Source organism: Apium graveolens, chromosome 5 (genome assembly GCF_009905375.1).
Source record: "Apium graveolens cultivar Ventura chromosome 5, ASM990537v1, whole genome shotgun sequence".
Lineage (NCBI taxonomy): Eukaryota > Viridiplantae > Streptophyta > Magnoliopsida > Apiales > Apiaceae > Apium > Apium graveolens.
This window is the reverse complement of record NC_133651.1, coordinates 206,333,672-206,405,760: the sequence shown is the minus strand read 5'-3', so window position 1 is coordinate 206,405,760 and position 72,089 is coordinate 206,333,672. Positions and strand designations below refer to the sequence as shown.

The following is a 72,089-nucleotide window of genomic DNA, read 5'->3' as shown; positions in this document are numbered from 1 at the left end:
ATGTTATTGGCTAACCATGTTGCTGAAGGTTTGGTCATAACTAATGAGAATAGTAAACTCAAGTGCTGGGCACAAGAAAAGAGGGCCCTGGCAGATCTATTGAGGATGGATCTTAACAGCAGTGTGCCATTGGTATATTTACCAATCATGAATGCACCTCAGGTAAGTGAGGTAAATGCTTCTTCAACTCCTACTACTTCCAATCCCACTATTTCTTTGCCTTCAAGTGTGGCCATGGAATCGGTGTCAATGCCCCAACAGATTCCTAACAAGGTCACTAAACCTAAAGTTTCAAAATCAAGGACAAAGAAAACCACCTCTGTTGTTTCTCAAAAGACAACAGTTGTAACAACTACCATAAACCCTGAGGGGAGTGAACAGGGTGTGAGTGGTGAGGGGAGGGGTGAACATCAAGAAAACCCCCAGGATAAGGTAGGAGAGGTGAGTGGTACCCAAGCTAGCCAAGCCACGGTTTCTCAAAAAGCTATGGTGGTTGAAAAGGATTCAAGCTCATCCCTAGTTGCATCCTCCCAAAAGGATGTAACTATTGAAAATAGTTCCCAACCAAGAACACAGAACAAAAGAGGGAGGGACACTGAAGCCACACACTCACCTGCAAAAGCTTTTACTAGAAGAAAGAGGGCCAAAACCCAAATTTCTACACAGGGTGCACACACTGCACAGATACACCCAAATGTATCTATGCCTTCTCAAACTCAGCTTGATGTGGCTCTAACAAATGTGGAGTCACAGCCCCATTCTCTCACAATTGACACACATCAATCACCAAATACTTCATCACCATCTCTGGATGTGGACATGTTATTCCCATCAATTCCTGATTCTCCCTCTTTACAACTCAGGGAGGAGCCCCACTGAAATACAGGTGACCATCATCTTTTAGATGATTTGTTGGATCATCCGCAAATTCTTTCAGACATGGTTGAAGAATCTGTGACAACAAATTTAAAATCAATTCACACAGATTCAACAATTATGTCACTTTCAATTTCTACTTCTTTTCCTTCTTCAACGGATATCACTCATTCGTTGACAAGTGGTTGTTCTTCAACGGATAAGCTTAACAGCAGTTATCCGTTGATATCATCAGTTTCCACTTCAACGGATATTCCTCATCCGTTGATAGTCTCTACATAAACAACTGATTTAATTCCAAGTGTAGAAGACATGGTTACTGTACAAACACTTCTAGGGCTGAGGGAAGGGAGTGAAAGTTTGAGTGAGAGGCTAGGTTGCTCCCAGGCAAAAGGAGAGATTGAGAGCTCAAATATGCATGCTATTTCTTCCAGCATGGCAAAAGAAAGTGAGAAGAGTACCACTTTAGTAGGTGAAGGTGAGGGTGTGAGGAGTGTGAGCCAGGGGGAACCCCTGATGCAAGAAAAGAGAGAAATTGAGAGAAAGGCAGGTACAGAAGATATAAGGGTGAATCCAGCCATTGCTAGTGAGTCAATGATTGTGGATGATGCAGAAAAGGAAAGACAATTTCAGCAACATTACAAAGCTGTGATTGATAACATTTCCTTGGATTCTGACACTTTTACTCATCCTGTGTCAGCCTATCAGTTGTTGGCTGGTCAGGGCAATGAGGAGGCAGAAAAGACACTAAATCTAGTACATACTACAAAATCTCTTCAAAGGGATAAAGCTGCTGTCAATAGAATGCCTTCTACAGCTGGTGAGCCATCTGAGGAATTTGGAGTAAATTCTAATGATGATGACTCTGTTTCATTGGATGGAAGCATGAACTTAGGGGGAGATGAAGACCTCAGTTCTTTTCCTGAATTACCTGAATGGGCTTTGACAAAGAAGTCTACACCAGGACCGTTCAATGTCTCCCTAGTCAAACAAATCATGTCTATTCAAAAGGCCATTCAGAACACTTCACATGCTGGTACCAAAGCTATTCTACAAGCCAACTTGGATTCTCTACATCTCATGAAGCTCCAACAACTAAGACAAAATCTAAGTGTGGATGAACTCAAGCAAGACATAGCAAACCTGAAGTCCTACAACACTGAGAAGCTGGACTCAATAATGCCCTTTGGTACCATGCAGGAATTGGTGCTGAGACTGAGAAAAGAATCAGATGCTGATAAGAGGATGACCAAATTGGAGAAAAGAGTTCAAGTTATTGAAACCTCCTTGATTACCATTCTTCAAAATCAACAGTCTCAGACTAATCTTTTAGTATAACTGGCTAAAGCACAGGGCTTAACCCCTTCCCTTGATGATAACAAAAAGGGGGAGAATAAAAGGGAAAGTGCGGGGGAGCCATCTACACAAGTTCAAATATCCAAAGTGCTAGTTCCTTCCATCACTACCTCTCCAGCACTACAACTCAAAGGAAAGCTTGATGGAATTGACCTAATCCAGATAGCAGCAGCTGAGATTCAGGTGAAAAAGCAATGGAAGAAGCTTGATGGAAGGATAAAACAAGTGTTTGGCTCTACAACTTCAAACTCTTTACCTGTGAAACACAGCATAAAAGTTGAGCCAATCACTATGGAGCAAAAGCCAGTTAGGAGGAATAAGGTTGGAGAAACTTCTTCAAGGAATCTAAAACCCATGATACTCAAGCCAACCACCAATTTCAATAAGGACTCTACAAAGAACCCTCTAAACTTTGCTCAACTAAAAGAAGTGGATTTTCCTCTTCCAAAGCCTGATGAAGACAAAGTTTTGGGTGGTAATATCATAAAGCACAAGGAGACCAAGGATGCAGTGGAAAGAATGAATATGGCTATTATCTATAGAGAGGGAAAGAGAATCTGTGTGATTCAAGGACATCCCAAATTCTCAATAGCCAAGAAGGAAGAGATCAGGTTAAGAAAAGAAGCTAAAAAGTTGGAGGCTGACAAAAGAGCACAAGCAAAAGCTGAGAAATAGCTAAAGTCAAGCCAACTTGAAGAAGAAAAGAAAGGGATTGAAGACAGGAGTGAAAACAAGACTGCAAACATAGATGAGGTCTTTGGGAGTCAACTTGGTGAAAGTGTGGAGGAAAGAAGTAAAGAAAGAAAGGATTGGAAGAAAGGGAAAAGAAAGAAGGCCAAGGCACAAAGGAAGAGTGAAGATAACACCACTGAGGTAACCCAATCAAAATCTAAACCACTACCTTCCATTCCCGAACCTTTTATTACTGACCCCAAGATAAATATCCATGGTGAACAATCATCCCTAAAGAGGAACCTATTGATTGGGTCACCATCAAATTACCTACTTTCTTAACTACTCCTCCACCACCAAAGAAACAGAAAAGGAAATCCAAATCAACACCTCCCCTAACCTCTATGAAATTCACTCAGAAACACAAACCTAAACCCAAACCACCAACCTCTAAGGATGATTATGTTCACATCTGTGACATAAAAGAATGCACAGATATTGAACTCTACCTGGATGAACTGGAGGAAGTGAGGGGAATAGATGCTTATAGACACCTACCAGAAAGGCTAGTGTTCAAATATAAAGGCACAAGAAATGAAAGGACTTGGCCACTTCATAGGATTCTAAATGAGGGCTATTCTACTTTTATTAGAGTTCACTCAGCTATAAAAAGGGACACTGGTTTTACCAGAATTGCCAAGACTGAGGTTCTCAACAAGATTGCCAGCATAATGAAAACTTGGAGGGAGCCAAATGCACTGCCTAGAACATTATTCATCCCAGAGCATGGAATTACAATTCATAAATCACCTCATTGGTTAATGGAGTTCAGAGATGATAAAGGAGTCAGAAGATTTTTCAGACTTGAAGACCAGCTTAAGATTGCCAGCAATAAAACTCTCAAGGACATGCAATCCAAGTTGGATATTAGTGATGAAGATGAAGCTGAATTCTACAGACAACTCCAACTCCAAGTTGAGGAAAATGACAGGGGGAAAGGAAAGAAAACAAGGGAACAAAGGAAAAGAAAATGATTTGCTCAGGCTAGAGGAGCACCCTTGGAAACACTGTAAATCTTCAATTCCATCTCAGTACACACATTTTTGCAGCACTTTTGAATTTCTACTAAGTTTCAAGTCATATAATTGTTAAGTGTTTTGTTATCATCAAGTTAACCCTGAATTTATGCCTACAATTCTTATAGACATAAATAGGGGGAGATTGTTAGGACTATATGTACATTAGTTTGATGATATGTTTAAACAAAACACTTAAGTAGAAATCTAGTGTTTGTAGCCTCAACGGATAAGACCACTTTGGCTATCTGTTGGTGGTGCAGCTTTACTTAGAAATAAGTCTAGTTTTGTAGCACATTTCAGTCTCTGTATTTGAGATATAATTCTTAGAAGTTGTGGGAAATTATAAGTCATGTTGACTACTAGAGGATATGCAAATAGGAGGGCCAATTGTAAATATTTCATGCCTTGTAGTTTTGTATAAGTGAAGTGGTATCAACTGATAATTTAAAGGCCTTCAACGGATGAGAAACAAAGCTTCAACAGATGTCTCTAAAGCTTCAACGGATAACGTTCATCAACGGATAAAGCTTCAACTGCTAAAGCTTCAACGAATAAAGCATCAACGGATAAGAGTGTCAATAAAGCCATCAACGGATGAAAGCTTCAACGGATACTCAGTTGCATAGCAGTTGATAGTAACAGTTTCTAAGACTGACAGAGGCACATGGGTTGACAGAGACAACTGGAATGCGGTAGCCCCTTTGAGGGACAGAAGAAAAAGTAGCCGTTCTACTCTGGTACAAAAGGGAAATAGTCAACGAATATTCCAATATTGTACTGGATAGAAATGGAGTAGAAACAAGTGGAGAACTTATTTTATTATTGTACTTTATCTTTGACTTCACTTGTAAAACTTGGTGGTATATAAACCAAGTTGCAGCTAGTAATTAGATGTGTATTTTCCAAAGCTGTTTAGAAAAACCTTGAGAGAAAATCATCTAGTTTGTACTAGGACGCAGCTGTGATCAATTCTTTGAATCACATATTTTTCGAAATACCATCTCTGGTGGAACAACAAATCCACCAAAAAAGTTTTTAAGGTCTTTGTGTTATTTACATTTGTGTTATTAAATTTACATATGTCTGCACTAGCTTAAAGCAATTCGCACACATTTGTATTGTATTCACTTAGTCTTAAAACTGCTCAAAACTTGATTCACACACATTTGTATTGTATTCACTTAGTCTTAAAACTGCTCAAAACTTGAAAAAGTTTTGAGATTTACATTCAACCCCCCTTCTGTAAATCTCATTGTTAGTTCTTTATAAATAACATCAGATTAGGTTAGGAAGGAGTTTTCGGAAGAGTTTCGGGTTGTAAAAACACAAAACGGTTGAAGTGGGACGATTTCTAATTCTAAAAAGAAATTTTATAATTATGTAAGAATAATCATTATTAATTCTATAAATTCTTATAAATTCACATAACAATCCAAAAATTCCCAGAAAAACACCAAAATTATCTATATTTTATTCTGGATAATTAAAGATTAAAATATCTAAATTTTATCAGAAATAAACATCCAAATATTAATATCAATCATCAAATAATTCACCAAAAATCACATAAAAATCACATAAAAATTATTTATTGATAAAAATAATTACATAATATTTCTCGGACGTTACAAAGACCTTGTACATCAATCTTTGCAGCTTTTTTATCATTTTAATTCCATTTAATTTGATATGTTCTTTTAACCCATGTTGATTCTAAAGGGACATTGTTAGGTCACACACACTGTAGAAGGGGGTTGAATACAGTGTATAATACAATCAATAAGAAATTCTCTGGTTGTGATAAAAGGACCTTCAGATAGAAAGAAGAAAGGGATTCAAAGTTCAACAAGGTGGACAAGTCTAAAGTAAGGTGCTACAATAACAACGAAATGGGTCATTTTGCTACTGAGTGTATAAATGGAAATGGAACGACACTCATTAGCTCTAGCAATGACCGGATGGGCTCATCAGGATCGGACAATGATGCAGAATGCCATGCCCAGATGGCTGGCATTGAGGAGACCGCTTCTCCTCCTGATAAGGTACCATTGACTATGTTTCCTTTTGATACTGATAATATGTCTGAATTAAAATCTTTTTTGAAAACACTACATGTCATATTTAAGAACAAATCTCTTAAGAATGATATATTAGTTTCTGAAAATAATGAACTGAAAAGGAGAAATGATCATGAGGCTGAGTTAATATTTATGCATGAAATTGAAGCTGCATGCAATTAGGCTAAGCATAATAAGACTCAGATGCATCTTAAATATGTCATACTAGAGGAAGTACTGTGAAAAAGAAAGACATATATTTAAAAAAAGGATTGGTTCAGGTAAAAAGGTTCATAGCATGATAAACGATGAAAACTGGAGAGAATGTCTAGGTTATGATGAAGATAGTGATAAAAAAATCATCATGGATATCATTAATTTACCAATTTTAAGTTTTTTAATATTGCAAACCTCTATATATCCTGACAAGAAGAAAATTGAGATTAAGGAATCAGGAAAGAAAGGTAAAAATATAGGATCGTTGTCTAAAGGACAACTTAAAAAGAAAATTAGTGAGGTTACTGGTAAATCTCAAGCTCAGGGTCCTAAAAGAGGTAGAAATGTAATAGGGAACTAATAAATCAAACAATCATAAGTATATTCCTGATGCTCCAAGAAAATTTGTTTTAGCTGTGATAATTCTAATCATCTGCTTATTGATTGCAGGAAGATTAAAAAGAAGGCTACTGTTATACTTAAGTCTGAAATTGGGGTTAGATAAGTATTTTATAAATCACATAACCCTAGTTTCCATTGTGGTAGTGTTTGGTATTCAATCTATACTTGTAGTGCATACCATAATTTAAATCATAATTATTATGATCCTTTGCCAAAATTCAATAAAAGTTTAAATTCTGTTTACGCTACTGTTTTGAATGAACATGCATCTCTTAGAGTAAAAACTGACAGGACAAATCCAGATGGACCAAACCCTGCCAGGAAGTCTTCTGCCATAAAATTACATAAGATGTCAAATAGGACCCAACAAGTGTGGGTCCTAAAAAATACTAATTAATTAAAATTACTGATTACAGGGCAGCAAGAAAAGTTTTCTAGTGCTAGAAAGTGGATGTTCTGAGCACATGAGTAAAAATAAATCCCTGCTTTCTGAAAATGAGAAGAAGGTTGGCCCAACTATTTCCTACGGAGATGGAAACATAGAAAATATATTTGGGATATCGCAATATCATCATTGGAAATACAATCATTCAAAATGTAGCTCTGGTGGAAGGACTAAAGCAAAATCTACTGAGCATCAGTCGAATTACTGAAAGTGGATACCATGTAATATTTTATGATTCTCATTGTGAAATGATTCATAATAAGTCAAAGAAAGTTGCACTAATAGGATACAGACATGAGAACATCTATGAAATCAAATTTTATGCAAATACTGATGGTCGTCCAACATGCTTAATAAGCAAGGCAACAGTAGATGAAAGTTAGAACTAGCACAATAAGTTTTCTCATATCAATTTCAACAACATAAATGATTTAGTTAAAAAGATATGGTAAGAGGACTACCAAAAATGTTCTAATATCCTGATGGTCTATGTGATGCTTGTTAGAAAGCAAACAGAAAATGACATCTTTCAAGAGCAAAAATGAATCTTAAGTCAAAAGGCCATATCAGCTATTGCACTTGGATGTCTTTGGACCTACCAACATAATGTCAATTCACAAAAAGAGGTATACCCTAGTTATTCTTAATGATTTAAAATTATTTCCTTAGGTGATTTTATTTCACAGAATAGATGAGGCTCCAAAAATACTATTTAATCATATAAGACTGATTGAAAATGGTTCTAACCATAAAGTACAAATACTGAGTAGTGATAATGGTACTAAGCTCAAAAATTCCAAGATGGATGAACTTTGTAGATTCAAGGGAATTTCTTAATAATTTTTTAGCTTTAGGATATCGCCAGCAAAATAGAGTGGTTGTAAGAAAGACTAGAACTTTGATTGAAGCTATCGGAACCATACTTGTAGAAGCTAATCTTTCAGCCTATTTCTGGGCTAAGCCTGTCAACACTGCTTATTATATTCATAATTTAATCACATTAACATGCATAGAATGACACTTATCAAATGATCAAAGAAAATAAGCCAAGTTTGAAGCATCTTCACATCTTGGGTTGCAAGTGTTTTGTACTGAGAACACAACCTGAACAACTTAGAAAATTTGAGACAAAAGTTGATAAAGGAATTTATTGGTTACCCTCCATCTTAAGTTTATAAAGTTTTCAATATGAGAACAAGGACAATTATAGAATCTATACATGTGTCATTTGATGTTAGGAGAATTGCTGGTTTTGAAGACAGTTCACATCAAAAACTAATTTTGTCAATGAAAAGGCAAAATCAGGAAATAAGGAAAATCCTTCTAAGGACTCAGATACTGGTAATTCGTCAAATCCTAATGACAGTTCATATATCGATGATTTACATGAACATGTAAATATTGAAGGGGAGCAACAACAAAATTTAAATGGAAGAACTTAGCAAAGTCAAGCTGAGTAAAATCCTGACAGTTCATCAGGAGGAGACAGTTCATGAGGAGGACATCCCTAAATAAGCTCATCTGTAAATGAAATAAGTCAAGGAGAGTCAACTCCTAACAGATCATCAGGACATCCCTCGTCAGGAAATGACAACCAATTAGGATATGATAGCTCTAATACATTAGGAGCTACATAAAGAAATACAACTCAACTTGGAGGTGATAGTACTGATTCAATAGAGCTTTACATGAATATACTTTTGGAGATACATTCACCTCAGGGTGAGTATCAAGCTTAAGGAATCAGCCACCAAGTACCAGAAAATGGACAAAAGATCATTCCTGATCTTATCATTGGAGATCCTGATACTGATGTTCAAACTAGAAGTGCAACTGAACATTAATTTTATATCATAACTTTTTTCAAAGGAAGAACCTAAGAAAATGGATGATGTACCTAAAGATGTTGATTGGTTTACTTTTATCTAAAAAGAACTCAATGAATTTGAGAGAAACAAAGTGTGAAAACTGGTTCCTAGGCCAAGAACATGTCAATTGTAGGCATATAGCGGGTGTTCAGAATCAAGACTGATTCTGATGGCACTATAATCAGGAACAAAGCTAGACTTATTGCCAAAGGTTATTCACAACAAGAATGTATTGATTATTGGAAGAAGCGGTGTATATTGAAAAATCTCTTGGTTTACTTAATCTGATGTATCCTGTGGAATCAAGCAAGCTTCAAGAATCTGGTATGAAACATTTGTTGTGCAAGACATGCATGTACAATAATAAGACTAAGTCACATTGACAACCCTAAGATTAAGTTGTTTGATAATCAATTTTGTATTATGTAATTGTATTTCTTGAGTCTATAAAATGGTTAGAAGAGTAGACTGGGGGATTTTTTGTGAACAGATTCAAGCTAAGGAATAAACTCTGGAAGAAGATTAAGCGATGATCATGCCTTAGAGAAAAGATGTAGAAGCTTGGAGTTGAGTAAAGCTGTTCTATGAAAAATGTTCTAAGTCAATATATCGACAAGTCATAGATCAAGTTATATCGAGAAGTCATTCGAGAAGTCCAAAAATGACTTATAGAGAAGTCCAAAATGGCTTATAGAGAAGTCTCAGAGATATCGACAAGTCAAATGAAGATGTAGAGAACTGGAGATATCAACAAGTCATTTCTATATGTGGAGATCTCGGAGATATCTAAAAGTTAAATGAAGATGTGAAAAATTGGAGATATCGATGAGTCAATTTCTCATATAGAGGTCTCAGAGATATCGATAAGTCAATTTGTGTATATAGAGATCTCATAGATATCGACAAGTCACTTCTACATGTAGAGGTCTCAGACATATCGACAAGTCATTTCACATGCAAGGATCTAGAGACCTCGACAAGTCAAGTATACCTATAGAGAACTCAGAGATATCAATAAGTCATTATACTTATCAAGATGTCATTTCTCTATAAGAACAGTTGGAGATCTCGACACACTTCTCAAATACAGAATGCAGACAAGTTCAAGATTCAAGATTATCAGTCAACAAACAATCTATTCACTGGATTGGAAAGTCTACAAAGTAGCTTGTAGAATACAAGATCAAGGGCCAAGATTAACTGGACAAAGGGTGGTCACAGACCTGCAAGATTCTGAACAGATCTGCTAAGCCAGAAATGGAAATAGAAATAGGTTTATTTGGAAAATGGTTTAGTACATTTTAGTGCAAGTTTTGTAAACCCGTGCTGCTAGTCTATAAACCTTGCACGGGTCCTTAGTTCACTAGTAACAAACAAATCTGGATTTTTCTCTTATTCTCTCAGATAGAAGTTGAGTTCTTATTTTATTAAGAACACATAATTTGTAGCAGAATTTGAAAACATTATGTTTGTTGATTAATTCTATAAATATAATATCTCTATATTATTTGCTTTGTTCACCTACAATCCAAACAATTTTAAAAAGGCAAAAAGTCCAAGAAACACATTCAACCCCCCCCCCCCCCCGTGTTGCATTCAATATCTAACAACATTTGGTCAATTTATGATTGAAAGTGGTATCAAAAAGTACAATTGATAAAACCTTGTTTTATATCAATAAAGTTAAACACTTGATTTTGGTTCAAATTTATTTTGATGACATCATTTTTGGTTTCATTAAAAATAAGCTTTGTAAGAAAATTTTCTGAGCTTATGCAATCCCAGTATCAGATGAGCATGATAGGAGAAATGAGATACTTTCTAGGAATGCAAGTTAAACAGACTAATGAGTGAATTTTCATTAATCAACCAAAATATAAAAAGAATTTGCTGAAAAAGTTCAATATGCAGGAAAGTGCAACCACTCCCATGGCCATAGTAACAAAACCTGATCCGAATCAAGGAAGGGAGGTAAATGTTACAACTTATAGAGGTATAGTTGGTTGTTTATTATAACTAAATGCAAGTAGGCCATATATTATATATGCAACTTATATGTGTGCAAGATTTCAGGTTAAACCTAGAGAACCTCATGTCATTGTTGTGATAAGGATTCTGAGATACTCGAAAGAAACACCATCTCTTGGTTTGTGGTATGTAAGATAGTCATATTTTAATTTGATTGACTATTTAGTTGCTAATTTTTCAGGATGCAAAAGTGACGGGAAAAGTACATCTGGTGGATGTCAGTGTTTGGATGGAAGACTTGTTTCCCGGAAAAGCAAGAAACATAAATAAATTTCCACTTCCATTGCAGAAGCTGAGTACATTGTTGCAAGAAGTTGTTGTGCTCAGATACTTTGGATGAGATATCAACTAATGGACTATATTTGTCATATTCAAAAATTTCTATCTGTTGTGATAATCAAAGTGATATTTCTATTACAGGAAATCCAGTGCAGCATTCCCATACTAAACATATCAGTATCAGATATCACTTTGTAAGGGAACATGTCATGGAAGGAACAATTGAGCTTCATTTTGTTTCCACTGTCCAACAAGTGGCTGGCATCTTCTCAAAACCATTGCCTGAAGCCACATTCACAAAGCTTATCAATGAACTTGGAATGATAAGTTATAAGAAGTAGTGTGAATACTGATACACAACTGAGACATGCTAGGTCAAATACTGACAAGATCAAATCCAAAAGGAGGAAAATTCTGATAGAAATGTGTATTTCTGATCACAGGTCAACAATATCAATTATCCACTTAAATTCAGTTTTTTTTCAAATAAATGATGATAACTTTATTGATATTGTACGAATTATGTGGATTATTTTATTTGACTTTTATTTGATTTATTTCAAATAGAGAATTTGTAATTTATTAGAGAGAACTAGGGATACATGCAAATTTATAGGTGCAGTAACACACAACTGTTTCTTAAATATCGTGCACTATCAACTACATGAACACAACACTTGTTCCACAAATGTCTCTCACTAATCATATTAGTTATTACAAAACTAATCATATTCTCACATCAGTTTTTACACACAGACACTCTTTCTCTTTTGTCTCTAAAAACTTGAATAAAAACCCTGATTTTTCTATAAGGGTAAATACTGATACGATTGCAAGCACATTTCATTTTCACAACAAACCTTGTATTCTTTATGGTCAGGAGTTTGGTCAGGAGTTTGGTCTCAATAATTTCAAGCCCCCTCTTAATCATAATGAAATTCATTTTGATTTTCATATGATTCAAGATTCTTGCCGTGATTTTGGCTTTGCTCTAACTCGACTAGGGATGTAATTCGAACTAATCTGACTCGAACTCAACTCGATAAAATGGTCTCGACTCGACTCGAACTTGAGGTCGATTTTTTTTCTTCTATTTTTAGTATATATGTATTTGCTAGTTTATTTGTTTTCCAATGATCTAGTAAAATTAATTTAATAAACTAATGTGCAAAACTTTCATATATTTATGAGCATTATTATATTTTGATTCTATTTAGTAAAAAAATAAACTAAAATATTATGTAAAAAAATATTTAATTATTCCAACTCTTAATATTAACTTCTGTAATTGAACTTTAGTTTTTTCACGTATAATACAACTTTTAAACTCTCAAGTGATTATTTTATACTTATATCAAATTACATTAACTCTTTTAGACTAATTATGTATAAGATATAATTTTTACATAATTATATTTATACATATTGATCAATAATTTGAATGCGAGACTTTTGCATACTTAAATTCAAATATTCAACTAATATTATAAATTATAATGAATAGATATTTTTTAATAAATAAGACTGTTAGAATGATATATATTAAATGTTGTTAGCATTATTGAAATGTATATGATATCTTAATTATTACTCTGGTTAATAATTTTACTAGGCGATGTAACAATCACTAGTCATGTTCGATTGTTGATTATAAATATAATTTATAAGACGTAACTAAGTTGCACTTACCGAAAAATCACCTGAGTAAATTAAATTTATAGAAATACTAATGATCTTAGTTCATGATGCCAATTTTGAAGGAGCAAAAATTAAATTTCCTCATAATAGAATTATAATGTATTATTATTATTATTATTATTGTCATCGTATATCATTTCAGATATTTAGTTCGTAATAAAAATAAAATGCATTTATAAACTATGTATGAACATATGTATTAAAATATTGTTTAATTAATTGGAAAAGTAGAGTACCGGAATATTAAGTTTCAAATTCCGAAATCAAAATAGAATTTATTTAGGTTGAACTTAAAACTATGATAATATAAGCAAGTAAGTTTCATGAAATTGAAGTAAAAACTAGAAAAATAAAAAACTCGATATAACCCAAATAGGCTCGATAACTCGGTAAGATCGAAAACTCCATTAAAATTTTTTAAAAAAAACTCAAAAACTCGATAAAAAACTAGATAAGCTCATAAGCTCGCGAACAAGTCAAACTCTACTCGTTTATTTTATGGGCCAGGTTCGAACATAATTTCTAGGCTCAACTATTTTTTGGCTTGACTTGACTCGATAAAAAAAAGCTTGAACTCGAATTTGATATGCACAAACTCAACTTGACTAGAATTACACCCCTAAACCCATTCCTCCGTAATTTGGTATAATGATGTAATGCAGGTCTGGGATACAGCTAAATTGAACAAGGAAAGAAGGATCGTATTTTTTTAGAATGGGGATCGTCAGTTTGAAATTGCAACTAAAGTGGTTGAAACAACTCTTCATCTCCCTGAAATTGGTGATAGATCTCTTGATAATCCATTACTGACACATTTTATCAGTACATCAGGAGATAAGGCTAGAATTGTGACTTCTCCAAGATGAGAGAATTGTTCAAGACTTAGCTTAAGGAGTAGAATTTTAACTTTGGCTGCATCAGTAAGTGTTTTCTGAACAAGGTAACCAGTTTTGATGCATTTCCTCTAATTTTCTTGCAAATTGTGTGTACTTTAATGTATGATGGAGTAGTAAATTATGGTAGCATAATTTTAGAATTCCTGATATGTAGGGTATTTGATAAATCAGGAGTGTTGTGATACACTAGATTCTTATAGTTGATTTTTAATCACTTTTATCCACATTCATCACATATGATGAATTGTTATTTATTTTTCAAATTACTAATAAAGCAATAAAAGATCATGAGAGAAGGGATGAAAATAATAAGTTTACAGGGCATGTTGTGATTCCTTAAGGTCATTTGTTTTCTTGAAATAAAAATTGCCTAATCGGTACAGAGCAGCAAATCTTGATGTTGGTTTCGTTGCTAATATTGATGCTATAGGACATAGCACATCCAATCTTATTCCTGACCCAAGTATTTGTTCAAAAAACCAAACAATCCACCATCTCTGATTTCTCTCAAAAGGGATCAGTTGTAAAATTTTCACAGCTAGCTAAAACTGATGTGTCTGGGAGAAAATCAGGTTGAAGGGCTGTCCCATCTTCATCACACACTCAGGAGACACACAGTGGGGCAAAAAAGGTTAGTGGCCCAAATAAGAGTCTAGGAACAAAAAAGAAAATGAGCTTGCTAAAAGACAGAAGTACCACTTTCTCAAAGTGAAAGTAGACAAAACATCTGATAAGGCAATTCCTGGAAATGCTCAAGAAGTTCCTTATAGTGTAGAATTTAATACCGAACAACACATCAAGGAAAAAGAAGATAATCAGGAGCACATTGATAAGCTGGATGTAATTCTAAATGATCCATTATTTGAGTAAGCCCACAAGAACCTTCAAGTCAAAGGATTGAAGAACCTTAAAAGCATCTAGCCCCACAAGAACCATTTGTTCAAAGTGCTGATGAAGGCTTAACTATAACACCCTCCAAATCTGGGGTATAGATTTGGGGCATTATTAACACTAACTACTTACTAAACCTGTACAAGCATAATATAAATAAATAATTACCCTGAACTACTACTACTTAGGATCTTTTCAAGGTTAAGGATTGAAAACAAGAACGACAAACCAACTTTATTACAAACTAATGTAAACAACCTGTCTCAAGAACTCTCTTTATTACAAAACATTATTCTATTCAAATTTTAAACTAAGCATCTTTTATTCAATTTACAGTATCACTTATCCTATTACACCTACTCTGGCAACTCAAAGCTCTCTTCTGGGATAGGGACAAACACTCTTGAAATTAGAGGGTCCCATAGCTTGACCCGCTTCATGACTATACGGGTTCTGATGGGTTTCATTCTCAACCTTAACTGAAAAACAAGGTGAACAACAATAAAAGGGGTGAGCCAAAATTGTTCAACAAGCCTGCAACAATATATATAGTATAAAGAGAGAAGAATAAATGAACCGGTAATCTTCTGGTTTGAACAAACATCTGTTTCTGTAAAGCATAATAAATGTCATTGCTGGCGAGTACCAAATGAACGAGACTAGAAACAAGAACCAACATATGCACTATAACCTACTGATCAGTCAGGATACAGTGATGATCTATACCCAACTGCATAGACCCTACCAACATATGGGGTACCCAGGCAACTATGGCCTACTAATCAAGGGTCCGTTAATACCCGACCCGCATCATAACCATCCAGTCTATAGCTTAGCATCCGGAATAATCGGTATGCTTTCGATGTATCCCAACATTAGGATATATCAAAGTATAAGTAATAAGGATATATCAGTTTAAACACTGCTACCCTGCTACGGATCCACGACTTTAATCCCTGTTAAAACCTCTTAGAATCAGTATCAACCTTCTCAGGAACAAACTTAGCCAATTCAGTGAACTTGGCTTCATAGTCCGTGACCGACAAATTTTCCTGCTTCAACTCCAAAAACTTGATTTCCTTTTGATTCTTCATGTAACGAGGAAAGTACTTCTCCAGAAAAAGATCGGTAAATCTATCCCAATTCACTGCACCTTCACCTTCCAGTGCTTTCTTAGATTTCCACCAGTAATTGGCCTCTCCCTTCAAAAAGTAACTAGAAAAATCCGTCTTTTGATCTGCTTCAACTTTAACCAATGCAAAGGCCTTCTCCATTTCTTTTAACCAGGCTCTTGCCTCAGTAGGATCCGCTGACCCTTCGAATTCCGGAGGCTTCACCGACTGGAACTGTTTAAAAGTAACTACCGGTACTGCTGGTGGTGCTTGTTGTTTTGGTCGAACTGCCTGTTGTAATATTTGTTGCTAAAATTGTTGTTGTTGTTGCTACATCTGCTACTGTATCATGACCATTTGCTGTTACATAAGGTGGAACATTTGGTTCATTTGGTTATTATTGTTCTGACCCTCAGTATTGCCATTAGACGACTCGGTTCTTTTTTTTTTCTTTTTGGTGCCATAGTTCTGGTGATAAAACAATTAGTTCTTTTTAATAACAGTTTATTAAACAGGTGATATGCATAAAGAAACAATTGTATATGATATTAAAACAAAATTTAAACAGTTGATATTGGAAAGAAAATAGTTTAATGTTTAAGTAAATTGCTTAGAAATAATTGAAAATTTTGAAAAAAATAAATTGTACAACATGGTTGTAAATAAAACAACATTTTAAAATATGCAATGGTAAAACAGTAAAATGAATTTAAATGCTTAAAAGACTGAAAAATAAAAGAAAACGTGAAAAGGTTTATTTTATATATATAGATATGACACCAGCTACATGTGACAGTGCTTGATACAAAAAGAGTCTACATCAGATCAGTCATACTGCTACTACTACTAGTCAAAACTAGCGGCTATACACATACAAACCAGTCATACTATACTACACTGCATCTATCTACATATAATACACATGGTACAGCATCCTACTATCAGCTAGAATCAAAATCCGGGTGGCACTCGGGTTAACTCCTGCTGTAGTGCCTCTAGCACGGCCTCAGTCAGTCTCATCGCTCTGCGGTAAATGGCATCAGTGCGAATCTCCTCTCATCTCAAATCGGCCATCTCCTGGGAACCTGCCCTACGTATCTGGCGGAGTCTCTCCCTCAATATATAATCTGGCTGAAGTGCTCTAAGTGGCCCATACTCCAGAGTCTCAAATAACCCAAGTATCTCGCGACACTAATCCTGCCATCTCTACCTCCCCTCTCTCACTCTGATACTGCTAATAAGATACCATATGGGGCTCACGAAGATCCGTCCGAGAACCTTGAGTAGGCATTGGCACTGGCTGGTCAACAATCTCGTCCATAAACTCCTGCAGAGGGAACTGATATATCCCAGGCACAGGGGCATAGATAGCCAATGGTGCTGGAAATAGTACAGGCTGCTCTGGTGGTGCGAACATCTGGGGCTCTAGATGTGGCTGCGGCTGTGGAATCTGAGGTTGTTCTACTGGAACCTGTGGATCTAAATCCTCCCACTTAAGCAAATCATCTATATCAGGAACATCGAATACTGGAAACTCTAATTTAGGGAGCTCAGGTATCTCTGACTCAAAGTAGAGAAAATAATCAATGAAATCCGGTACCTTTGGTGCTGGTAACTGATCTGGAACTGGTCCCTATGGCAAGGGTGGAGGTTGTGGTAATGGGGGAAACACCTGAACTGACCCTAGGGGTATCGCTGGTCCTGAGGCTATCCGCTTGGAAGACGATGCTGAGGATGCCATCTGACACAATAGCCATAACACAAGAAAAATCAAATCACATTCCTAGAACTCAAAAACTCCTAATCTAAGAAACTAACAATCCTAATACCATTACTCCTATCCTATGTTATCTTCCTATCTTATCTTAACTCTAATGTTCTTGTTTTCAAGGTCCAAAACCTAAGCTCTGATGCCAACTATGACACCCTTTAAATCCGAGGTATAGATTTGAGGCATTATTAACACTAACTAGTTACTAAACCTGTACAAGCATAAAATAAATAAATAATTACCCCGACCTACTACTACTTAGGATCTTTTCAAGCTTAAGGATTGAAAACAAGAACGCCAAACAAACTTTATTACAAACCAATCTAAACAACCTGTCTCAAGAACTCTCTTTATTACAAAACATTATTCTATTCAAATTTTAAACTAAGCATCTTTTATTCAATTTACACTATCACTTACCATGCTACACCTGCTCTGGCAACTCAAAGCTCTCTTCTGGGATAGGGACAAATACTCGTGGAATTAGAGGGTCACGTAGCTTGACCCGCTTCTTGACTATACGGGTTCTGATGGGTTTTATTCTCAACCTTTACTGAAAAACAAGGTGAACAACAATAAAAGGGGTGAGCTAAATTTGCTCAACAAGCCTGCAACAATATATATAGTATAAAGAGAGAAGAATAAATGAACCAGTAATCTTCTGGTTTGAACAACCATCTATTTCTGTAAAGCATAATAAATGCCATTACTGGCGAGTACCAAATAAACGAGACTAGAAATAAGAACCAACATATGCACTATAACCTACTGATCAGTCAGGATACAGTGATGATCTATACCCAATTGCATAGACCCAACCAACATATTGGGTACCCAGGCAACTATGGCCTACTAATCAAGGGTCCGGTTAATACCCGGCCCGCATCGTAACCATCCAGTCCATAGCTTAGCATCCGGAATAATCAGTATGCTTTTGATGTATCCCAATATTAGGATATATCAGATTATAAGTAATAAGGGTAAAAAGTATTTGAATATGAATAGAGGATTCAATGAATTAGGAGAAATCAAGAATCGAAATGAAATAGAAACAAGGATCAATATTTGTGTATCAGTGTATGTGAATAAGAGTTATCAAGGTGTAATTGATATGGAAAGTTGGATATATTTAACTATTCTGAACTTAGAATAGGGGAAAAAATTGTCTGGTGCGCACTTTACCTCGTATGATTCATAGCCTTCTGTCTCCTGCTTGATTCGCCTTATTGGTACTGAATCTATCAAGGAAAGATATTCGTTTAGATGGCTTACTTCATATGCATATCTTAGATTGATACCACGAAGCCCTAATCGTCTACCCATACGATTCTATCTGACTCGCATACTATTATTTATCACATAAGGTTCACATAAGCACGTAAATCACATAGCACATAAAGCACATAATTAATTTAGACTTATAATTATTTTTAATGGAATCGGGTCATTTTTCTGAGTCTAAGGGTCTTCGTTTCACTCAAATCGAATTAACGGTCTAATTACTACGCAATAAATAAGATTTAATTAATTATAAATCAATTATAATTAATTAATCATAATTAATTAAACCTTAATTATATTTTTAAATATTTAATTAAGAATTATTACATTTTAAAATAATTGATATACGAAATCGAAGCTCCTAAGTTCCAGAATCAATCTCAACAATTAACAGCAATAAAAAACATCTATAAATTATCAAAAACGAAGTTAAAAATAACCAAAAAAAACTAAGAACTCGAACAACACCTTCCAGGGGTTATATAATCCAATTAAATACACCAAATCATTCCTAAAACTATGGATAATCTATATAAATAATCAAAACAATCAAACGATTCCTAAATTAAAAACCCCTAAATTCGAGTATAAACCCTAAAACACAAATTGAAAATCGAATCAACCAAATCAAAAACTGATGATATGAATAGAAAGTAGAGATCAAGAGGATCATTTTGGTTACTCACATGAAAGATTTGAGCAACAGAATCACCTTCAAATCTGCAGTTTAATTCTCTGCTTGTTCTTCACCAACACTTCTATTTCTTGATTTTCTGATTTTTTAATAATTAATTAATAATAATTAGTAAATAAATCAGCTATTTATACTAGTGAAAATAATACCCCTAAATAAAATTAACAGTCTAATTACACATCTAATAAAAATATTTGGCCGCAATAAATACAAAATATATGCAAAAAATTCTCAAAAATTGTGAATAATACAAAAATGCAAAGAAAAATGATGTTTGATAATTTCATGATCACATAAAAATAAAAATGTGATTTTTGTGGGGTTTTTGACACCCGAAGGGGCCCGGAAAAGTCATTTTTCGCGAAAGAGGTAAATATGTAAAACGTCTAGATGTTCAGAATATCAATGTAGTATAGGCTATACTTGGCAGAATATGGCCAATGATTTTGTTTGAAATACGGGCTTTTAAAACACTATTTGAGCTGTACGGATTTTGATATAAAACATATAACTTATAATAAAACGCTCAATACATACCCGAAACACATTCCGATCAAAACAGACAACACATAACACATAGCAATTAGGGTTTTATGACTCAACACACTGAATCACCTAATAATAAATATAAATTATCTTTATTAAGAATATAATACAAGCGTAATTTTCTCGGTCATTACATTAACTACAGTTCCTGATGCATCTTCAACTCCTGACAAAGGTGCAAATCCTGATGACATTGGAGATCTTGATACTTCAATTCCTGATTAATGTTGAGATTGTTGTTTCAAAGAAGGATACTGGAGCTATTCTTGCTACTTTAATAACTTCTCTACCAATGGAATCACCCATTAAATGTACATCCCTTACTCTAAATCCTACTTTATCTGTCAGTTTGACTATAAATAGACCTTTGCATGAGGACGCCCCTATTTAATATGATTGCATACGACTCATCTCATCCCCTCTAATTTCTTCTTTTATGTGCGACTTGAGGTTTTCTAGTGAGATTGTGAGTAAATAATTAGTAAAAAATCAAAAAAATGAGAGGCAGTCACACATACTAGCAAAAGGAGAGGTAAATTTAAGGGAGAAGTTTATAACTTTTAGTGAGCAAGATATTACTCTTAATAGTTATATATGTGTGAGAAATGATGAGATCACTTTAAAAAACAGAGAGATTTAGGTGTTAATTATATTTCTTTTTCAGGTACTCATCAAGATATTACATGTGCTAAGCCAAAAGTTGCTCTAAAGCTTAAGGGTGTGGTTAAAGAGCCCTAACCTGATGATGTTCATTTGGATATGCCATATCCTACTGATGTTGAAGATAGTAGTGATGGTGATGATTGAAGATGTTGATCCCGATGACAAAGCTCTTAAAATTGCTATGGAAACTTCAAAGCATTCCAATTATGGCTCTTCATCAGGACATCGGCCAGTTGTGGTTGATGACAATGTACAGTACTTTAGAGGACATGAATGGACTAATCCTTGGAGATATCCATCTGAGAATATATCTTATGATTCTGCATATGTTCTTGTTGACAATGTTGTTAACTCTGTGTCCAATCATCCACTTCAAACACTTTCAACCAACTATCAACATCAAACACTACACACCAACCTGTGCACCTCATTTCTCAATGGATGCAAGATGTTCAAGCCCAACTAACTACAATCAATTATCTTTTGGTTGATAAGCTTGCATGCCTAGTCAACTTAACCCAACAACTTCTTACCACTGACATGTCTAACCAAAACTATCAGGCCATTCTGCTCACATATAAAGAGGATGTTGAAGAGCAACAAGAGAAGATTACAGATAAAGCATATGATAATGTAGATGCATGGTTGTCAAAAGACTTCACAATAAATATGGCGGAGACCTGGGCTAAATTTAGAGATGAATATGTAACCATTCTGGGAAGCAATGCCAAGGTCCTCACTCCTCAATAGGTTTATGATGCTATAACTGAAGTGTACAAAGCTCAACTGAAGGCCTTTCATCATATTGGAAGAGCTATGGAAAACACATTAAACAAGCATCAAGCCGAAGTCAAGAAAATTATAAATGATAGAATTGATGAATTGATGAATTGATGCCTACTTTCACAGACATGAAGTCAAAGTTCAACAAATTTTCAGACAAGATTCAAGCTCTCTCTCTTGCACCAGTTGAAGAAAGTGTTACAAAACTGAGGGAATATTCCATAGCCTTGCATGAGGTGATCCAGCAGCAAATAACTCAGAATAATGACTCCAATGTCAAGCTGGATCAGTTGTACAAGGATAGGTATGAACCATCAGCTTTGATAATGGAGGAGATCAAGAATGTTGTTCAAAATTCTTTTGACACTTTATCTGTATCAAGTTCACAACCTATACCTTCCACATCCACCAACCTTCAAATATAAAATCTCCAAGCTCAAGTTACAGATCTTCAAGCCTCCAACACCTCTCATTTAAAATAAAGTCACACAGCTCACTTCACTAGTCACCAGTTAGTAACAAGATATCAAGACCCTAATAGACTCCCAAAAATATCTACAAATGCAAACCTTAGTGTTTTTGGGAGCTATTATGGGAGCTTTAAAGATACCCCCATAGGAAACACCTCAAGCTGTCAGGACCCAAATCTCTCTACCTACACCTACTGTGCCTGCTATCAAGACTAAGGGGGAGATGGATTTTCAGCTAAATTCCAACCAATCTATTATTCAAAATAAAGATGATGTTGGTATGGATAGACTCATAAAGGCAACTGAGGGACCTTGTCTTGACAAGGAATTTGATGAACTCATAAAATCCCTCAGAATCTCTCTAAATAACAATCATTTTACACAAAGGAAGGCTTTGGATTGAAACATAAATTTTCAGAGGGTAGTGATGGTGATTAAGGAAAACTTTAAGGAGAAGAGGATAGTTGCTAATGTGAATGACTCAGGTGTGGACAGATGCATGAAGGTGTATCTCTCTTATCTACAATCAAGAAGAGCATCTGAGATGAACATCTTTATCAACAATGTGAACAGGGTGATTCCAGAGGACACTCTCTTGCTTACAGAACTAAAAAGGGTCAAAAAGCTGCATTTTTAGAAGCTTACCTTCAACCAAGCAAGGGAGTGGCTACATCTGTCCAACTACCAAAAGGTGCAAACATTTACAGATTCTAAAGCACTGTGTCATGGGAAACTTGAGACTGATAATGAATCTAGAAACTGATTTGAAGACTAAGAAAATCAAGACTATGGAAGATGAAGAAATGATTAGGATTCTGAGCAAGTATTTGAAGAATGCTAAAACTATGTTTCCAAGAGCTCAAATTAATACAAAAGATGACTTGGATGATGATGAGCAGAAGAAATATAAGCATAAATCTTCTGGCTCAAATCCAAGTCACTATAGCAAAACAAGTGATAGCAAAGTGGATGATAAGAAGAAAGGTAAAGAGGATAAGAAAGGAAGGGGTGATGGAAAGAAAAGGAGAAAGAACGGAGAAGGAGGAGAAAAAAAACAGAATGTCCAAGAAGTTCAAGTATCAAAAACTCTACCAACTCAATAGCCTAAACCTAGCCAAACAAACACTCAACCTATCCAAACCTTAAAGCGCAAGTACCTATACAAGCCAACTGCTAATTCCATACTCAAAATACCTATCACAGCTAACCAATCCTCACTCAAGAAAATATCTAAACCACCTTCATTTAAACCTCCAACTAGAACTCATTTCAAGACAACAGTAAGATAAATAAAAGAAATTCAAGCTAATGTTGGTGTTATCTAGAACTGCTTTAATCAGGATGACTTTCTCCCAGTTTCTAAGAGCATAACATATGATGATTATCACCCACAATTAGCTGAGAAGATAGTCAAAGTTTCTTTTGTTTCCCTGGGAGAAGTCAGAATCTACTACAAGGATGACACCTTCATTTTGATGAATAGAGAAGTAATAGATATATTTTCAACTGCAGAATTGAAGAGAGTTATTAGTATGATGAATGCAAGGGATTCAAGTACAAGGATGACGAAGGCATTACTGGCTGAAAGGTTGAGAGAAAGGAATATTAGGAATGCAATAAAAAAGGATGAAAGAGAGGAAAGAAAAAGGAAATATGCTGAAGAGATTGAGATGTTTGAAAGAAGATCTAATGAACTTAAGAGAAGGGGATTGAGCAAGGTTTCTAAAGATGGACATTTTCTGAATATTAAGGCAGGCATAATTTCAAGATTCAGGATTCATCTTCTCAACTGTTACTCATTAGATGAATGGCTCAAACTAGTGGAAGCTCTAAGATGGACTGAAATTATTAAACAACTTGAAGTACTAGTCAAAATCAAGGACCCTATTAGAAAAGAACCTGTTTATGAGAAATTTACCTAATTTTTGTAACTATGAGCTGATGTAACTGATAATTTTTGTAACTATGAACTGATAACTGATAAATTTCAAAAGATGGACATTTTCTAAACATTGCAGTTGGTAGATGTTCAAGATTCAGGGTTAATTATCTCAACAATTACTCACTGGAAGAATGGCTCAAACTGGTGGAAGCCTTAAGAGTGATAAATATTATTGAAGAACTTCAAGTGCTAGTAAATCATAAGGACCTCATTTGGAAAGAACCTGGTATAATTGTTGTATGTAATTTTGAACTGATATAATTGATCAATGTATAAACAACGTATTTCTTATTTAAATCTGTCAATTTATTGTATTTGATTATAAAGATTGTTGTGTAAAACATGCATGTATATAACAAGAATAAGTCATATTGATAGCCCTATGATTACTTTGTATGGTAATCTATATTTGTATTCTATAATTGTATTCCTTGAGTCTGTAAAATTGTCAAGTAGATTAGACAAGGTTATTTTTTTGTGAACAGCTTTCAAGCTAAGGAATAAACTTTTGAAGAAGATCAAATCCTGATCATGCCTCAGAGAAAAGTGTAGAAGCTTGGATTTGAATAAACATTGTTGTATGAAAACTGTTCTAAGTCAGATATCGACAAGTCACAGATCAAGGGATATCGAGAAGTATGTCGAGAAGTCCAAAATGACTTGTAGAGAAGTCCCAAGAGATATCGAGAAGTCATTTCTTCATGTTGAGATCTCAGAGATATCGACAAGTCATTTATTCATATAGAGATCTCAGAGGTATTGATAAGTCAAATTCTTCATGTAGAGATCTCAGAGATACCGACAAGTCATTTATTCATAAAGAGATCTCAAAGATATCGACAAGTCAAATTCTTCATGTAGAGATAACAGAGATATTGACAAGTCAAAAATCTTCATATAGAGGACTCAAGATGTCGACAAGTCAAATGTCCATGTAGAGAACTGAAGATATCGAGGAGTCAATCTACACGTAGAGAACTAGAGACCTCGAAAAGTCAAATACACATGTAGAGAACTCAAGATATCGATAAGTCATTTTACTTATCGATATGTCACTTCTCTATAGAACAAAGAGAGATCTTGATAAACTTTCTCTAATTTAGAATACAAACAAGTTCAAGATTCAAGATTATCGGTGAACAAAAAATTTATTCACAGAATTGAAAAGACTAAAAAAACGCGGACTAAAAAATTCAAGATTGTCATGGACCATGACCCATCTAGAATAGATTTTAATCCGGTTCAAAAGCGCTTAAAGATTGATTATGTTTTGTAGTTTGTACCTCCTAGTAATGAAAGTTCTTCAAAATCATATGCTGATGTGATCCTCATGCTCTCAGGAAAGGATTTGTCAAAATATTTGGTGTCACGTCTGTGGAGATGGACAATCCTGCTAGTCTTACAAACGGATCGGTCTCTGCTGATAATAATTTAATTGGAACGTTGAATGATGGTTCTTCTATGTTAATAACTACTAATACAGGATGACAATGCTAGATATGTTAGTGTCACGGTGTGTGCTGAGTCCATGGGTGCAGAGAAGAATAAGAAGCCAAAAGAAGATGGAGTATCGTTGATTGAACTATTTACGCCATACCAAGTTCGAAAGCATATTTCAAGTCTCAAGCAGGCGGTGCAGAGTAAACCAGGGCAGAGTAAACCAAAGACAGGAAAACCTCAATCCATGGAGAAATCAATGTCTGAGTCTTCTTGCCAGTTATGTGAAATGGGGAAGACTAATTTTGAGCCCATACCTACTTATTGCATGCCTTGTGGTGCTCGTATCAAACAAAATGCAAAGTACTACACTGCAGAAGCTGCTAATTCAAAATAACATATTTGTAATTCGTGCTATAATTAAACTCTTGGGGACAATATGGTTGTTGATGGTACTTCTTGTCCCAACGCAAGATTTGAGAAACAAAAGAATGATGAATTTATAGAGGAATGATGGGTTACGTGTGATAGTTGTCATGTTTGGCAACATCAAATATGTGCATTGTTTAATAGTCGAAGGAATAAAGGCGGTCAAACTTATTTTACCTGTCCAAATTGCTATATTGCTCAAGTTGAAAGAGGAGAGTTTACGCCTTTGGAAAAAATTGCAGTACTTGGAGCAAAAGATCTGCCAAGAACAAGTCTCAACGATCACTTAGAGGAACGATTGTTTAAAAAATTAAAGTATGAGAGGGTAAATAGAGCTAGGGTTATGGGGAAAACCTATGATGAGGTTCTTGGAGCAGAATGTCTTGTTGTTAGAGTTGTGTCATCAAGAACAAAAAGCTAGAAGTGAAGAAATGTTTTTTTGAGACTTTTAAGGAAGTCAATTATCCGAATGAGTTTGTGTACAAGTCAAAGGTCGTGTTATTATTTTAGAAGATTGAAGGAGTGGAGGTGTGCCTATTTGTCATGATGGTTCAGGAATTTGGAGCAAATTGTCAACAACCAAATTATCGATGTGTATATTTGTCCTATATGGATTTTGTTAAGTACTTTCGACTAGAAATCAAAGCAGTTACTAAGGAGGATCTTCTCACATTTGTTTACCATGAGAAACTGATCAGATACCTTGAACATTGCAAAACACGTGGTTTCACGAGTTGTTACATATGGGCTTGTCCTTCAATCATGGGTGATGATTATATATTCCACTATCATCCAGAAACGCAAAAGTCTCCAAAATCTGATAAGCTTCGTTAGTGGTATCTAACAATGTTGGGGAAAGCTGGAAAGAAAAATATTGTGGTTGAGGTAACTAATCTATATGATCATTTCTTTATTTTCGGTGGCAGCTCTGGTGTATGCAAAGTGAACGCGACTGCTGTTGGACTTCCATATTTTGATGGAGACTATTTTTCTAGTGCTGTTGAAGATTTTAATATATGAGCTACAACAAGAGGAGGAGGGTGGGATGGTCCTTAATGAAAATACAACAAATAAATTAATTGTAAAGAATGCTATAAAAGAATATGGCCAGGCTGATCTTTCTAGAAATGCATCTAAGGATGTTTTGCTTATAAATAAACTTCACGAAGCTATCAGCCCAAAGAAGGAAGATTTCATCATGGTCCATTTGGAACACTCATGCGGTCATTGTTGTACCCTGATGACTTCCGGAAACGTTTGGAGTTGCTGCAAGTGCAAAAATTTCAGCATATGTGACAAGTCTTACCAGGAATAACATAAACTCGAGAAGAAAGATAGACATCCAGTTAATAACCAAAGGGAGGTACATATATTATATCCTGTTGAAGTTAGTGGTGTCCCTGAAGATACACAAGATAATGATGAGATTCTTGAAAGTAAGTTTTTTGACACTCGTCTGACCTTTTTGGGACTTTGTGAAAGCAACCACTATCAATTTGATACCTTACACGGTGCTAAATATTATTCAATGATGCTCATCTACCATCTTCACAATCCGAATGTTCCAGTTTTATGCCTGTCTGCCGTGTATGTCATCTTAATATGGAAATGGTCAAGGTTGGCATTGCGAAACCTGTCTTGATTTTAATTCGTGCGCTGCTTGTTATCAAAAGGATGGAAAAAATAATCATATTCATACATTGACTCAAGATCCATCGATGGTGGATGTGGATGCTCAGCACGAAGAAGCTACACAACAAAAAGTTGCTCGTCTGAGGAAGCTGCTTGATCTGCTAGCGCATGCTTTTCAGTGTCAAAATTGTCCGGACCCCAATTGTTGTAAGATTAAGACCCTTATCCAGTATGGTGCACAATGCAAAATACGTGAGACTGGTTGTTGTGATCAGTGTAAAAGGATATGGTATCTATTTAAACATCATGGTGAATCTTACAAATTTTCTCAATGTCATATACCTCACTGCAGAATTTTCAAGGAGTAGATTAGGAGGAATAGAGAGCAGGCTGCTGAGGTTTCTGACTAATGTTGATAGGAAGTGTGGGAGATTATTTAGCGACATAATATTTTTAGTAGAAGTTAATTAATTGAGTTGACAAATTGTAGTTTTGTTGTTACTAGTCTTATTTTGACAAAGATTATGTTTAGATTTATAAAAGGGAAAAGCAGTTAGTCTTGTTCCAACTGATTTCAAGTCTAGGGAAATGCAAGAACCATGAAGGCAACAAGAATTTTGAAGGGGCTCTCTATGATCCTTTTAGATGCTAGAAAGCTCTATGTTTTTCTCGGAGACCATTTGTTCCTCCTTTGTATCTTCTGTACTTTGATAAATTAATACAACTTCCTATTATTTGCTTTGATCTGCATTAGTTTCTGTGTTTATTCATCTTCAAAAAATAATAAACAGGTTATCTGCATTAGTAAATTTATATCTTTATCAGGAAAGACTGATCCGTATGTTACTGTAACAGAGATCAAGCAATCCATTACAAAAAGAACAGTCAAACAACTATTACTGGTCCTCCTGGTGAGCAAATCTGGAATCAGGTGAAATATCTCTTCATGTAGTCATAAGCATTTTTAAGTACCAGGACTCAGTTCATCTTGCATTTAAGAACCCCGTACGTTTTGGCACGACTTCTCAATGCTGGTTACAAAACCTAGAAAACAATAATTGTATATGCAAGTGATAGACTCCCTTCGTTTTACAGATTTGATCATCGGTACATGAGAGGTAAGTTTCAGCGCTCCAAAATATAAAGCAAATGGCACTCTAAAGCAACTGATTTATGATTTAATAGCTTGCTTGAAAGATAAATTTTGACCCCAGAAATTTGTTTGAACTGCCTGTCAGTTGTAATCATTAAAAGTTTAAAACCAATAAGGTGAGAATTTAGGTAGCTAAAATAAATAAAAAGTTCTGTATGTCACTCATGGACTAGGCATGGAGTTGTTACAGTCAAATCTTGAACTGGTTTAGTGTGGAGTTTTTCTTTCTGAAGGATGATTTTAATTGCCACCAGACCTAACAGTGATAGAATTCTTGACCATAGCTGCTTGGAGATTTAACTAATAAATGAGACTGATGTGTTTTTAACTTCCATCCCATGCATATCAGCATAAACATTACTTTAAAGTTTGAGCTATAACTAAAAAGAAAACAGAATTCAAACCAAAATTCAGCATTAATCTTACATCAATTCAGTCATTATTGAACCAACTCAAATCTATCTTAATATCATTCTTAAACAAACCATATCGATCACTAAACTGTTCTATAAAGAGCTATGCCAAGAATCAGATGGAACATAGTGCATTTATCAAAATTGGGTTTCAAATTTCATAGATATGTCCATGCTGAAAAGCTCTTGCGACAACAGCTTTGATCCATAAGACACATCAACCTTAACAATGTCGTCAGAAGACTCACAATAAAGGCAATATGGTCCCCTGATGTTCTTACCACTCATCGTTGTGCGCTGTACTACATTTGATGTGTGCTTGCATTTTTGACATATATATATCTGCGAAGGGTCACTACATAAAAAGACTCGCTCCTGTAGATTGGTTGATGCTCCATGGGGAATAAGACAATCGTGCTCCATCTCACCAAATTTGAATCCACCAAACCGTTTACGATCAGCAACTGGCTGCCTGGTGAGAGAGTGAACTGGCCCAGTGTTCCGAAATTTAACTTTGTCTTTGGCCATATGAGTTAATCTCTGGTAGCATGTTGGACCCATGAACACGAGGGACTGTATCATTTCACCAGTACGGCCATCATAAACTCTCTCGCTTCCTGACCCCGGAAATCCAGCCCTGCCAGACATGTACAGGAGTGATCATACTCGAGGTTATTAAAGCAAACGTATATATATAGAAAGCACAATCTAACTCCTGCTATCAAGTGAAATCGAGTAATAACAATATTTCACAATCCAGTGACAAGGAAACACGCAAGACCAGAACATATATCTGTGACAGTTTGCTTCTGACTTTATTGTATCAACATATATATCCAAAATAAGGACGATCATAAAAATAAATGAAGCAACCAGGCAATCATGTAATAGTATATGCATTACTCAGTTCTAGTAAAAATAGAAAGAGTATAAATATTTTACCTGTGGAGTTGGTCTGCTATGACCTCCATGGAGGGAGTCGAAAACGGGGTGGCATATCTTTCTATCCCCTTAAGGGCAATTCCTTTACCCAGAGCAGCCTCTAAAATTTGAGCTGGAGTCTGAGGTGAAGGAAATGCATGTGGGTTGATCACAATATCTGGAACTATCCCTTGTGCTGTGAAAGGGAAATTCTCCTGACACTCTAAAAGACCGATGACGCCCTTTTGCCCATGCATGCTGGAAAATTTGTCCCCCAAACATGGTGATCGAACCTACACAGTTCAATTAAAAATGTAATCACCATTACAATAGCCAATTTAAGGTCCACATATAAAAGTTACGGCTGTATGATAAAACTGATTATTAAGCTTGGATATAGCGTATACACGAGCCCATGTAATATGCATCCAACTCTTTCTTTGTTTCATTTTACATGTGCGTCTTTCTTTGTTTCATTTTACATGTGCGCGTTAGGAAGCTTTACCAAACGCGCGTATACCAACCTATGGTGAATCTACAAATGTAAATAAGCCTTAATGCTCTATTACTGAAGAATGCCTCGGCCCTTCGTGAACTTAAGCATGTACAACAGCCTTACAGTTGAATTTAAGTGAAGAAATGGGCTAGCTATGTGTCAATCAAATTTGCTAGAAATAGCATGCAAGTTTAGCACATAAAGATCTACATATCACTTTCTTTATACCAAAACATCCTTGAACAAGCAGGGAATCTGTTCAGTGTTCTGCTCAAAATCGTAGTTGTAAAACTCCAGGGTCCAATGTGCACATATAGAAAACTAATGATCACCGTATATTTGAATTTGTTAAGGTTTAAACTGTCATTTAGTCGATACAAAAGAGAGGCCGACTCCACTTATATCCCTTGAGCTATACTCTATAAACTACCATAAACAAAGATCTAGTTAGAAATTTGCCATTTCTCACCCTTTCATCAGCTACTAACTGATCATTTTATATTTAGGAACATGATCATACAATCTAAAAGATTTATCACTCGTAAAAGGTAGTATGTGTTTAAAGTTCCTATATGTATTAATTATGACTTCTACACACAAAAGAAAGTAGAAACAAGGAAGTAATTAACAAACTTTACAGTGAAATGTTATGTCAAGATAGCTTCAGCTCTAGAAGGTATCAAGTACTGCATGAAGTGCATTAAATTATGCAAAAGTTACCTGTCTCAAAGATACTACACCGAAGTTTTTTCCTTCATCATTAGCAGAAAGTACTACTCTGTGAACCTTGCCCTTTTCAGTGTGCTTCAGTTTTAGACTCCGGTCAGCCCCTGATATTGCTTTCTTTCCAATAATAATATCATCAACCCGCAAACTTGCACCAATATGTGGGAAACCCTCTTCTTCCAGGCTGTCAGCACATCCAGTTATGCTTTGGATCTTTCCAAATTTATTTGTATTCTCTACTTCTTGTGGCTTGTAGAATACTTCCCCGCGGTAGGTATCACCTTTGTAACTTCTAATGTGCTCTGATCGAAACATACCACGTTCTGCTGAAGCACGATTCATTACTAAAGAATCTTCCTGGTTATAACCAAAGTGAACATTAACTGCCACTATAGCACATTGCCCATTATAAAACTCTGGCCTTGACGGATTTATATTGCAATCAGGGCCTCCTGGAAAACCATCAGGGCCTACTAGACAATCAGAAAGCATTGTTCGGAAAAGAGGTTTTTGGGGATAATATAACTGATGTGTATTAGTATCAACTCTGATGCACGGATTTGTAGTAGAATAACCTATCGCCTGATGGGAGTGTTTCTGAGACTGGTAGAGAACCCTTTTTGCATGATTATGATTCGCAAAGGGGATAAGCCCACAGCTTAAGCCTAAATAAAATGACATGTCAAGTTCGCAGTGTGTATAATTCATGGGAAGATCTCCTCCATTTTCCGTCCTCAGATACTCAATACGCCATGCAGTTCGACAGTCTTCCTCTTCCTCAGCTCCGATAAGCTCAATAATGCCATTGTCCAAAAGGGATTGAAAACCACAGTCTCCCTTTCTGATTGATAGAATTCTCATTATATTTCTGACAACCAACAGAGGCCGTAGAACCCTTCCAGCATCACAAAATATGCGTACTTCTCCCTGCTTCTCATCTCTTTTGATTTCCACCTGAAACAGAATCGCACTTTAACTTTAGTTCACATACTACGTACAACAGTCTTGATGCACATTAATGATTTCAAGACATATAGAGAAAAACTTTATTTCTGCATGATACTACTAGTTCGAGCAAATCTCAGTAGAGAAAGGTAACTTAATCAAGTATATTAGCAGGTGCCGCCTAGCAATGAACCAGTATGACAGCAAATATCTGTTATAAAACTTATAATGGTAACCAGAATAACCTACCAAAATAAAAATGGCCTAGTAAAAAAGGTTTAGGGTACCTGGCTTGGTACTTCTTTTCTGCGTCTCATACTTGTCAATTCTGCAACAATTGAGGCTGAATCTTTACAAACTCCAACTAGTTCTCCATCAAGAAGAATCAAACTCTTCCCATGAAGTGAAGTCGAAGTATCATTGACCAACTCCTCCATCCCACATTCTACCAATTTGTCCATAAATGGTTCCAAAACCTCAGTACTGACAAGTCCAATGCTGGCGTAGTTTTTTATCAAGCCACAATTTTCTCCATCAGGAGTAGTGAAAAAACATATATTTCCCAAATGGGAAGGGTGGCTGCATCCAAATATTATGCACAGAATTATTACAAGAACATGCAGGAATGGAAATGAAAATGATGTTCCCATCACTATGTTTGGTTCAAATAATAATTGAAAAGAATTGTGCAACTGTATAGAGATGCAAGTTCATATTTCTAATTCTTCAGCACATTAAAAAATGTTGACCCTTTTTCTCACCAGTTAACGCATTTCAAAAGTGTGCAACGAAAAAGTGTTTAAACTAATTAAGCATGTACATGTAAGAGACTAGCAATGGTATGTTACTTACGGATATCTAGCACCATCGATTTTCCCTGTGTACTCAACATGCTGACGGGTTCTTCTCATCTCAGAGACTGATTGGAGTGGATTAGTTCGGTTCAAATTAGCCACTACACCAGACCTCTTTTGTGCTCTCTTGTATGGATGGGACCATGCCCCAGTGGAGAATGCTCTAGAAAGCCCATTTGTAATAATTGAGCAGTCCAGGTAGTGTTCAATTCGAGTCATAGGATGACCTCCATCAAGATCTCTTTGCATAACCTTCACCATTCTCCTCTTAACATGATCAACATGAACTCTCAGCTCACAATCTAGGAGCTCACTTGCCAGCTCTAACCTTTTGTTTCTAAAATCATCTCTGCAATCAGATTTTCTGCGGCCAGTACAAGCCTTCAAGAGACACTTCACCATATAGGCTAGAAAACGGGCCTTTCGCTTGATACCAATAAGCTTGGGGAACAGAAGCTTGTCAATACACTCTTGAACAGACTCTTCAGGTGGAAATTTGCAAGTTATATATTGTTGATCTACATAACTGAGAGCCATTCCTTTTCTACGAAATTTTTGACATTGCGTGTCTGCTTCACGGATTGAATTCCTTAGTATGTCGATCGACTATGGTACTATCCTCCGCATCAGCATCAATAAGGCTCACAACCTCTTTATCAGAGGAAACACCAAGAGCAAAAAACAGGATCCAAAATGGCATCTCGGTCAGAAAATGTACTCGAAGAACTTTTCGTCCCCCAATCTGTGCAATGGTAGAAGTGTCCACCAGGTTCACGTGCACCCTTTTCCTTCTGAATGCATGACGGTAGGAAACAATCCAACAGGGATCACTTGACAAGCACAGTCTTTTTAAGCAGCTTTGTTCCTGAGCAACAAAGATCTGGAGCAACATTGAGGATTAGTTACCATTATGCACACAACACGAAAGAAATACACAATTACTACCACATCCTTTATGAGACAGGAATCGTAAGGGTAATACATGTGAAAAGTCATTGGCAACTAACCAGTACACAATGCCTGTTTGGAAACTTGTGGCCTTGCTCATTTGAGCACCTTGAACTAGTTTAATCAACACACTACCATAATTTAATTTCTATTATTAAGAAATCCACACGTGTGTATACATAAAAATGATACGACTGTCCATACTCGCAGATTTTGTATGTAGAACAACGTATTGGGGTCCGTAAAAACAATGTTAACTCTAATTTATGCATGTACAATTGCTTGTTCAAAACTCATGTATTACAATAAATGTTTAAATTAATGTCTTTTAAAAATAAAACATAAATAAATAAATATCTATAAAATATACTACTATTTTGTTTATAATTCTTATTAATATAAACCTCTCTTAAAGAATAATTTTCATGTAACAGAATTTTTGTGGAGTCCTCACAATACCTGTCAGAGAGACTATAACATTCTAGTCCATGCACATCAATTAAAAATTAACCGCAAATTATAAATGGAAATCATGAGAGATCTAAACAACTTCAAAAGCTATAAGTAGAATCAATTAGAGACCTTGCATGCATGAGTAGGTAAAAATAAAAAGATTCATATTAATTTGTTCGTTCCGAAATCATTGACTGGGTTTAACAGTGTACAGAATGGTGTGTGCTGATAAATTATTAATAGAGAGAAACACATCACCTTCTCAGTTCCTTTGATTATGAAATAACCTCCATGGTCGAAATCACAGTCACCTCTTGTAACTCCTTTCATATAGCACAAATCAGATTTCACCATAACCGGAAGCATTCCCACAATCATTTCCCTGCTACTTTCGCTGGTAACAACCTGCTCTATATATTCCTTTTCCAGATAATTTACAAAGACTCTCTTCTCCCTGTATACCTAATATTGTTTACAGCACATCAGTAACAACGAAATGCATCTAAAACTATGTCATTATAAATTTGTGACAGTCAGTAGTACCTTAAAGTTGATCCAAACTCGTATCCTGGCTGCATATGTCATATTCTGAAGCCGAGCATGTTTAGGCAACATATCCACAAAACGAACACCACCACCAAAGAATTTTGGTTGTCCCAGGGTAACCTTTCCAAATTTTACTGATGCAGATCTCCATTCACCGTTATCATATTAAGCTGAATCAGACGAAGGCTTTACTACAATCCCGCCAACTGAATTAAAAACTTCTTGTATCCCATGTCTTATGAACTCGTTGTACGAGTTCAGTTGATGACTTATCAAGCCATAGTGTTAGAAGAAGGATTGAGATGCTGTTTTCAAAAACCTCTTCAGCTCAGCTTCTTCTAGACCTCTTACAAGATAGTCATTAATACTACTCTCGTCGGACGAAATATAATTCTGGTCCATACCTTCTATATCCATTAGCTGCAAAATAACTAAATAATAGCCATTAAAGACATAATTAACTCACAAGGCCAACAAATCAAACCATCCTAAAAATTATAACAGACCTCATCGAAACATAAAAGCACAAAAGCTATACTATAGTACCTCGTCGAAAATAAACGAATGTAGGTAACTAAAGATCGATACACGAAAACACAGAGCAATTAAGTAAGAACAAACTCATTCTTTAGCAGTAACATTGCCCTAGTGTTTAATTAGACAAGCCTCATCCCAAAGACAATTTGAATTTGAAGCTTACACCACAGACGTATAGTTTCAAATACCCACAACCACAGGCAGAAGACGAGGAATATTATTAAATTATGATCCGTGTGTTTATATATTTAGACTATTAGGAAGTGTCTAATGAGCATTTCATGGTTCAATTTCTTTTTAATTTATGTTCTTGATTTAGTTCAGGTTAATCTTAACACGTGAAAGAATCTTAAACTGAATACAAGTATAATATATATTACAATATTTTCACATAAATCATATCTCATGGTTGAAAACTTCGATAATTGGACTTATGAGTTGAGTTACTCTGATTAATCAGTTAATCAAAAATTAATCGAATTCATTAATCGGATGTTTTTTGTTATTATATATATATATATAGGAGCCTGATCAAATAGAATTTAACTTATAATAAATTTAAAACTAGCCTAATCAATTAAAACCCAACCCAACTTAATGTCAAACCCACCTGCACGTGAAATCATCAACATCGCCTTCTCAATCTTCCATTACAATCAACCAATCATCCTCCACCATCTCTAATTAACCTAACATCTCTTATCTACCTACTCCATCTTCGATTCTCTTCACACCGTCAATATGATTATATTAAAAAAATATCAAATTTAACGTTTGATCACTGTTTATATTACATAAATCACTAACTTGTATAACATGAAATGATGAAGATGATCGGAGTTAAATAAGCAGAGCAAGAGTGTAGGTGGAAGGAGTTTTAAACCATATATTATAATGATATAGGGGGAGTTATATGTGAAAGAAATATGAAATCATTAACAATTACCGGTAATCACCAATAAAAATCGCCAAATCTGGAATTTAAACATGAGATATGAATACAAATGCCAATTGATATGAAAAAAATCATGGTTCTACACTTCAATAACTAAATTGTATGACGACAATCACTGATTTATTTCGCACAAATCACCAAATTGTATTACAAAAATTACTAAGTAGTGTATACGAGACATATACATACAAACATATATTTTCTACGAAGATTAATAAAAATTCTTAAACTTATTGGTCGGAGAAGCTACTCAAGATTTACTGCAACTAGGGGTATAATTAATTTATTAAGAAGGAGAAGTGATGGAGAAAGTGCTCTGATTAGAGATCGCCAGAAAAATTGGTCGGAAAGAGGTGAGTAATAGTGGGGGAAAGTGGTGGGATGTCGAGAGAAGATCTGCTGTAGTGAACTACGGGAGGGGTGGTTGTACAAAGGAATGTAAATATGTGATTTATGAATGATTTCTAGTTTTTATTTTAAGGTTAATTTTTATTTGATTATGAGTATATATATATATATATTTATATATATGTGGATGTGAGAGAATAATAATCAATAATGTATCTTCCCTACTCCTATATGTATCTTCCCCTATTCCCATATCCAGCCAACCGGCTACATAGAAACATAACCATGGTCCTTGTAGTTAAAAAAATCCATTCCCACTTTGACCTGAACCTGATTATTTCGGAGATAATTTTGACTTTTTTCACCCTAGTTTCCAAAATAGCGACCACTCTTGCCGCGAGCAAGTTTTTCAACTCGTCCCTATTTGAGAATCAAGGTTGTAAAAATTAGAAAATCAGAAAAACGAGTACTCGAAAAGTGTTCAGAATGAGTACTCGAATTACTAGTCGGGTATCATTATTTTATTGAATTTATCCCTTATATATCACACTAAGTTTAGTTTAATTATATATATATATTTATTAAAATTTTAATATAGTTTTTGTTAGATCATTTATAGTTATACAGAGTTGAGAGTACTAATAAAAAATATAATTATGCTAATTATGCTAATAATTTAGAATCACACAGAAAATAATAGAGTTGAGTTAAGTTTACCGAAAATAATAGAATTGAGTAAAGTTTGCTTGTTTGATATTGTTTGACAAAATAATTAAACTTAAGTTTTAATATGATACAACTTATCATTCTGATAAATGTCAATAATTTACATTAAAAAAGATGGATATATATTTTCATGTTTGGTCTTTTTTGGGATTATTTTTTAAAGAAGTTTGAGAAAGTAAAACTCGGCTTTGACTACTCGGAATCAAAATCGAGTTTTGACCGATTTTTATAAAATAGGTTTTGAACCCGATTATTCAAAAATCGGATCGGGGTTAAAACGAGTACTTGGACCGGGTAATCGGCCGATTCAATGATTTTTTAAACACATGTGAAAATTATTTAATCCTCTATTATTAAGGAGTGTAAAAATTATTGTGCAATAAAGAATTCTATTTTTCTTAGTCTGCTGGACTCCGGTTTCCTCACCTCATCAACTTTCTTTCTTTTGTCTCCTTTATCATTCAAAGGTACTATTCTCAGAATTAACATGTTTCTCGTCATCACTGCTAAAAACTCATTATGTCCTGTAGGAAGCTCTTAAGAATCAAACCGCTGTAAGCTAAAAATAAAAGCTTTCTATTTTCGAGATAATACTATCAACAATATGACCCCATTATGCTCTTTTCATATTATCAACAATATGATCCCCTTTATGTTCTTTGCTCCGCATATGCTCCCCAAGATTCAAAATCTCCCATTGCTCCCCCGGATCAAAGAGAGATTATTGCACCTCCTGATCGAGAGTAGATTTCTCAGGTGTTGTTGGGCTTGCTCAGTGTGCATTGATATGATATTGCCCGCTTAGTACCGAGTCTGCATGAATTTTTCCGTATCCTGGGTAGATTATACAAGTGTTGTTGGGCTTGATAAGCATACATTAGATCTACATTAGTATGATATTGTCTACTTTGAATCGAGCCCGTATGAATTTTTATTTGGGAATATCCCAAAAACCTCATATTAATGGAGTTAAGTAGCTAACTGCTTAGAGACTAACAATCTGCCTTTCTCGTAAATAATGTGGGACAATTTCCAACTATCTCCATTATACATCAATCTCAATACACGTTGAATCTGTTGGGTTCCGAGGCATAAAACGCAGCGGATAAACGTAAATAAAACAAAAAAATTTAGAAACCCAAAACAGGATCCATGTATAATTATGGGCAGATTATGGAGATAACGAATCATACCTTTCAAGAGCTTAACTTTCACGAACTCAACGGAGATCCTATATATCACGCTTTGTGTCTACCTCTCAGAGAAACACCTCTATGGTATCCACACGAGCACCTCCAAGAATGTCTCACGAACTTGACTACGGAATGGATGTACTAGCCTCCTTCTTGACGATCCGAATTGCCTCTGCTTCTCTTTGCTGCTAGGGTTTTCTCAAAAACGTACAAGCCTCTTTAACCTATCATTATGTATTTATAATGGCTGATTAAAAAGGCCCATAACAGCAAAGCCCAACCCTAGTAGGTATTGGATTAAATAATAAAAACGAATTTCTATTATTTAATTAATAACTAAGTCATACTTAATTATTATGGGAAAAAACATTCCTTTTAATTCGAATTTATATTATCTCAATTAAGTCTTACTTAATTATAATAAAATTCGAATAATCATCAATTAATTTAAATCCATAATTTAAATTAACGATTCCATTAAGTGCTCTATTTGTGCGACCCTATAGGCTATTATTTAATTGGCAATAATTTTATTCTCTAATAAAATTATAAACAATGAGTGGTATCTAGTAATACATCATTGTTACCCAATTAAACAATAATTAAATCGTGATTAGATAAAACCTTTCGTGATTAATGTTTTTCATGTAATATAATCCCTTTAACCATACATATTATAGATTAAACTCGAGGCATGTATTTAGTCATCCTCTTCAACATTTAATTCGGGTTTACTTGATCAATGAGTAGATTATCAAGACAAATCATTATTTGAGCATGGCCATGCTTTTATAATTTCACTCAATCAAGAGGCCAATAATATCTCTCCTAATTATAGGAGGATTAAATCCTTTATCTATCATTCATATTTCTCATACGACTCATGATATACCCGATGTTCACTTTTATCATCACCCGATTAAAAGTAACTTTTAATGTAGTCAAAGTATATTAGTCCTCGTATAGAAATATAATGATTTCAAGTCAAAGGATTGTTACACCATTATCACTGTGAGTCTTTCTTATGATTTTATTAAACATGAAGAATCTCACTGTGGGTCTGTCCAGTACCATGTACTCTCACATGTACCTATGTATTGACTTTAGTATCCCCATACTTATAACCAATGAGATGTGGTTATCTTGTCAAACAACATACTAGTCTATCTATGTATTATTATTGTCCTATATAATAATACTCGACTAGGGACCTTTAAGAATATGATATATTATATAATCTCAAGTTCAAGTCATGTACTTAAACTATACAATGTGTATCATGATTCTAAGGACAATTATTATGCTAGCAAAATATCGCAGTAATTAAGGTCATAATAAATACATTTATTGAATGATCAACTGACATAAAGATTTAAAAGAATAATGTATTGCCTCTAGGGCACCTACACTAACAATCTCCCACTTGCACTAGAGCCAATCACCCATATATCTAATACCCATGGAACTAGTGTGACCATCGTGCTTCTGCTGCGACAAGCCTTTGGTCAGTGGGTCTGTAATATTATCATTTGTATGCACTTTACATATGTGTATATCACCCCTTTCATTAATCTCTCGAATAAGGTGAAATCTCCTGAGTATATGTTTAGCTCGGGAGTGTGATCTAGGTTCTTTAGCCTGTGCAATGGCTCCATTATTATCGCAGTATAGATCAATGGGATCTGCGATCGATGGAACCACTCCCAAATTAGAAATGAACTTTCGAATCCAAACGGCTTCCTTAGCTGCTTCACAAGCTGCAATGTACTCAGCCTCCATTGTAGAATCAGCTACTGTTTCTTGCTTTGAACTCTTCCAGCTTACAGCACCTCCGTTTAGACAAAACACAAAACCAGACTGTGATACAGTATCATCTCTGTCTGTTTGGAAACTTGCATCGATGTAACCTTTTATAATGAGTTTCTCTTCTCCTCCATACACCAAGAATGAATCTTTAGTTCTTTTCAGGTACTTAAGAATATTCTTGACTGCCGTCCAGTGACCTTCACCCGGATTAGACTGGTATCTGCTCGTCATGCTCAAAGCATACGAGACATTTGGGCGAGTACATACCATTGCATACATGATTGATCCAATTGTTGAAGCATATGGAACTTTATTCATGTGGTCCTTCTCATCCAATGATTTCGGACACTGGTCCTTAGAGATCGTTATCCCTTGAGACACGGGGACATATCCCCTTTTTGCATTTTATATTCCAAAACGATGCAAAACCTTATCAATGTATGTGCTCTGACTTAGACCGATCATCCTTCTAGATCTTTCTCCAAAGATCCTCATTCCTAGAATGTAGGATGCCTCTCATAAGTCTTTCATGGAGAAATTGCTCCCTAACCAAGTCTTAACAGCCTTTAGAGAAGGTATGCCATTCCCCATTAGTAGTATATCATCAATATATAGTACTATGAATGCCACATAGCTCCCACTAACCTTCTTGTAAACACACGGTTCATCTTTGTTTTGAACAAATCCATACTCTGTGACTATTTCATCAAAACGGATATTCCATCTCCTAGAGGATTGCTTCAATCCATAAATGGATCGACGCAATTTACATACCTTGCCGGCATTCCTTGGATCGACAAAACCCTCAGGTTGTGTCATGTACACATCCTCTTCAAGGCTTCCATTAAGGAAGGCTATTTTGACATCCATTTGCCAGATTTCAAAATCATGGAATGCTGCAATGGCAATTAAAATCCTTATAGACTTGACCATAGCCACTGGTGAGAAAGTTTCATTATAGTCAATACCATGAATTTGTTTGAAACCTTTTGCAACCAGCCTAGCTTTATAGGTCTGAACATTTCCATCCATGCCTTTTTTCTTCTTAAAAACCCATTTGCACCCTATGGGTTTTACCCCTTCAGGTGGATCAACCAAAGTCCATACTTGGTTTTCGTACATGGAATCTATCTCGAATTTCATGGCTTCAATCCATCTCTTAGAGTCTGGACTGTTTATAGCATCTTGGTATGTGAGAGGCTCATCTTCATCTATGAGCATCAAATCACCACACTGAGTCATGAGAAATCCATATCTCTTTGGCTCATGGCGAAATCTACCAGATCTACGAACAACCTGTGTTTGTTGAGCATTATCATTATGCTGCTCTTGTTCCACTTCAGGTTCAATGCTATTTGCGGTTCTCGATCTTCATCGAGATCTATAGTTCTCCCACTGTTTCTTTTGGTAACAAAATCTCTTTCCATGAAGACAGCATCTCGAGCAATAAACACTTTCTGCTCAGAAGGACTATAAAAATAATACGCCTTTGTTTCATTAGGGTATCCCATAAAAATGCACTTTTCGGATTTAGGTCCAAGCTTGTCAGATTCTTGACGTTTCACAAACGCCTTACATCCCCAAACTTTCATAAAGTTCATGCCTGACCGTTTCTCCTTCCATATCTCATATGGAGTCTTTTGAACCTTCTTAGTAGGAACACGGTTAAGTGTGAAAGCCGATGTTTCTAGAGCGTAACCCCAGAAACTTATTGGAAGATCTGCATGACTCATCATCGATCGCACCATGTCCAACAAGGTACGATTTCTCCTCTCTGAAACTCCATTCTATTGAGGTGTTCCTGGCGGAGTGAGTTGTGATACAATACCACACTCTTTCAAATACTCTCTAAATTCGGTGCTTAAGTACTCACCCCCACGATCGGATCGTAAGATCTTAATACTTGCATCTCCGCCAATTTGCTTCTCTACTTCAACCTTGTATTCTTTAAATTTTTCAAAAGAATCGGATTTGTTCTTCATAAGATATACATATCCATATCTACTGAAATCATCAGTAAATGTTATGATGTAGTAGTAGCCTCCTCTAGCCATTACACGCATTGGGCCACATACATCACTATGTATTAGCTCCATACGTTTAGTGGCCCTTTGACCCTTACCAGTGAAAGGGGCTTTAGTCATCTTACCAAGCAAACAAGATTCGCATTCTTGGTATGATTCAAAATCAAACTTATCCAAGTATCCATCCTTATGTAATTTGGATATGCGTTTCTCATTTATGTGGCCTAGACGACAATGCCAGAGGTATGTTTGATTTGAGTCATTCATTTTAAGTCGTTTGTTTTATATATTACAGATAGGATTATCTAAATCAAGAACATATAAACCATTAAATAAATGCGCAACACCATAAGTTAAATCATTCAAAGCAAAAGAGCAACTGTTGTTCTTTATTGTAAACGAAAAACCTTTCTTGTCCAAACAAGAAACATAAATAATGTTTCTGCGAATCGCGGGCACGTAAAAACAGTCTTCTAGTTCTAAAACAAGCCCAGAGGGCATAGATAAATAATAAGTCCCTACAGCTAAAGCATCAACTTTTGCTCCATTGCCTACTCTTAGGTCCACTTCTCCCTTAGCCAAAGTCCTACTTATCTACAGGCCTTGCACATTTATACAAATATGAGAAGCACATCCAGTATAAAATACCCAAGATGTAGAAATAGACAAATTGACTTCTATAACATAAATACCTGATCCAGAAATCTGAACTGCTTTCATTTTCTTCAGATCCTCCAAGTAAATTGGACAGTTTCTCTTCCAGTGACCAGCTTTCTTACAGTAGTGACATTCACCCTTGGCCACACCACCTTTAGGCTTTAAAGCCTGTTTGGGACCTGATTTTGGCTTGGGTGTAGAATCAGATCCAATCTTCTTCTTACCCTTCCATTTGCCCGTCCCTTTGGTCTTACCTTTATTTCCCACCATTAGTATGGGAGCAGGTTCAGCTGTCTTCATGTTGGTCTTATATGTTCTCAACATATGCAACAATTCAGTAGGTGTTTTGTCAAATTCATTCATATTGTAGTTCACAACAAACTGAGTGAATTTGTTGTTCAAAGAATTCATGATTAGGTCAATACCAGTTTCCGGACCAATCGGGAAACCCAAAGTTTCAAGGTACTCAATGTAACCAATCATCTTCAGAACATGTGGGCCAACTGGTTCACTTGCCCCTTGTTTGCAATTAAAAAGTGACTTACTCGTGTTGAACCTTTCTTGACGAGTTTGGCTTGCAAACATGCTTTGCAAGTGCTCATTGATAGTATATGCATCCATATGCACATGCTGTCTTTGAAGCTCAGCACTCATAGTTGCCAATATAAGACATGCAACATCATTTGCATCATTCTCATCCCTTGTGCGTGCTGCTCGTTCATCAGCAGTAGCACCCTCAGGAGGGGGCCAGGAGGGGGCCAGGAAGAGGAATATCAATGACATGAAGCTTGCGCTCCTTCCTGAGGACAATCCTCAAATTCCTCTGCCAGTCTAGGAAGTTGTTTCCTCCTATCAGCTTGTCCTTCTCAAGGACTAACCGTACGGATAGTGTGTTTGTGTTGTTTGCCATTACTCAGTATCTACAATAATAAAAGCGCAAAATAAATATTAGATTGTCTGAGTTAAAATTTTATGTTCATATGATTATGATATATTCATAATATATCTCCCACTATTTTTTTATCAAATTAATAGCCCTAACTATTAATTCGGAAATTTATCCCATAAATCTTTCTAGTGAGCCAAGATCCATATTTCGTCATGTCCTAAGTCAACCACTGGTATCCTTAAAACATGATTATTTAGGTAGACAACAGTTTTCAATTATATCATATATAATTCTTGGATAATTTGGTGAACAACAATTGATCTTATCTATCTAATAGATTTTTAACCAAACTCTATGCTTCTAAGTTCATAATAGTTGAATATAACCGTTTATATTCACCTTATTATGATGACTCAGTTAAGTTAGACCCAATGATACAACGTCCGAATATAACCGTTTATATTCGTCGTATTTCACCACGATAGGATTCCCAATTTTTCCTTGAATAAAATACTTCAAATCAATACTCGTCAATGGTTTGATTTCCAGGTAGTGGAGGAGTCACATCGGTCTAGCTTAAAACCCACAGCCTTATAAGTTTTATGAACCCGTTGTTGACAAAATCGCCCCATGTCAGAAATAAAGAAAATTCGTATTTTATTCTGTGTTTCATAAACACGAGAATCTCATGATCGTTTGTTAATTTTAAATCTTGAGTCGTTACAGATTTTATCTTGTTTAAAGGCATGGCATGGGTGATGTATCTAATACATACATGCATCATTAATCTAATTAAAACAATCATTTCCTACTCTACACATACTATTTATACATCATATAAAAAGTGCGTAAAGTAAACGTGCAATAGTTATGGCCCAATCATATGTGATCTTTTCAGGCTAATGAAAAGATCAAGGTCAATCTATGGTGTAAAAATAACTATTACATGTGTCTTCTCTATTGCTTCCATTGTCTCCTTGGCCTCCATAGGATGCCTCCTTGTTCCCTTGTCCTTGGATGTTACATTAAGAATTATACTAAAGAACTTACAAACGAACTCGAATTACATTCGAGATAAAACAACTACAAATAGAAAACAACATGCAAGTCGTATTTATTACAAACCAAAAGAATAAACCATTATAACTAAGGTCTTAAGGCCATAACTATGCACCATGCTCAAGTAACCATTAAAGAACATTATAGATCATATAAAGATGACATACTATTTATCACTTATCATGATCCAATCAAGAATAATAAATAAGTAAATCATATGTCATAAGCACAAATTAAAAACGAAACCCTAAGCACGCGGATCGAGCATATGGCGGAAATTTTTGCAAAATCAAGTATCAGAATACTAGCAAAACATGTATCAGAATACTATTCCAGAAGCATGTATCAGTATACACACGATCCATATCCCAGTTACCAAAAACGTGTATCAGTATACATATTTTAAGAGATCGCATACCTATGAGTTATGGCAGATCTTAAACATACTAGTATCATCATATAGATCATTAACAGATTCATCATATCATTCATGTAACATAACTGTTATCATGGCAGACTCATCACACATGCATACTTGTAAAAATACAGTAAACATGTAACCAAATCAGCCCCTTATACACATAGCTCTGATACCATTGTTGGGTTCCGAGGCATAAAACGCAGCGGATAAACGTAAATAAAACAAAAAAAATTCGCAACCCAAAACAGGATCCATGTATAATTATGGGCAGATTATGGAGATAATGAATCATACCTTTCAAGAGCTTAACTTTCACGAACTCAACGGAGATCCTAGCTATCACGCTTTGTGTCTACCTCTCGGAGAAACACCTCTATGGTATCCACACGAGCACCTCCAAGAACGTCTCACGAACTTGACTACGGAATAGATGTACTAGCCTCCTTCTTGACAATCCGAATTGCCTCTGCCTCTCTTTGCTGCTAGGGTTTTCTCAAAAACGTACAAGCCTTTTTAACCTATCATTATGTATTTATAATGGCTGATTAAAAAGGCCCATAACAGCAAAGCCTAACCCTAGTAGGTATTGGATTAAATAATAAAAACGAATTTCTATTATTTAATTAATAACTAAGTCATACTTAATTATTATGGGCAAAAACATTCCTTTTAATTAGAATTTATATTATCTCAATTAAGTCTTACTTAATTATAATAAAATTCGAATAATCATCAATTAATTTAAATCCATAATTTAAATTAACTATTCCATTAGGTGCTCTATTTGTGCGACCCTATAGGCTATTATTTAATTGGCAATAATTTTATTCTCTAATAAAATTATAAACAATGAGTGGTATCTAGTAATACATCATTGTTACCCAATTAAACAATAATTAAATCGTGATTAGATAAAACCTTTCGTGATTAATGTTTTTCGTGTAATATAATCCCTTTAACCATACATATTATAGATTAAACTCGAGGCATGTATTTAGTCATCCTCTTCAACATTTAATCCGGGTTTACTTGATCCATGAGTAGATTTTCAAGACAAATCATTATTTGAGCATGGCCATGCTTTTAGAATCTCACTCAATCAAGAGGCCAATAATATCTCTCCTAATTATAGGAGGGTTAAATCCTTTATCTATCATTCATATTTCTCATACGACTCATGATATACCCGATGTCCACTTTTATCATCACCCGATTAAAAGTAACTTTTAATGTAGTCAAAGTATATTAATCCTCGTATAGAAATATAATGATTTCAAGTCAAAGGATCGTTACACCATTATCACTGTGAGTCTTTCTTATGACTTTATTAAATATGAAGAATCTCACTGTGGGTCTGTCCAGTACCATGTACTCTCACATATACCTATGTATTGACTTTAGTATCCCCATACTTATAACCAATGAGATGTGGTTATCTTGTCAAACAACATACTAGTCTATCTATGTATTATTATTGTCCTATATAATAATACTCGACTAGGGACCTTTAAGAATATGATATATTATATAATCTCAAGTTCAAGTCATGTACTTAAACTATACAATGTGTATCATGATTCTAAGGACATTTAGTATGCTAGAAAAATATCGCAGTAATTAAGGTCATAATAAATACATTTATTGAATGATCAACTGACATAAAGATTTAAAAGAATAATGTATTGCCTCTAGGGCACCTACACTAACAGAATCTTCCTCCTCATGGTGTAATATGCCACCCCGGCCCATATTGTTATCTTCCGACTCTCTTACTCCCCCTACCTAGGCCCATATTGGAAGGTCCACTTGCCTTTTTCTTGAACCCATCCTAGGATACTCATCTTCCTTTTCCTAGGTCCATCACGAGAGCACATCGAAAGCTACTTATTTTCTTTCAAATTTCCCCGTGTAGGAAACTCCCAATAGGTGTTACATGTACATGTACATCAACATCAGCGGGCTCTCCTTTATGGACATCAGTAGTGGTTTTTCACATGGATATAAATCATCATTACTATAAATCATCATTACTATAAATTTCACATGTAACAGCTTGGAGCATCGTGTTGTTGAACTATGCACTTTAGACTGTCTATCACTTTCTGTTGATCAACCACAAACACCATGTAGGTTGTATAATCCACTGAGTAGCCATGGAAAATATCCACACTTGCCTTAGTTATGTATGCCAAGATTCTCAAACAAATGAAAACATTTTATTATTTGCTTCCGCATAATATTATCTTCCAAACACTTAAAAGTTATTCTGTGTTTGCTTCTGTTGGCCACTAACTCATTAATGGTCTTCATGTATACTTTTTGATCAATGACCGATCTTATCTTTAGTAAACTATATTGACTGCTTCAGCCGCTAGGTACTTAGCAAGTCTTAATTTAATTGACATTGTCATTGTTGCTTTAATCAAGTTCCGGTTCTTTCCTTGTACCTCTCCATTCTGACACGGAGTTCCTGGTGTTGAATATTTTCTAAAAATATTCTTGTTAGTTTAGATATCATTCAGAACTGTTTTTTGAATTCAGTCCCATTATCTGACTGTTATAGGGAGAATTTCGTATAACAATGTTGTGGAGGTTAATGAGCGGAACAAAGATCAAGGACGGTGTTTGAGGGCGGAGGAAGGTTGTTTGGTGGTGGCTGAGCTTGTATGTGGACTCCTTAAGAAAGAATAGGGTTTGTTATTCTCTGTCAAGTGTTGACTCATGTCTCATACAAGTGCCTACATACCCTATTTATAGGGATCAAGCCTCACGTAGTTCTTGGGGAACAAGTCACGTAGGCTAGGGTTAGGACTCTTCAGCCCGTGCAGCCCAAGCCTACGATAAAGTCAGGCCTTCAGCCAATTAGTCACGTAAATCTCGACCGGCTCCACATGCTTCCTACAATTTCGCGGCATCTCCGCATTTCTTCCCGTAATTGTAGGAATAACCCGTGTTGACCCCGAAATCTACGAGCAACTCAGTCATCTATGAGTCACTTTCCATGTTGCACGCAAAGTCTTTCGATGCGGCCCGACCTGGTCACCTCGGCCCGCACCGCCTTCAAATAATAAATATAATGTTACCTCTGTTTCTATAAGATGTGGGCTCATGAGCTCAGCCCTCATGTGGGCAGCTAAACCCACCTCGCATGAAGGCACCTGAGCCCACCTCGCGTGGGCACAAGCCGAGCTCAGCTCGCATATGAGAGCCCAAATGACAAATGTGAGCTCACCTTACATGTGTGAGCCCAGCTCGCATGTCCTCACTTGAGCCCAGCTCGCATATTTGAGCCCAGCTCTCATGTCATGAGCCCAGCTCGCATGTGAACCCAGCTCGCATGTTACGAGCCCAGCCCGCATGTGCTGAGCCCAGCTCTCATGTCATGAGCCCAGCTCGCATGTGAACCCAGCTCGCATGTTTGAGCCCAGCCCGCATGTGCGGGCCCAAGTCATATAAATCCATGGTTCTAGCCCACACACGAGAGTCCAGCTATTTAGTGCACCCACAGGGACCTGTTTAGGGCCCATGGCCGAAAGCGGGCATAACAACTACCCCCAAAATTCCTGGTCGCATCTTGAGGCTAGGTATTTTCTAATCTTTTTATGGCCTCGCAAGTGTGAGCCCACCAGGCCACACCAAGCCGCCTCGCGTGTCTCGCCTCGCATGCCTTTCATCTTTGCATTCATTTTGACAGCCGTTGGACAGCTGGCGTGGGGATTCGTGTCATCTTATGAGATGGCGACACGTGTCGCCTCCTCCTTTCTCTCTCCTATCTCCTATAAATATGTGAGATTTCAATTCATTTCTCACATTTCCAAAAACACTTCCTGAATTATTGCTCAATTTGCTCAAGGATCTATCACGGCGAAGATTATCATTTCAACAAGAACCGTCTACCGGCGGCGATATTCTCCGGGACCAGATTCATCAGGATCTTCATACACCTCTCCCACAAGTACTCTTCGATTCGAGCCCGTTTTTTATTCATACTTTATTCACGCACACCATGCGAGCACACACCACATGTTCGATGCGAGTTCACACACAATCACAACGCGCGATGCGAGCCCTTTCGCTCGTTTAAATACTTAGGTGCGATCCCGTGTGAGATGTGAGGACACTTAGGTGCGATCCCATACTTGTTTTTTGTTTTCTTTTTAGGGCCACACACTAATTTTCACCATCTTTTACAGATGTCGAGTGCGTCTTCAGCCCGCTCCTATGGATCATCTCGCTCTTCCTCGAGCCCGGCTCGCACCTCTGCTAGCCCGGCTTGCTCTTCAGCTACTCCATCTCCATTAAACCAATACCCTCCTGAGCAGCGAGGCTCCAAGGACTTTCAACGCGAGCTGACCTCTCTTTCTGGTTGTCTTAGCCAACCTATCTCTCCCGGCTCAGCTATCACCCCTCAAGGGGCTTTGAACATTGCCAGAGTTGAGAACTCGATGCGAGCAGCTGGATCCGGCTCGCTTGATATTCACCTCGACCCGAACCCTGAGGATTTTACCAGGGAGAAGAATATATATGATTGGAGAAATAGGCCCGTGGACCTCTCTCATATTCCAGCCTCCCTTGGGGTAGAAGAGCTGCTAAACCGCGAGCCTACTCCCTTGGATAAAGACCGAGCCGAGGAGATTTTAAGAGAAATGGCTGAAGAGAGGGCAGCCCGTCTGAGGCAAGCAGCAGCTAATCACCTCGACCCCATTCACCTTGACTCAGAATCAACTGACAGCGACCTGGGGAGTTCATACTATGACACCAGGAAGAAAGGAAAAGAGCCCGTAGCTGCTGAATATCCTATCCTGGGACTCGAGGGTGAAGAGGACGGCTCGCATTGGTCCTATGACTCTCCTCAGAGCGAGGAGGTGGCAGATGTTACAAGTCAGTACAAGATTTGTAACTATAATTATGCCCCCGCGGCCTCTCCTGAACCTTATGTGCCTCCTGCCCAGCCCGAGCTCGAGGGTGAGATTGTTTTCAAAAGGCAGATCATTCCTGATGGGGAGGAGAGCTCAACTGCAAACGAGGAGGTTAAGGTGCTCGCTTTCCGCGACCTGCCTACCTCACTGACTCAGAAACATCTGGCCGAGCACATTGAGCAGTTTCAGCTCGAGGGCCATATTGTCTTGCCCCTACCTCATATGAGATGCTATAGATTCAATCACTTGGAGAATGGAGGCAGGGTGCCTCGCATGGTCTTGTCCACTTTCCTATTAAGGCTGGGAATCTCCTCTCCTCTTCATCCCTTCATCAAAGATGTTTGCGAGTACTTCCAGCTCGCACCCCTTCAGATCAATCCAAACGGATACCGGGCCGCCCTCGCACTGTACATCATGTACCACAAATGCGGGTACCCTTCTCTAACCGCGAGGCAGCTGGGTTACTTCCTCCATTTGAAGCATTTTCCTAACGACTTTGGGTATTTCTACTTCTCTGTCTGGCCGTGCTTCAACAAGAAGAACCTCATCCACAACGGGCCGAGCAACTCAGGGAAGTGGAAGAGCCCTTACTTTTATATCCACGAGGTGCCTCGAGTCCAGACTCATTTTTATTATAATCCATGTAAGTTTTTTCCTGCCCGCTCTTGTCTCTTCTACCATAGCTCTTTCCTTTTAACAAGAATTTCTTTTATCTCCAGCCACTCCGCCTCGCACTGTCCTTGTGGGACAGGAAAAGATAAACGCGAACAGTCTTTTAAACCTTCCTAAGGCGGACCGGGACTTCCGAAAACTCATAACGACCTCCAATCTGGTCGCATGTGGGTTTTTGAAGGAAGGAGTGAGGCTGACTCCTCAGAAGAAATCTAGGAAGAGATCCAGAAAGGGTAAGAATATCGGGCCCACACGTCCGGGCCTGGCTGCTCGCATGCGCGAGCTCGTGTGCTCGCGTGCTCGCTTTTCCTGCATGCATCTCGCTTTACATCGCACTTTAATTCTCCGTATTTTTCACCTGCTCGCATTACTTCTTTCCTTTGCATCTTGCTGTGACTAATCTATTGCTTTGTTGTTTTCTTTTTCAGAAATGGCCATCTCCCCTATCCCCTTCATGGAAGAGGCTGAGCAGGCTGCGACCTCGGGCCCAGTTCAGCCCGCAGCTGCGAGCACAAGGGCTCGCTCTCAGGCCAATCCTCCGGCCCGCATGACTACTCTCTCCGAGCATCTCAAGGATTCAGGGCCCTCTCCTCGACTAAAGAGGCATAGAGGTAAAGAAGGAAAGACTAGCGAGCCTGAGCCAAAGAAAGCTGCTCCCTCTGATGCTCCTCTTCCCTCTTCTTCTTCTGCCAATATGGTTGTGACCACATTCGGCCGGCTCGCTCAAGGTCACATCAGCGAGCAGGATTTAAAAGATTGGTCTTCTTCTGCTCTCGAGGTTAACCAGGATGCACTCTCTCGAGCCGCGGCCGAAGTATACTATCGTCAGTTATTTAAGGCTCGAGAGATGCGAGCCCTCAGCCAGACCAACACAAAGCTCGAGGCTAAAGTCAAGTCCCTTCAGAGTAAGGTCGCTGAGCACGGGCAAGAGAAAGTTACGTGAACGCTGCTCACGACAAGGCCCTAAGGGAGCAGAAGGAGGCTCATGACCTGGCTGCTGAGGCATGTAAGAAAGAGAAGGATGCCCTCGAGGAGAGGGTGCTCGAGCTGGAGGGATCAGTCTCTGCCCTGACCGAGGGCCATGAGGCCGCCCTCGCTGATGCTAGGAACCTGGGGGCCAGGAATTTTATGAAAGTCTTTATGAAGAAGGTTCCTGACTTCGATTGGGCGGCTCTGGGTGCGAGCACAGCGAGGCATGCTGACAAGTTGAAGCTGGAGATGGAGAGGGATGCCCAAATTGCTGAGGAGGCTCGGCTCGTGGCTGAGAAGGCCCAGGTCGCTGGTGAAAATCATGAGGGAGCAGAGGCTGATAACCCTTAATGTAATTTTAATTAGAACTAGACTTTTGACTGGGTAAGCGGGCACCCCTCTCGCCTCGCGCTTGTATTTGAAATATTCTGCCTCGGGGCATAACTTATTTAACTTTTGTTTGTATAAAATGTCTAAGTTTTTTGTGCCCGCGTATGTCTTTACGGTGCTAGCTGGTTTTTTTTTTGTGTTTTCTTACCATGCTTCTACTGACCAAAAGTAATCATAACTCTGGCCGCTTATGGCGAGCGTTACCCCTTCACTGCGAGCCCAATTTATTCAGCTCGTGTCATTTGTTCAATCAAACAACCATTGAAAGAGAATGCCAAGTGGAACAAGCCCGCATCAACTCGCAGGTGTTGTAGGTGTGCTCGCACTAGGAGCTCGCATGTGTCTTCTCCTCGCATCATGCGACTTTGAGTATGTTTGATGGAGGGCTGGGCCCCCTGGGTCGCATTTATGGTTTTGAGGGCCAGGGTATGAGCTCGCATCGCGGGCCTATATCTCTATCCACATCTTTTATCTACTATGTGTTCGTATTTGTCTAAGCGGGTTGTGGCCCGGCTCGTTTCATGTTCTTGGCATCAAGCGGGTCGGGGCCCAGCTTGATTTAACATGTTAATAAAACAACTGTTCTGTCCTCGCATGGGTTCCCAAGGATGGGGTCCCCTGCTGGGTATTTAATCTATTAACAGAAGTTAAAATATCAAGTGCACAAATAGAGATCAATCGTTTATTCATAGATAATGGGAAGTGAAAGGAATACATGCTTGTGGTCTCAGGGAGGCACCTATATGGCACTACCCCCCGAGACTTAGGAATATTTGAAGATAATACTAAGTCTGAAAAGAATAATATTACTGATAATACTTGCGAAGGTGTTCCGCATTCCAGGCTCTTGGGATCAACTTGTCTTGCATATCATTGAGGTGGTAGGTTCCCTCCCAGAGCACCGATTTTATCTTTTAAGGGCCTTCCCAATTCGCTCCCAAGACTCCGTGACTCACCACCTTGGTATTTGGCATGACCCGGCGCAGAACCAAATCTCCCACCTTGAAAGTTCGGGCTCGAACCTTACTGTTGTAATGCCTAGCTGTCCTCTGCTGATATGCCGCTATCCTGATCTGAGCCTCTTCTCGAGTTTCTTCGATCATATCCAAATAGAGCCGATGATTGACCTCGTTTGCCTCTGAGTCATAGTTGTCCCTTCGAAAAGATCCTGCTCCCACTTCAACGGGCACCATAGCTTCACACCCATACACCAGAGAGAAAGGGGTCTCTCCAGTTGTGGTTCGGGGTGTAGTGTTGTAAGACCATAGGACCTGGGCGAGTTCTTCTGGCCATGCTCCTTTCTTCTCTTCAAGCTTTGCCTTTAAGGTATGCTTAATGATTTTATTAACAGCCTCAGTCTGCCCGTTACTCTGGGGGTGGCAGACTGCGCTAAAGCTCTTCTGAATCCCCAGCTGCTCACAAAACTCTCGCATCTCCTTGCTATCAAATTGTTTCCCATTGTCAGATATCAGCTTGTAAGGGATGCCATAGCGACATACAATAGCCCTGTATACAAACTCCCTGAGCTTTCTCGCTGTGATAGTGGCTAGGGGCTCGGCCTCTGCCCACTTAGTGAAATAGTCTACCGCAACTACCGCATACTTGACGCCTCCCCTGGCCTTCGAGAGTTCCCCAATCAGATCAATTCCCCACATGGAGAAGGGCCAAGGGCTCATGAGGGATGTGAGAGAGGTCACGGGGTTGTTGTAATAATTGGCATATCGCTGACACTTATCACAAGCTCGGGAGAATTCAAAGGCGTCTTTTTTCAGCGTTGGCCAGTAGTAGCCTTGACGGAGGATTTTCTGAGCTAGAGAGCTACCCCCCGAGTGATTGCCACAAATGCCCTCGTGTACTTCCCTTAGGATGCAGTTGCATTCCTCCCCATATATGCATTTGAGAAGAGGAACACTGAACCCTCTTCTGTATAGAATCTCATCGTATATCACATAGCGGGCTGCTTTGTATTTTATCCTCCTTGCCTCGTTCTTTTCGTCCGGAAGTGAACCTTCTCTTATGTATGCTAGAATAGATGTCATCCACGTGGGGCCGAGCTCATTACTGAGGCTGCCCACCTCGTGCTCGGGCACACTAGGTTGCCTCTGTATATCAAGGGGCACGGTCCCTAGAAAAGTGCTCTCGCGGCGTGAGCCGAGCTTAGCTAGCTCGTCCGCGCCTTCATTCTGCCCACGCGGGATTAGTTCCAGCCTCACCTCGTTGAATCTTGCGATTATCCTCTGTGCGCACTTCAGGTAAAGCTCTGTTCTCGGCCCCTTAGCTTGATACCCCCCATTTATCTGATAGACCACAATCATGGAGTCACTAAACCCATTCAAATTCTCGACCTTCATTTCCAAAGCTAGCTTGAGACCGTTGATCAGGGCCTCATACTCAGCATCATTGTTGGTTGCATGAAAGGCCAGATGGGTCGCACGTCTAATTTTGTGAGCCTCTGGGATGATTAGCTCGATTCCAGCTCCTGCTCCATCACCGTTAGAGGCACCATCCACATATAGGCTCCACCATGGGGCACTATTTTGTCTCTCCAGTCCAACTTCTTCTGTGCTAGGTATAACAACAAGGGCTCCCGGCTCCACTTCTTGATGTGGGGGAAATTCTATCACAAAATCGGCCAGGGCTTGGCCTTTGATCACAGTCCTTGGCTTATAATCCATCTCGAATTGGCCGAGCTCAACCGTCCACTTCAACATTCGACCAGAAGACTCTGGTCTATGCATCACTTGTCTGAGGGGGTAGGAGGTTCGCACTTCTATCTTATGTGCCTGAAAATAGGGCCTGAGTTTTCGGGAGGCCAGAATCAGAGCATACGCTAGCTTTTCGAGGCTTGTGTATCGAGTCTCGGCATCGGCCAGCCTTTTACTCACATAATATACCGGGAGCTGGACACCATCCTCCTCTCGGACTAATACTGCACTTATTGCAAAGTCGGAGACGACCAAGTATAGGATCAAAGTTTCTCCTGCCTTTGGGTTGGACAACATTGGAGGGCTACTGAGATGCTTCTTTATGTTCTGAAAGGCTTCCTCATATTCTTCGGTCCACTTAAAGTTCCTCCCCACTCCTTTGATTGCTTTGAAGAACTCTTGGCATTTATCGGAGGATTTTGAGACGAAGCGGTTTAAGGCAGCCACTCGTCCCGTTAAGCTTTGAACATCCTTCACCCGTCGAGGGGATCTCATCTCGAGTAGGGCTTGTATCTTGGCTGGGTTGGCCTCAATGCCTCTATGGTTGACAATAAATCCCAAAAACTTCCCCGATTCAACCCCAAACACACATTTCTGGGGGTTGAGCTTCATTCTGTACTCCCTTAGGATCTGGAACATTTCTGCCAGGTGGCGGACATGATCCCTCGCTTCTTTCGATTTCACCAGCATGTCGTCTACATAGGCCTCCATAGTCTTCCCCGATTGATGTTTGAACATCTTATTCACCAGTCTCTGATAGGTTGCCCCCGCATTAAGGAGCCCGAAGGGCATCTGGATGTAACAGTAAAGGCCCCGATCAGTAATAAAGGAGGTGTGCTCCTGATCTGGCCCATACATGGGGATGTGGTTATATCCCGAATAAGCATCCATAAAACTAAGCAGCGCGTGCCCAGCCGTGGAATCAACTAGCTGGTCGATTCGGGGTAGAGGAAAGCTGTCCTTCGGGCAAGCTTTGTTCAGGTCGGTGAAGTCTACACATGTCCTCCACTTGCCATTGGGCTTCTTGACAAGCACAGGGTTGGCCAGCCACACGGGGTAGAAGGCTTCTCTCACAAGTCCTGCCTCCATTAATCTATCCACTTCTTCTCTGAGGGCCTCTGCCCTCTCTCCACTAATCGGCCGTCTCTTTTGCCTAACCCCCTTCTTTTTCGGGTCCAAGTTGAGCCGGTGGCACATGACATTTGGGTCAATCCCTATCATATCAGAGTGTGACCATGCACAGACATCCAAATTCTCCCTTAGGAAGCGGGCTAGATCCTCTCTCAAGTCAGGACTTAGGTTAGAGCCTATTCTGAGTACCTTGGAGGGATCATTTGGGTCTACCAAGATCGGGATTGTGTCCTCTGCGGCCCCGGCCCTCTCGACCATTGGGGGCATTCTCGGGTCTAAATCTGCTCGAGCCTCGCTAGTTTTTTCCATTTCCGTGATTGTCAAACCTTCCGCATCCTTGAGCTCGGTCTGGTGAGCTTGGGTCGGGTTTATCAAGCGTTCAGAGGTTGGGTCCATAGTGATTGTTGTTTCTTTGTGTGCCCACTTCCCTCTCCTAAGTCTTGCAGTGATTTGTTCTGGGCTCTCTTCTTCATCACTTGCTTCCTCTACAATCCCCTCTTGTATCAACATGATGGGCTGAGATGCTTCCATTAGTAAGGCCCCTGGGCGTGGTTCCACATGAATTCCCATGTGCTCGAAGTAGTTCTCGGGCAACTCCTCAATTGAAATCAAATTACAAGTCTCGTGGCCCTCATAACGTATTCTTTTCCTGCCCTCTGCCTCTTCCATGGGGACATCGTACTCACCTGCTTCAGCTATCTCCCTTGAGGCATTTCTTGACTCGGCCGTTTTGAGTGCCTGGTTGTAGCAGACCCTGGATTCGTATTGACAGCTCTTCAAGATGCCTACCCCCATGGGGGTTGGGAATTTTATCGTCATATGATGGATCGAGGTCACCATCCTCATTGCCCTCATAAGGGGTCTGCCCACTATAACATTGTAGGCACAAGGCTGGTCTACAACTGTAAACATAGCGATCTGGGTGGCCACATGAGGCTCCTCTCCTATGGTCACCGGGAGCCGAATTGTCCCTTTCACTCCGATCGAGTCTCCCGTGAACCCGTACAGGTGCCCACCTGTTGAGGTTAATTCTCTATCCAATAATCCCAGTTTTTTGTAGGCATCATAAGTCAAAACATCAGCCGAGCTCCCGGTGTCCACCATTGCTCGGTGAACATTCACTATCCCAATCTTCATTTTTATGACTAGGGCATCGGTATGAGGGTAATGCACCCATTTTGCATCATTCTCTTTAAACACGATATCATCGACCTCCCTTTCAAAGAGCTCCGGGGGCCTTTGGCTTAGATGATTGACGTTGGTGAGCGGCTTGTCCTTTGCTTCCCGGGCATATCTGTCCATCGCCTTCCGGCTGTCTCCACCAATGTGAGACCCGCCTAGAATAATATGAATACTACCAGCCCGAGGGACCCTTTCTTTGTCTTCTGGGGGTGGAGGAGGGACGGTATGATAATCCGTCCTGTGTCTTCGAACCTCCTTGACAACCCACTCCGTAAGCTTCCCTTGTCTAATCAAAGTCTCGATCTCATCCTTTAGTTGTCTACAATCAGCTGTATCGTGTCCGGTGGCCTCATGGTATGCACAATACTTCGAAGTGTCTCTTTTATTGTAGTCTGTGAGAGGAGTTGCCTTCCTGAATACCCCCTTCCCCACATATGTAGCATATATGTGGTCGATAGAGGCTACCAGAGGGGTGTGTGTCTGCCATTTGCTTGTATAAGGCCTTCCCGAATCTTTAGTGGTCTCTTTGCCACGGGCAGACTTTTTCGGGCTCGAACTACGCCGATACGTCTTCCTCCTTTCGTCAGGGCTTGAGGATCGGTCCCTCGTGTCTCGATAGCTTTCGCTGATTTTCAGCTCTCTCATCGATTTCTCTACCCTCTTGAAGGGTTCGGCTTGCTCATAGAACTCGGCCAAGGTCCTCGGCTCACTCGCTTGGAGGCTCTTCCAAATTTTCGATCCTTCTTTCAGCCCTGCTATCAAGAAATTTTTGATGGTCTCCTCACTGGCTCCTCTCACCTTGGGGACCTCGGCGTTGAACCGACGAAAGTATTCTGCCAAGGGCTCCCCCTCCCTTTGCTTGATGTTGGCTAACGTGGCCACAGGAGGTGAATAGTGGAGGGTCGACTGAAATTGTCTGACAAACAAGTCCTCCAATTGCCTCCACGTTCTTATGCTAGCCGGTCCCAACTTGGAGAACCATTGTTGGGCACTACCTCTGAGTGATGCCACGAAGAGTCTGCAACGGGTCATCTCCGGCACCTGATAGACTTCCATCTCAGTGTTAAATTGAATAAGGTACTCCGCCGGGTCGGCTTCTCCGTTGAATAGAAGGTCGGGGTTGTGCCTAAACACCCGAGGTAGGGGGATGATCGGATAGCAGCCGTAAACGGAGAGGGGGCAGCCGAGGCAGGGGGCCCTCTCTTCTCTTGCTCCATCTCATCTAAGATCCTTCTCAGGTCCCTTACTCTAACAACTTCTCCTTCTCTGTCACCACCCGCATTACTCGAATGGTGTGAGCCCTGAGGTCGTTCGCGGTGTCCCCCTCCTCCAGCTCGGTCCTGCGACTCCTCTTCACGATTGTATCTGCGTCTATATCGCTCCTCCCTCCTGGGTGAGGTGTGTTGACGTCTTTCCGGAGGGGTCGTTGCCCGTTCCCTTTTCGAGCCTCTTTTATCCACGGGCTCTTTCTCTTCTCTCTCCTTCTTACAATTCTCCAATTTGAGCCTGAGGTCATGCTCGCTTAGTTTTCTACCCACTCGGTCTAGCACGCTAGTTGACCTTGCCTCAGATGAAGCTGGCTTCGGCCCCGATCTCGTAGAGATCTGGCTGCCCCGCTCATCATGGCCTCGGGGTATATCTTCCTTTTCACGTGATGTTTCTTTCTTCTATTTGGTCTCTGTTGCCACGTCATCAAAATCATGGATCAGCTTCTTCTGAGGGCCTTTGCCCTTCCAGCTACGCTGTGAGACCTTGAGGCGGCGCGCCTTACGCTTGGCGTTCCGGACCGAGCTTCTTTCTACCTTTGACATTCGGGCATTGATCTGATTCATCTGATCGGCCAGCCCTTCGAGATACGTCATCACAGCCTGCCCGTCCACGGTTGCAATTGGTGGAGGTGGCGCCTGATTCTCTGGGGGCGTGTGTTCGAAAGTAGGGTCCTTCTTGCCTCCGCTCCCTGGTGTCGTCGCTTGCTTGCTTTCTTTGGTCATCTTTCTCCCTAAGATGAACGAGGCCCCTCCTTCTAGTGCCAAATGTTATAGGGAGAATTTCGTATAACAATGTTGTGGAGGTTAATGAGCGGAACAAAGATCAAGGACGGTGTTTGAGGGCGGAGGAAGGTTGTTTGGTGGTGGCTGAGCTTGTATATGGACTCCTTAAGAAAGAATAGGGTTTGTTATTCTCTATCAAGTGTCGACTCATGTCTCATACAAGTGCCTACGTACCCTATTTATAGGGATCAACCCTCACGTAGTTCTTGGGGAACAAGTCACGTAGGCTAGGGTTAGGACTCTTCAACCCGTGCAGCACAAGCCTACGATAAAGTCAGGCCTTCAGCCAATTAGTCACGTAAATCTCGACCGGCTCCACATGCTTCCTACAATTCCGCGGCATCTCCGCATTTCTTCCCGTAATTGTAGGAATAACCCGTGTTGACCCCGAAATCTACGAGCAACTCAGTCATCTATGAGTCACTTTCCATGTTACACACAAAGTCTTTCGATGCGGCCCGACCTGGTCACCTCGGCCCGCACCGCCTTCAAATAATAAATATAATGTTACCTCTGTTTCTATAAGATGTGGGCTCATGAGCTCAGCCCGCGTATGGGCAGCTAAACCCACCTCGCATGAAGGCACCTGAGCCCACCTCGCGTGGGCACAAGCCGAGCTCAGCTCGCATATGAGAGCCCAAATGACAAATGTGAGCTCACCTTACATGTGTGAGCCCAGCTCGCATGTCCTCACTTGAGCCCAGCTCGCATATTTGAGCCCAGCTCTCATGTCATGAGCCCAGCTCGCATGTGAACCTAGCTCGCATGTTACGAGCCCAGCCCGCATGTGCTGAGCCCAGCTCTCATGTCATGAGCCCAGCTCGCATGTGAACCCAGCTCGCATGTTTGAGCCCAGCCCGCATGTGCTGGCCCAAGTCATATAAATCCATGGTTCTAGCCCACACACGAGAGTCCAGCTATTTAGTGCACCCACAGGGACCTGTTTAGGGCCCATGGCCGAAAGCGGGCATAATACTGACCATAAAATTATTTTAGTTAGAATTGCTTCCAGCTTGATCTTCTTTGATGTGATCAATCACCATCTATGATGTCTTGTCTTATGAACACACGAACAATAACTTTGTTTATTAAGGGTAGTCATCAAACATTACTAAGGCATATCTATATTTTGATATAGACATGACATCAACTGGTCCGTAGAAATTTAATCGTACCATCTGAAGCGGATCGGTAATGCTAACCATGTCTTTACTTGTATGTGATGCTTTCTTTGACTTCTCTTTCTGACATGCCTTACATTTTGCATCCTGCTTGAATTTTAGATGAGGCAGCCCTCTCACCAATCCCTTTTCACAAAAGAACTCCTTGCACTAATATTCTAAGGTAAGAGCTTCTAATGTCATAGCTAAACTCTTATCTAATGAAATTTTACAGTTAAAACGGTTGACTTCTTCTTTTCCTGAGAATTTAAGTCAGCTATGAGCATATCCTTTCATTACTCTTAGAAGAACAAGCTTCTCAACCTTCCTGAGATAAAATATTTCTTCTTCATTGAATTGACATTTTGTCCTTTGATGGAGAACTGTCTAATAAGAAGTTTTTGTGTCTTGATTCTCCAGCAAGAAAGATGCTTCCATTATTATTAGTGACACTAATGATTAGTTGTTATCAGTGATACCAATTGTTGAATCCATGATGACATTCATTTTTCTGCATAGTTTTGTCCTGTAATGAAAAATATTATTGACGTAATAGCTTTTTTTAATCATATTTGATTGTGAGGTTCTTTCTTCGATCATATGCCTTGAGTAATAATTACCAAGAATACATATGAGTCGAGTAACCTGTTATATCCTGCACTCATAAATGGATTAAAAGTTCTTGGTACCCAACTTATTTGTTTGGTTCCAGATGGATTAGAGATTTTACTTTTAACAGTGATAACAACAACTTCAATCTTAACATGCTTATTCTTAACTTTGACTGACCATTTTCTCCATTTTGATATCCTTGATAAATTTGTCTGTATGTTTGGTGAAAATGGTTCCTACCTTACATAAGGAGAACTAGCAGTCTTTACATTATTGTAATTCTTAAACATACTTTTTCTACAATTAATGCAAGTACTAAGAGATGCATTCATTGAATTGAAATAAGCAAGCATTGAATCAAGAATACATGACATTCATTCATAAACATCACATATAAGAATTAAGCAAGACATGCATGATATGCATTTAAGAAAATTCAGTACTATCTACTTTAACCAATCTACACAAATGTAACATGTAGAAAGTAGATTTATAGATATTCAAAAATTTTCTAAACAAATAAGGGACAAAAAGAATTAACAAATAAATCACTAATTCTATCTAGTCCAACCTTGTTGATGTATGTCATCTTAATCTCTCTATTACCTAACTCAATTAACATACACCTTGGTCTACTATATATTCTACTAAAAATAAAGATAATGAATCAATCTATTAAACATATAAACCTTAGCAAACAATTCAGATAAAATGAGCAAATGTTGTTGTAGCAAGGATACAGAATATAAGCTTAAATAAAGGTCTTATATGCGGAAAATATAACCCTTAAAATTTAAAAACAATTTCCTATAAAAGCTACAATCTCACTAACGCAATTAATCTTGTTCAACAAATATCCATACAAATATTTAAGATCATCTAAATTAACATGCACAAGTTAAACATTATTCCTAGTTACCAGAAAAAAAATATTCTAGAAAAATAGTTCAGCATTGTCAATGTGTGATGATATCATGCTTGTGCGTGTGTGAAATATTTAGACACTAAGATCTTAACATGCACTGAATATTGAAAAAAAAATATTATAGTGGTTCAAAAAATTGAAACCTGAGATATGTAAGGTGAATCATCTTCAAAATATTTCTATGAAAGCAAGATATTCATGATCTTCCTTCTCATCATCTGATTCATCCCAACTCTTTCATTAATACTATAAGTTCTATATGGTTGATTCCTTAAGAAACATTCCACCACTGTCTCAACTTGTCAACCGAGTCCCTACTCATCCTTGTTTTTCAAGCTTCATGTTCTGTTGTAGCAAAACCTCTGATAATTACTTGACATATATTTCTTTTCATAACTGTAGCTATCAAATCTTGTTTATGTCATCACTTAAGTCTTGCAACCACCTCTTTATCTAAATCTTGAAGAGTCTCTGCTTTGAAATAGATAGGCTTGATCCTTGGTTATAGTTTATGTACTTCATGTGAATCTGATGCGACTAAACTTCCCTAACATGTGTAACACTGCTTTGTAGTCCAGTCCCTCAAGTATTCTTAAAGTGTACAAGTAACTTTTATCTACCTGGGCTTCCTTTGATTCAACTAACATTAAATCTTCTATTTTGTCCCAAGGTTATAAATTTAATGCATGTAACAGAGATGTTTGCATGTCCTTACTATTCTCTCTAACCTCCTTCTTTCCTTTCTTTATGATCTCTTTGATTCTCGGATAAATGTGGCATTGGTACAAACCACTATGTGATTGTATAATATGGAATTAATAGAGTTGTCTTAATCATCTTCTAGAAAAACTATATCAGTAGACACTTCATTTATTTTCTGCATCTGAATATCCAGCGGTATCCTATGGAGTAAACCTTTGAGAAAGTTCCACAATTTTCTTCAGTAGGTCTTGGAATCATCTTCATTAGAATAAAAAAACCATTATCTTCAATTTTCGTGTTCAGGAATATTTCGTCTGAATAGCACATAATCTTCGTTTCCTTCAAAAGATTAAAATCATCTTTAATGCTCACAGAATCTTGAATTTGCCAATTTTTTGAAAACCTTTGGCTTGAAATATTTTAAACTCCAAAAATTTTGAAAATTTTGAGAACTAGAAATATTTCGGGAATAAGTCCAAATTATTTAAAATTCAAAAATCTCAAGAGTTGATAATTTTTGAAAATTAAAAAATCTCAAAATATGAGAACTTTATTGTTTTGGATGACACAACGGATTTGATCTGTATATCGATCAACAAGCTCTGATACCAATTCTTAGGTTCCAAAGTATCGTAGAAGGGGGGTTGGATATGATATTCACAAAGTTGAATTTTTTTTTTGAATCTTTTGCGGATAAATAATTTAGTGTTTGGTTGTTTCGTGTTCTTGAGGTGAATAGTGTTTAGGACATTAAAATGAATAACACAAGATATTCGTGGATATATATATATGAATTCTTGAAGGGTTGCTACACTCCAGTAAATAAATTAACCGACTACAATCCAAGAACAACAATTTTCTTGCTTCTACAAAGATATACAAATTAATTCATATAAAATATTCTAGCAATTTCTTTGTCTAAGGATTTAATTACCGGATAACTATTACAAAGCTCCTTAAGAATATACAAGCGTAAAAATGGGCATTATAACATTTTTCCAGTGAGAAGATTAAAGGATATAACTTTGAGAGTATATCTTCTTTGTATCTCTTTGTTCCATTTTCTTGAGCTCTCGTGAGAGAGATGAAGGACATGAACCAAAACAATTGTTGTAAACTGAAATAACTTTTATGCTTCTTTAGTGTAGTCTTTATATCAATTTGAATTATGTGGCCAAATGTTAACCAAGTAAAACAATTTATAGAATCAATCAGTGTTGTTGCTTTTGTGTTAGTGGCGCCCAGAGGGAGTTTTGCACTTAGAATCTACAACAATATATCAACTTGTGATTATAAGGAACCAAAAAGAGTGTACTTGTACCTAGAGGGGACAAGATGTTTTCTTACTTAGTTTTTCTCTTGGTACTTGCGCCTACAAGGCACCAAGGAGAAGCCATTTGTGCCTAGATGGGGAAAGTAGAGTTTTGACTTAGTTTTTTTATGCTACTTGCGCCTATAAGGGACAAGGAAGGCTCTTGCCTTAGTTTCTAGAGCTACTTGCACCTACAAGGTACCATGGAGGAGGGTACTTGCGCCTAGAGTGACCAAGAGGCACTTCTGACAGCTTTTTAGCTCATTTCTTCCGCGTTGCTACTACCAGGTCAATACCACTTCTAGTACTTAATTTTTAAGCCATGATATAAGGTAGTGGCTCCTACTAGTTAAATAGTAGCCTTCGTGACTCCTACTACAAGGTAGTGATCACTTTTACTAAGCTTTTGTAGAGCACTTTAATCCTTTAGTTGTACACCCTGCACACCTCTTCTCGTACTTTAAAAGAATAGACGTTCAGTCCAAGTACGTTCTTCAATGTAACAATTCATCTATTGATAATACTCAGATTCTTTTCACGAGCTGCTGACATCTAATGCAACTGGTCTGGTTCACAGATGACTAACTTTCAATTTAGGTCTTCGTATTATAGTCTTAATTATATTTTTATGCTTGCGTCAACTTTATTGCTTCGAACACTGACTGTTAATAAACAAATGTACTTTTAGTGGAATCTTTTTTGGTACTTAGACAACTTCTATATTGTTACTACAATTTTGAATACTTCATTCTTTGTTCTTCACTAACGCTTGAACATATAAATGAACTCCTTTCGGTGAGTGTAACGTCAAGACTGCAATTGTCTTCTTTAACCTCTGTCTTTATAATGTCTTCAATTTTTCAGATTTTTATGCTTCGAACACTGTCTATCTTCAATAAATGTCAATACACTGAAATCTTATTATGGCAAAGTCATACTGAAATCTTAAACACTTCTAAAACCCTGAAAGTCTTTGAACCTTATTCTTCACTAGGCATGAACATGATAATGAACTTCTTTCAGTGACCTATAAGCAGACTTCAAAACTTCTTCTAAGGTTTTGATTCTTTTAATTTTCCTTGTCTTTATTTCTTCTTGATTTCTGTGTAGACGTAGTATTATTTACCTATTTTTTTCTACTTTTGAGTTATCATATCTACTGTTCATACAGTTTTGCAATCTCACCAACAGAGGCCCATTGTTTACTTACCTATTCTTATTTTGTATTGAAGCGTTATCACGCCTGATTACAAATGTTATGAATGCGGGCCTAATAACAGGATATCAGATGCTTGAGAATGCTCCCAAAGTTACTCATCTAATATTTGTGGATGATAGCTTTTTGTTTTTTAAAATCTATAGATGGTGAAGCTCTTGAGGTAAGAAGAATACTGAACAAGTATGAAGAAAGCTTAGGTCAAACTGTAAATTATCATAAGTCAGGTTTTCCTCAGTGCTAATCTAAGAAAGGTTAAACACCATAAAATTAAGCACGTCCTGGAAGTAAATAGTGATATGAGGAATAGTAATTATCTAGGCCTTCCATCTCTTATTGGTCGTTCAATAATATCAGTGTATAATTTTATCAAAGAAAGAGTCTGAACGAAGTTTTAAGACTGAAATCACAAGAATTGCCTAAGTTCGGGAAAATTATGATGCTAAAAAATTTGGCTCAATCAATCCCAGCTTACAACATGTCCAGCTTTCTTATACCAAAATCTTTATGCATTGAGATGGAAAGGCTAATGAATGGGTAATGGTGGGGGATCGAGTGGTAATAATACAAAAGGTATATGTTGGTTTTCTTGGAGTAAAATGGAGAGTGCTAAATGCAAGGGTGATATGGGTTTTCGAGACTTACATGGTTTTAATTTGGCTCTCTTAGGGAAACATGTCGAGAAATTCTGCAATAATCCAACTACAATGGTGCTTGTCTCTTCAAAACCCGTTATTTCTCAGATAATCATATTCCTAATGCAGTAAAAGGGACATGATCAAGTTTTGTGTGGAATGGAGTTTGGGAAGCCAGGGAACAACTTACGAAGGGTTTTCGCTGGATATTAGGAGGTAGACTAGACATTAAAATTTTTAAAGACCCTTGGTTAAAAGGAAAGAATGATTTTTTTGGTTGATAATCATATGAATGCAAATAGGACTGAGAAAGTTTGTTATTACTTCCGTTCTCGAAGCAAAGTGTGGGATGTGCACAAGGTACACCAAGATTTTTATAATATTGATATTCAGCTAATTTTGCAGACTAAAATAACAAATAATATGGTTATGGATAGAGTTGCTTGGGCTACATCAATACAAGTGGTTATATTGTAAAAACGGGATATCAATTCTAGTCATCACATCATCTAGATCATACAAGTAATGTTGTATCGACAGGTTGGAACAAACTCTAAAATTTGCAACTACCTCACAAGATTAGGTCTTTTCGTTGGAGATTTTTCAATAATAATATTCATGTTAGGAATTTATTAAGTGGAGGTGTTTCCATGATGATTATGTGTCCAATGTATAATTGTGATATTGAACACAACCTTCATGTTTTTTTTATCGTAAATTTGTCTCTAAGTGTTAGACTAAAGTAGGCATATGCATGATATACAGTTACTTGAATCAGCTCCTCCTTAATTTGTTGGATGAGATCACATCTGAAAATGAAGTGACCATGGAGAAAATAACGATGGTCATTTGGGGTATATGGTTTGCGAGAAATCAGAAAATATGAAAAATAAATACTCTGACTACCACAGTGGATATTAGCCCAAGGACTATAAAAGAATGGTAGGAAACGATGAAAAGGAAAATTTCTCTTAATGCTCTAGCAACCGGAACAAGTGTGCAAGAATGTATGCGGTGGATACCACCTCCCCAAGATTTTCTAAATTTGAATGTAGATGCTTCAGTTTTTAATGAAGATTCATCATTTGCAATTGGTATGGTGTTTAGAGATGATTGGGGAAAGTAAGTGCAGAGCAATAATATGCGTATCTCAGGATTGGTTACAGTAATAGAAGTTGAAGCAAGAGGTGTTCAGGAAGCGATTAACTGGGTTGAAGAGCTGAATTTGAGCAATATAACCATTTAATGCGATTCAGAAGTGGCGGTGAATTCTATGAACAAAGAAATGCAATATTATCTGAAAGTTGGCCACAATTTCGAGTGGTGCAGATCAAGATTAGTTAACAGAGCTGATATCTCCCTTTGTCATGTTAAAAAGCGAAAAAATTAAGTGGCTCACCTTATGGCTAGAGTCACGTGTTTGTGAGATTGCTCCAATGTGTTCTTGTCTCCTCCAGACTTGTTATTGGAGACTTTATCATCTGATTATTTTGATTAATGAATTTTCCTTTACCTTTAAAAAAATAACTAAATATTGATAAATTAAATACATTTTTTAATTAAATACATGTAAACAAAAAATTGGTTGAAATTTTTAAATATATATGTGATATAATGTTAAATTTTTTTTACAATATTTATATATAATAAATATCGAACTTTCATGTACATAGGAAAAACAGTTGAAGAAAATCGAGAATTATTAATGTTATGTCACATACTTCGAGTCCAGAGGATTATTAGTCCAACAACACATAGTTCGGTCAAGATCAACAATCATGTATCTCACTTATCGCACTTTTAGAATTCAAATACATTAATTATTTTAAAAAAATCACATTCTGAACATGTTCGTGCCTTGTACGGGCTAAGAATACCACTAAAGACCTTTACTATTTAAATTTAATGTTAAAAATCGAAAAATATGTTCTGCATCAATATAACCACACCTCAAAAAGGAAAAAAGTACTCATATACACATAAATACGTTAATGTTGTCGATTCAGCGGGAAATAACATGAATATACTATCATAAACTATAATTAAAAAATATCAATTCGTTCAATTTAGAGCATGCCGTGCACATAGAACTAGTTGAATATAAAACAAAAAAAAAGTAGGTGTCCTAAACTGAATGGAATCTTAATTCAAAATTCGTAATTATCTTTTTTGTTCAGTTTCGGAATAATATTCATTGGGCAAATTTTTTTAAACCATCACTGAATTAAAAATTATTTCGTGAGCTTCGTATGGGCTGCAAAATCGTCAAAATCTGATTTGTCGAACTCAAGAAAGAGCCGAAGTAGAATCAAATGAAACTTGGTAGTTATTTTTGTATTTGTTTGAACTATAATTTGATATTTTTTAACTATTTTAAATTAATAAATATTTGTTAAATAAAAAAAAGCATGCATTGCGGATACATTAATAATTTGGTAATCGATCAGTCGGTATCATACTTAGTCGGTATTGTACTTGGATTTATTTAATACACGGAATTACTTATGTATCTATATTATTCATACTACTTTTGTCAAAACCCAACTGGATATAAAATCCAACTAGATATAAAAACCAACTAGATATAATTCGTTCGTCAATGTAATAACCTTGAAATAAGGTAAAATAATATATACTATTCATCATGACCAAAATAAAATTATACTATTGGTCGAGGTTAAAATCTATACTATATTAAAATAGGCAAAATATTTAAAGTTTTGAATTTGGTAAAGTAACAGTTATTTGAAATAGGCTGAATTTACCAAATTATCCTGATATTACTTAAAAAAATTATTAACCTTGATTAATTAATTAAAATCAATTTTAAGTTACATAGGCTTATATAATAACTCTACAGATTTAGGGATCACGGTCTATGTAGAGGCGCATAAGATTCCCAGCACGAATCCAATTTGATTGATAAATTCGGTAGCTCAATTTCATGGTTTCACAACAAAAACAAACCAAGAGGTCTCCACGCCCAGAGCCATTAAGGTATTGTAAATTACGGTATTGTAGATGGGCTTTGCATTACCTGAGGCACTAATCCTATAAAGATCGTTCTAAGACCAAATATTACATCATTAAAACTTCTAATTTCATAAAAATAGAAAGAATTTGAATACCAAAATTTTATTATTCTTAAATTTCATGACATGCAAGCTTTTTGGTCGGTATGACTAATAATGAGGTAAACAATATAGTTAATAGTATTATATTGATACACCAAAATAAAATTAAAGTCAAACTAAATATAGTTCCTATACTATTAATCAATCTGAATTTAAAATCTAATTCGTTGGTTAATACAATATACATAAAATGGAGTGGGACAGCAATTATGGATTCTAGATTAGGTTTGTGTCGGATTAGATATACCTGAAATTCTTTTGGTCTTACCCGCCCGAAACGGATTTAGAACCCTCTTGGCACATTTAAAGTTTAATAGTAGTTCAATACTTTGACTTATACCATTACAAGCTTAATTTTATAACAAAATAATATATATTATTATGATATGAGATTAAACAAAGTTATACTATTGTATGGCATTTGGTTGGTATAATAAATTTTGGGCTGTAATAAATACTATTGATACACTTAAAATAATTATACTATTGAACCGTCGTCGTTCGATATTATAATGTTGGATTAAAACATATTAATATATACTATTCAGATATGATAAAAAACTATGAAATCAATCAACGGTAAAATAAAAATATAATTGAAATATAATTCGACTAATTAAAATAAAAATTACATACTATATATCTAAGTTAAAATAAAAATTTACTATTAATCCGACTTTAAACAAAATTAAAATCAAACTTAATATAAATAATTGGATTTGGTTAGTATAATGAGTATTGGGATAAGACAAAATAATTAAATGTAATTTGTATACTACTGATCTGAATTAAAACTTATCTTAAATTAAACAAATATATATTTTGTAAACAAACATAAAAATAACAATAAATCTATATCTTTCAATTAGTAATATTAATTCAAATGTAATTACCTTTAAAATAATAAATGTATACATATATATGTATAATTATTATCATATCAATTAAAAGTTTTGAATGAACAAATTTCGCATCCTAAATATTCAAATACACTTTATGTTTAAAAAGTTATATAATTAAAAAAAATACACCCACCCGTACCAAACTAGTATTTAAAAAGCTACTCCCTCCGGGAAGTATACATTAGGGGACGGGAGCCCACATGCATTTTCTCCTTTATAACATACTTGCACAAATTATTTTAATTTCCTTTTTCTTCTGAATAAAAATTTGATTTATGAATGTTAGGTCTCGAAGTATCGTGAAAGGGGGGAGTTTAATACGATACTCAATAAATTAAAAAATACTTTCGAATCTTTTGCGGATATATAATTTTGTGTTCAGTTAGTGGTTCCATTTTCTTGAGGTGAATAGTGTTTAGGATAATAAAGTAACGAACACAAGATATTCGGGAAAGTATATATTCACATGTAAATCCTCGGGGATGATGCTACACTCTGGTAAAAAAATTAACCGGCTACAATCTAAGAAAAACAAAGTTCCTAGCTACTATAAAGATTTACAAGTCAAATCCTATAAAATGATCTAGATTTTTTTTTGTCCAAGGATTCAATTATCGGATAACGATTTTAATCCACTATGAATATACAAGAGTTAAATTGGGCATTATAACGTTAAACGAATATTCAATGTGCCTTAGCATCTCTGTATTTCTTTGCTGCTTATTTTATCAGCTCTAGTCTGAGATGTAGATAAATATAATAATAAAAACTTGATTGTTGATTGATTTTTCCGCTTGAGGGTAGACTTATTTATCAATTGAAATATGTGGTCAAGTGTTAACCACATAAATCAATTGATCACTTAATAAAATGTGGCTTAGAAATGAGTGGTGACTAGGAAGTTTTTCTTTTACTTGCGCATGCAGAGAGGATTCAAGCACTTAGATTAAATCTTCATTTCTTACTGGCGACTAGAAGGAATTCTACACTTTCTAACTTATGACTAGAGGAAGGAAAGGAGAATTGCCTTAACCATTTTGCTGATTTAACATGTTAGTTGTGACCTCTTTGTTTCCTAGGAGTGTTATTGGCAACTGTCTTCTTCCATGGCATTTTACTTACGCATAAATGGTTGCTTGGCATAGAAACTTAGGACCAAGGAAGCAACGAAGGACTTGATGGATACCCTAGCCTTGTGGAGTGGTGATTGCCTTAGAAAGAAATGCAACTTGTGACCAAAATCACCAAGGGAGGCTAACTTGCGACCCCATCTCCTTGTATGGGCTAAGTGGCGACCTCAAGGCTTCCTTGTAAACCTTACTTGCGACCTCTAGCTTCTAGGGTGATGAACTTGTCACAACTTAGTGCCTTAGAATTATTTTGACATAGAAATAAATCTAAGTTGTGACCTAGAGGATATACAAGCACATTTGGAGACAGTTTTTGCTCCAGTTTCTTCCCTGTTCCTTTTACTAGGTCAAGACCAATTCTGGTACTTAGTTTTTGAGCTATACTTCAATGTTCTTGGTCCTTCTAAGCAATAGAATGATCTTAGTGACTCCTACTATAAGGTAGTGATCACTTTGACTTAGTTCCCGTAGAACGCTTTAACCATTAAATTGTCCCGTCTTCAAGTCTTTTCTATGAGTCTTCGTATAAGCCATATATCTAGCATATCCACATACAAATCCTCACTTAACAATCTTCCTAATGATAATACTCAGATACCTTACACGAAACGCTGATGCCTAGTGCAACTGGTCTGGTTCACAGACGACTAACTTCGATTCAGGTCTTCGTATTATATCCTTGATAGCATTGTTAAGCTTGCAACAACTTTATCGCTTCGAACATTGTTTGTCAATAAACAAGTGTACTT

At 37.3% G+C, this 72,089-nt stretch overlaps 2 pseudogenes; one reads left to right on the top strand and one right to left on the bottom strand.

Annotated features, from left to right (window-relative positions):
- Nucleotides 1-25,229: 25,229 nt before the first annotated feature.
- On the top strand, nucleotides 25,230-28,194 carry LOC141660609 (histone acetyltransferase HAC12-like; annotated as a pseudogene).
- A 1,007-nt stretch (nucleotides 28,195-29,201) lies between these two features.
- LOC141661565 (DNA-directed RNA polymerases IV and V subunit 2-like) lies at nucleotides 29,202-35,384 on the bottom strand (annotated as a pseudogene).
- Between the last annotated feature and the right edge of the window lie 36,705 nt (nucleotides 35,385-72,089).